Consider the following 72,089-nt stretch of genomic DNA (forward strand, 5'->3'; position numbering starts at 1 on the left):
AGAACTCTTGTCTTTTGTCCTCTATGCACATTTCTCCCAAATACTTCTTTTGAAACTCTTTTTGAAATAAGTCCCAACTTATCTGTTCCTCAAGTACATTCTGAATCACTGATTCCCACCATACGAAAGCTTCATCTTGCAGTAATGAGACAACACACACTAAGCTTTCTTGTGGTGTACATTCAAGTTGCTTCAGAACTCTCTTTGTAGTATTTAACCAATTTTCAGCAATAGTCGAATCAATTCCCTTCGCACCCAAAAATTCTGTAGCTCCATATTTTCTCAATTCTTTAATTGGAGCTCTTCGGGTAATAGGGATAGAGGACGTAGCAGGCATAGTTCTTACCGCTTTTTGAAGGGCATCGGCGATTATTCTAAAGACTTCAGTATTATCACTTCCAACATTCAGTTGATTTCCTACTGGATTCACACTTGGAGTTGCAGACTCCGATTCATTCACATTATACGGTTCATCATCCTCACTATACATCTCTTAATCAGTATCCTCAATGCTTTTATCAGACATTCTTAATGCTATAAAACAAAAATATTCAATAAACATATCAGCATCCAATCCCAACTCAAATTTGACTCAGTAAGGCATATACCTCTAGATTCACATTGACATTCGATTTAGTCCTAGAATAGACTAAACCTAATTAGCTCTGATACCAATCAAGCTTGTAACGTCCCCTACCCGAGACCGTCGCCAGAGTCGAGCAGGAGACATTACAAAACTTATCTTAACACTTAAACAATTTTTGTAGTAAACTATCCATCTGCGTCACGGTCGCTAAAAAAATCATATTTCGAGTTACAAAACTCGAAATCTAATTCCATAAATTTTCCCTGAAACTAGACTCATATATATACTTACTAATTTTTTTCTAGAATTTTTGGTCAGGCCAATTAGTACAGTTTATTAGAAAAAGTCTCCCCTGTTTTAGGGTTCGGCTACTCTGACCCTTGTGCACTACGAATCAAATTTCTTCCTGTACAGAAATCCAATGACTATGCCATTTGTTTCAATTAAAAATAGACTCAATAAGGAATCCATACAAATAAAGTTTGAGTCCTAATTCTTAATACACAATTTATGGTGAATTTATAAATTCAAATTAGGGAATCCAGAAATTGCTCTAACCCTGTTTCACCAAAACATAAATATCTCATAAAATACAACTCTTTTACCTATTTTGTTTCTTCCATATAAAAATAGATTCATTAAGCTTCAATTACATATTTTATTCATCATCTAATTCACTTTTTAATATTTTTGGTATATTTTCAAAGTTGGACTACTGTTACTGTCCAAATCTGTTTTAGTATAAAATGTTGATAACTAAGTTTATAACATCTTCATTTCTTCTCTCTACAATATTTACCAACACTTCCTCTTATTACTCTTCACTAACATATCAAAACATACCATACTTAAGGATTTGGTAACATTTACAAAACATACCAAAATATCACTTAACAACTTAGATACTTTCAAAATGACCAAAAAGACATCCTAGGTACAATGCCATTTTCCAAAAAGATAGAAACTGCAACAATTTGAGTTCGGGATCGGCTTGTATCTTGAGTCATTATACTTTCGTACCTAGCACGTGTAACGAAAACAAACCGTCGCTGAGAATACTCTCAGTGGTATTTCTATAAACAATAGCTTAATCAACTTTAAAACATGGTAATTCAAACACATTATTGCTATTATTCAATATCAATCAAGATTTTAATAATCTTTACTTTATTTACCCTTATTAACATAACTTGGACAATCGACGGATACACGGATCCAACCCACACTCTGGGATAAGCACATAGTGCTTCATCGAATAAATCCGAACTTTAACATTATAGTACACAAAGTACTTCTTCGAACAAATCCGAAACTTTAACGAAGAGTCGACACATAGTGTCTCATCGACTCAATGTCGGAATATCCCAATACTTCCAATTCCTATGACATGTCAACTATATCCGACTAGCCCGACATTGTTAATAGGGTATTCAAAATCACATTCATTTCAATATGGTAAAAATACTTACCTCATTCACATTTTCATACAATATAAATATCAAATATAGCAATAACGATTAAGCTCGGTTTATAGAAATAAAACCACTATTTATCGAATTTAATCGATATCTTCGTTCACTTTCTCTTTTCCTTCTTTGATGACGCTCGTTTGCTACTAACAATCATACAATTAAAATCATCAATATATTAATTCATAAAACACATTTTCACTTTCTACCAAACTTTTACAAAAATTCCAATTTCATCATTTTTCCATTACTAATCTTTTTTCTTTAACTTAAGCTTCATATTCTCTTTTAATCAACTCATTAACAATTTCTAACTCATAAAATTCATTATAAAACATAAATTTTGAGCTCTATTCAACTTAGTCCCTATTTAAACCTAACTTAGAAATTCCTTTAACTAATCACTTCTAACTTCAATTTCTATCAATTTAACCCATAAAACCTCAATTTATTCAACTAAATCAATATCTAAAATTCTCTATTTTTCTTCATTTTAACCTCATACATGTAGAACTTTGAATTAGGCATCCATAAACATAAAAATCATAAGAAAATGAGCTAAAACAACTTACCAATCAAACTTTAGGGCCTTAATCCTCAAATTTCCCTTTTTATTTCTTTCTTTCTTTATTCTTTCTTTCACGTTTGCTCTCTGTTAGTCTTTCTATCTTCTTTTCTATTTTATCAATTTTACTTATTATACTATTATTAACCTATAATAAATATAAAACTAACATGTGTAATAGCTATAACATAAAATATCTTATAGCTATTACACATATATACCAACTATTACACACATTATTCAATATTAACACACACATGGCACTTAGGGTCTAATTACTAGATTAGTCCTTTTTACTTCTTTAATCTATAATTAAACTTTTATTTCTTATGCAATTTAGCCCTTTAAACTAAATTCAAGCTACTTCACTTAATTAAACACTAAATAACCATTCAACTATAATTCATAAATATTTCTAATAAATATTCATGAATAAATTTCACGGAAACAGTACTCAAGACTCAATTTTCGATACCGTAACTTTCGGTTCATTACATATCAAGAACATAAGACCATATATAAGAAAGCTCTACATTAACATCAATTCCATGCTTTTTCAATAATATTAATCTTAAAAATATATTGAAATCTAAATGTTCTTACCTTGTCTCATTGATTTCAATCTTTAACTTGTTTCTCTCTCTCCTCCAGCTTCTATTTCTTGAATCTAACTTCGTATTCTAGCTTCCCATAGTCTCATTGTGATATTTCTCTCTTGATGGCTATGGAAATTCTTTCGATTTTTAGGTGAAAATGGTGAATTTTTAGCAAAAGGACCAAATTGTAAAGAAAGCAAAACTTTATTTCTTTATTTCTCTCTTATTCTCACATTGGTTTGCATGGGAAATATGATGAAAATTATTCATCTCTCCTTCCTTTTACACTTAATAAATAATAAAATAATAAAATATCTTATTAAAATATCTTATTAAAATATTAATAAAATAATATTTATCTAATTAATAATTATAAAATATCATCAACATCATCATTACTTTCTAGATTTCTCTCTCTTCCAATTGACCATTTTGCCCTTTGTGATATTTTAAAATTCCATAATTGAATTATCACATAATTTGGTAAAATTACGATTTAGTCCCTCATAATTCTTTTCCTATTCAATTTAGTCCTAATTCATCCATTTTCCTTAGTTTCTAGATCATTCCACCCTTAAAATATTTACACTATTAGTCTTTTAATTTTTTTATATTTACATTTTAGCCCCTCAAATTTTGAGTATTTACTTTTGTGCAACAAAACTTTTCTCACTTTTACAATTTAATCATTTCTTGAATTAATATATCATAATATACTTTCCAATGTTGACATAACTCAGAATTTTCCTTTTTGTTACTTTATTTCCTTATTTTACTATATCAAGAATAATATTTTCTTGTAAAATTTTCGAGATATTACAATATATTAGAACTCATAATACATTTAGAGAATTGTGTTTATGTTTTAAGGGTTCTTTGTTTTCGGGTTTTCGGGATTTAGTTTTTATCTCAATATTTTGTACTCTTCGTTATTTTGCCATTATAGTAAAATTATATTTACCTGTGTTTTTTATCCTATTTAGAGGGGTTTTTCACGTTAAATTTATGTGTTCAATTTTTCTATTTATTCCTCTAATTTTTTTTTACTTTGCTTAATCGGGTCGATCCTAACAATAATATTACAAAATTTCAAACTTACAACCAACGTGAATTGTATATTTTATTACTGCATGGACTATCTAATTTATTAATATGTGAAATTAGTTTTTTTTATGTAAAATTGATTTAAAAATAATAAAGAAGATAGAATCTTATACGGGTTTATAAATTATAATTTTAACCATTTTAAATTTAAATAAATAAAACTAAAACAATCAAAACTTTAATTTTAAAATTCAATTTTTTTATTTTACATATGATAAATACTTGAAATTTATTTTTTTGTCTGGCCTAAATCTAAAGACAAGTTTGCTATCCGACAAGCACAATTATTGAACAAAGCCCTACTTTGCAAACAACTGTGGAAGATCCTTACACAACCTCACACACTAGCACACTCACTGTTACTAACAAAATATTGGTCGACCACAAATTTATTACAGGTTCAGGCATGCTCAAATGATTCATGAGTATGGAAGAGCATTCTCAATTTGACGGGACATCTACCTACAGAGGGCCTTGACGTTCAGATTTGGATGGGCACAATGTTTCAATAGTTAATAACAAATTACCACTTCGACACCACCCAGACCAACAACTACTGGGGATTAAAGCCTAAGATGTTGCTGACTAGAAATGTGGATAGTGGAAAGGGGAAGTCATCCAGAACCAATTGGGCAATGTCTGGACAAGGGAGCTGAGTACTCGAGACTTTTCCATAAATACAGGATTCGACAAATATGTATGGAAACATGACTTTTTAGGGAGATTATCGGTTAAAGGGGTATACCAAATGCTACTGCTCCGTCAACAGCAACACCAAGCCTCTTTCTCTCAAAAAATAACAATCTAGTGGAAAATACCTCTTCCCTCTAAGATTCTCATTTTCTTATGGAAGTTATATTCCAACGCACTGTCATTCTCAGTCAAACTCCAAATTAGATATATTCAGTGGCAGAGCCACTAAGAGACCCAGGGGCCATGCCCCTCTTAAAATGATAGATTTTTAATTTAAATTTTTTATAATTTATAAAATTTTAAATTAGTAATAATAAAATTATACTTTACCTTCTAAAAATGATAAAATTTTTATTTAAATTTTTAAATTTTATAAAAATATATACTATTAAAATGATAAAATTATCTATTTATTATCGTAAAAGTATAAATTTAATTTTAGCCCCCCAAAATGAATTGCCACTAGTCATATTCTTATACAACTAATGTGTCCCATAAGTGAGGAAGCGCAAGAAACCTCAAATCACCTATTCCGCTCGCGCTCCATCACCAGGGCAGTGTGGTTTGCCATCCCACGGGCATTACGTTTGGAAATAAGGGCGAATGCGAACATACATGCATGAATTACAGCCTGGATACAAAACTTCCCTAATGCTCCCCCAGATTACAAAACTACCATGTTTGGGTGGTTCATCACACTCTGGTAGATATGGAAGCATAGAAACGAAATCCTATTCACCGAAGCTTCCCCAAACCCCATTGCAGTAGCCCAAAAAATACTATATTCCCATCGCAAATAGTCTCACAATTGATAAAATGCACACGTCCATTACGCCAAAATCCCACAGATTGGCCCAGTCAAGTCTCAACTACTCAACCCATAACCACATCTTCACTACTTCTCTCCCCACTCCTTTCATAATCCTCATGGCCCTAGCATACAACAACGAAATTGAAATTTGAGGGGCTGCAGTGGCACCGGAGGGTTACATCAACTAACTCGTCTTTAAGATCACACACTACAAAAGCCTTTCCACAACCCATAGCAAAAAACTCTTAACTCGCTCGATCTTACGTAAACTGCACTCCTTACGAATGCAACATGCTTGCTTCATATAACATAAGCAACAATGGAACTCAATCCTAGCAAGCAAGGCCAGGGTCCACTGGAAACTAGCACCTATCCTTGCAAACATTCAGAAGTTGGGTGCTGCACTATAAATTTCTGTTGTGCAACATCCACACCATCTCACTCATACAACACATAGATTGGCAAGACAGGTGACCACGAGACAACTTGCACAGGATTAGGTACCCTAATTAACTACTGTACTACCGCTGAATTTGTTTCTAAAAAAAAAAATTTGACCTGATGTGTTTTAATAGTATCACTTGACAACGTTGATTTTATCTTTTTAACATAGTGGGTCAATTTAAATAATGGAAGATAATTTAATATATTCTGAGCAGAGGCGGATGTAAGGGTGGGCTGGCAGTGGCCCAAGCCCCCCCCAAAATGGAAAATTTATATTTAAACCCTTAAATTTTTTTTAAATTTTAAATTAAAAAAGATAAAATTATATTTTGCCCCCCTAAAATTATAAAAATTCGATTTAATCTTTTAAAAATTATAAAAATATAGACTATAAAAAATTAAATTTTCATTCGGCCCTCCTAAAAATTTATTCTGGCTTCGCCCCTGATTCTGAGATTAAAAAAAGTTCAGGTATCAAAATGACAAAACATGTATAGTTGAGAGGCCAAATTTAGCATTAAGCCATTGAGTAAATATTCTTTTCATTAGAAATCACATAGATCATGGATAAAGACAAACCTAATAAATCGGACGGTGTGAATTCTAACTGTCATCCGTTCCCCCAAAACTGACTGTCAAATTATCTCTGACATCAAACCTTCTTTTGATATTTTCTTCTACGACCAAAGTGCTTCAGCGATACCTACTGATTATAGCATCTTCAAAACCTAACATAAAACCCTAATTCTCAATCTTTAACGTTCTCTTTCAATTGGGTTCTCTTTCCTTTTGCTACTTACCCCTCTTTTGATTTTCCGCTCCTTTCCTGTCTAAGCTCTGTCATACGCAACGAAAATGGAAATTCCACTTCCAAACGGTGTCGTGTTGGACAGTTCCGTGGGCTTTGCACTGCAAGCTATGGTTGTCGAGACCGCCATTGTTGTTACAAATTCAGTCGCTTGGTTGCTGATGATGGTACAATTTTCTTTCCTTTTTTGCCTTTTAGTTCTCCTTGGGCCACTGGTTTCTTCTGCTCTTTGTTTTATGAGGGTTCTCCCTCTCTCTCTCTCTCTTTAATTTAATGTGAAATTGACAATTTTTCTGTGAAGATTGGATTCCATTGTTCTAAAATCTCGAAGTTCGAAATTTTGCTAAATTTTTGTTCCTATTTTTTTATGCTGGGGATTTTGTTGCTTTGCCTAATAGGTTGTCTAGAATATTTAATTTTGATAGAATTTAGTAGGACTAAGTTACTCAGACTTGGGTAAGATTGTGGGATAGAGTATGCATCCTCGAATCCATGTGTCGTACATGAGTATTTAAAGAAAAATGAGGGGTCCGAGTACTAGTAGTAGTAGGATGTCAAGGAAGAACTTAATTAAGATGTTTGGTTGCATTGTTTGATTCAACCCCTTACTTTTAGGATTTAAGAACAGTTTTATTTTGTTGATTGTCTTATTTTTCTATGTGATTAGCTGTAAATGCTTGTTTGTTTCTTTGTTCTTTGCTCTAAAATACTATTTTTCACTCACGTGACAACCAAATAATTTTGAGTTCTCCTTGTCCTAAAGTTGCGTCGTCTGATTTGGCGAAATGCTTGCTTATTTATTTGTTACACATTGCTCACAAACTGCACTTGGAAGAACACTTGTTTTATCCTCAGCATGAGTTTGGTGTTTTTCCAGATGGGAACTATGCCTAATGGAATTGATGTCCTCATCAAAGAGCCCGAAGCATATGCAGGGTTAGTTGCATAAATCATTTTGCCTAACTTGTTCTTGTTCTTCTTCCATGGAATGGGGAAAACCGTTCGATTTGCTTTTGCAGGTTTCTGCTTGCTCTTCTTGCAGTGAGAAAGCCTGGTCTGGAGAACAAGGATGCTGGTGACACCGAGGATGATGACAATGATGATGAGGAAGATGAAGCAGCAGGTGATCAAGATGAAGATGCAGGTGAGGAGGAAGATGGATCAGGTGAAGACGGTGAAGATGAAGGGGATCCAGAAGATGAACCTGATGCCAATGGAGATGGGGCCAGTGGAGAAGAGGATGAAGATGATGACGACGACGACGATGACGATGATGATGATGGTGATGGCGAGGAAGGTGAAGAAGAAGAGGAAGAAGAGGAAGAAGATGAGGAAGAGGAAGAGCTTCAGCCACCAGCTAAAAAGCGAAAATGAGCTAAGATGTTTCTTGTTTAGTCTTTGCTGAGTTTGGGGGTTATGGATGTTAGAGATTGTGACAATTTGGAAATCAGACATGTTTGGTATTTCCTAACATACACTCATTGTATCATTATATAACTTCTGCTTCACTCTTCACTCATCTACTCCTTTGTATGACTTTCTCCTTTGAGGGTTAATGTATCACAACCTTTAAAACAGATTGCTCTGCTCTTTCTCCTTTGAGGTTTTGGATTAGTTTGAAAACCGTAATCTGGGTTTTTGTTCATGTAGAGGGACTGAAATGCAATCTTTTAAGCTTTATTGATTAAACTCAGGTAGGATATAAGAGCCTCATATTTAAGCATTTATTGTTCCAACTACAAACTAAATGGAATTGTTTTCAACAGGGGTCAACTATGGATCCAGAAGGAAACATAATAAAGGGAGGATCCCAGGCATAGGCGAAACTGACTGAAGCAAAACCGTTCAAAGCATTGCCGTCGATAACTTGGCAATTGTTGTCTTGTTTCTGAAAAATATTAGGATCCACAGTTTCTCGAGATTGGAATCCCTCGCAAGAAAGCGTTAGTTTATGTTGAGCGCATTTGCAGTTGTTGGTAATTGTCACTTTCCATTCAGCCATACCTGGTACCTCTGATCAGGGGCGAAGCAAGAATAAATTTTTAGGGGACGAATGAAAATTTAATTTTTTATAGTCTATATCTTTATAATTTTTAAAAGATTAAATTAAATTTTTATAATTTTAGGGGGCTTAAAGTATAATTTTACCTTTATTAATTTAAAATTTAAAAAAAAATTTAAGGGTTTAAATATAAATTTTCCATTTTGGGGGAGCCTGAGCCACTGCCAGCCCCCCTTTATCCGCCGCCTCTGCCTCTACTCCTGTTCTCACTGTACCAACAATGATGTCGTTCAAGGAGCAAACACAAAACCCTGCATTTATATTACCAAAGAAAAAAATGAACACCCTTGAGACCAACTAGTCTGAAACAATCTTGACCGCTACATGAACAAAATCTTGGTAACTATAGAAGACAAGGTAGCTTACCTTGGCCGACAAGACCCAGAACAAGAATTGCTACAAAACCCTACTGGAAGAAGCCATTGTTTTGATTAAGGTTTGTGATGTTGGTAGGGGTACATCTGTGTCGACTAATATAATTTTGGAGCAAGCCATGGCTTTAAATTTCATTCCTTGGCGCTGCATCTTCTATTTAATGGTTTTTTTTTTCTTTTTAAACAATTGGACCAATTGTTCAGACTTTGTTAAGATGGGAAGATTTTGCAATCTTCAATCTGTAAAGATAAGTCGACCAGTATTAAGAGCAGAAATTGCACATTGAAAGCCATTTAATTTGAGATTTTGTGGCATCTTTTATATATATACATATTGTCGAAACCATTTTTGAAAACGGGAATCGACTTTTGAAAACGAAAATTGGGAGTCGCCACCAATTCTTATTTAAGGTGTAATTGGGCCACCTTATAAAACATTTTGGTCCACGAATTTTAAGAAAACGGGTTCGGGAGTCGGTTACGTACGAGGAAGGATTAGTACCCTCGACACGCCCAAAATTGGTACTTAATCAATTAATTAGTGTCTTAAATGTCGAAAATTAAAAATTTGGACAGAGTTCAAAATGCGATCCTCCTTTTATTGGCTTTTAAAACATTTAGGTAAGTCAAGTGTGTATTAAAGACCATCTCACCTTGAGGTAAAACATTACATCCAGTGCGTTAGGACACAATATTTTTGACCCTCAAATGTGATATTGCCTTTAAAACGTGCGTTTTAGCTTTAAGAGGATATTCGAATATTCAAAACAAACAAAGAAAGCGAAACCCAGTACGTTAGGGCACGATCTTTTGAATTCTTTAAATACTGAACATTGCCTTGTTTAAAATTTCAAATGAAATGTAATAAATAAATTAAATGTATTTTTATTAAAAAGATAACTTGATAACATAAGGAATAAAACACGTGACAATAACATCTCATGAATAATCTAAAATAATAGGAAATGCAAAGAAACAACTTAGAATACATGCAATAACAACACATCATATATTATAAAAATACCACCATTTATATCCAAGGGTCAATGAATAAGAAACCAATTTTAAAAGAAGTTTCAAATAATTCACACAAATAAAATATAACAAGTTTTTAAAATAAAATAAAAAATAACAGGAAAAAGAAAATTTGGAAATATAACTATATAAACTATAAGAAAATTTTAAATAGGTAATAAATATAAGAATTTAAAAAATAAATAGGGAAAAATAAAAGAAATAATATATCAAATAGTAATGTACAAATGAATTTAAAAAAATAAATATTCTAAAGTAAATAATTTGAACGAAAGCTTGAATTGTATCAAAATAAAAAGAAGAAAAATAATATATATGTAGCGTAAATAAAATTCCAAAATAAATAATATGCATAAAAGATTAAAAGTAAGTAATATATAAAGTAATATATACACAGGAAAAGCTTAATATAAATAATACATATAGTAGTAATAATAATATATAAAGGTATTTCACATAAACAGTACATACATGAAAAAATTAATCACAAAAGTATGAAATCAAAATAATATGTTGAAACATGATTATTCTAAAAAAGAATAACTGAAACTTAATTGAGAGGAAAAAACAAAATCGAAGGGATAATTTATAAGTAAAATAAATTATTAAAACAGAATTTTAGGCTAAAATTCAATGCGCATAAATATTCGAGGTCTAAAATTGAAAATGCCCCAAATCTTAAAACACTGCACTAAAGCGGAGGGCCAAATTGAAATAGAGCGCAGGTTACAGGGATAAATTAAAATAGTTTAAGAAACTTAAACATGGCCCGATTGAAGACTAGCGCAAAGGAGGGGCCTGATTGCGCAAATTACCCATTGAAAGGTAAAATGCGCGTGGGTCCAGGCCAAAAGGCGCACTGATTCGACGAGAAAGAAGGCCACTGTTATAGCCGTGGACCAAATCCCCTGCCCGAACCTTCACATTTCCCAGGCATTCGGGTTCTAAATGACTAAGACCCAGGTAAAACCTTCTCTTTGATTATTGTTTCAAATATATTTGCATAAAACCCAATAAATAAATAAGAAAGAAAAAAAAAGAAACGTAAATATAAAGAAAAAAACCCAGAGAAGAAGAAGTAAAGTGACCTTTAGAACTTTGAATTTGATTTTTTATTGATTCCTCTTTTGTGTGTATTCTGCTATTTTCTCCAAAAGAAAAAAGATCCCTTTTACACTTTATTCGATTTGGCTTTATAGCCGATTTTTACAACCTCTTTAGCTTGTTTGCAGGTACGTGCGTGAGTGCATCACTGATGTGGCATGGTGGAGCAGCGCACGACGTGGAGGAAGCGCAAGACGTACGGTGCTGAGAGACTGCCCTGGGTTGTGGCGGCTGATGGTGTTTTTGTTTTTATTTTTTTTGGGCTGTTAGGGTTTGCTTGGGGTTTATATAATTGGGCTTGGTCTGTAATTTTGTTTTAGGTGTTTGATTTGGGCTGTGATTTGGACTTAAATGTAGGTATTTGGACTTTAATTGGCTTGGATTTGGTTTTGAGTTCCTGGTGGTTTAAGCCGGGCTGAAAATTGGGTCTACACATATATTTGTCATTATGTTCTAAATTAATATAAAAATTAGAAGGTACTTTGTATAGTGAGAGACACTACAAATTAGTAAATTTGGGCGTTATTGAGAAACCGTGAAAAAGGAAAATCAAAGTAGTCTTGAAGAAGACGACTGTGGTGAATGTGCTGCATGTAAATTGATATGGTGGGAGTAAGGGTGAGTGATTCAATTGAGTGAAAAATTTTCAAGTTAGTTGAGTCAATGAGTTGTATTTTATCATTCTATCTCATATTTCATTTTTTTCAATCAAGTTAAGTGAAATAAAAATTTTAGTCGAATATTGTTTATATTCTCAAAATCATTATTTAGGATTTTTTTAAAAATTATCCTTTTCCTTTTATTTATTCTTTGCAAGTTTGCTTAGAGTTTTTTATAATTTTAATTTTTTATGAAATTTTATAATTTTTTTTGTAATGTACTCATTTTCAATTTTGAAATTGATGACAAAAAAATATTTACACTAATTACATAAATTGTAAATTCAATTTAACTCAAATTCCAAAAATCAAATTACTTATTCAAATAGACTCAAAAATTGGATAATTTAATTTAATTAACTCAAAATTGAAGAAACAAATTGATTTTTTCGAATAGGGAGAAGAGTTACACTTGCAGGTAATGAGAGAAATTGGCAAAGATAGTGAAAGGAAAGGTTACGTGATCATAACATTTGCAAAGAGTGCACTATTTGTTTAATGGGATGATGGAACTCGTGTTATAACTAAAGCCTTATAAGCGGACTTGTTAATAGATGGATAATGTCTTAACAATAAATTTTCAACTCTTCTTTGTTTATGACATCAAAGCATCACAACAATGAATAGATGTTATGAGAAGTTAAATCCCATGATAAGTTCTGAAAATCTGCAACTATCAAGTAAAACACTACATAACCTTTGAGATGCCCCCAGGAATTCAAAAGGTATCATCCCTTCTTTCTGCAATCAAAAGATGAATATCAGGGTAGAAGACCAATCCAGCTCGACGTTTGAACTGCCCCTTGATTTTGCCAAACCATTATCTCGAAGTTCCTGCTCCTCAATCGAACACTTAATTCCTCCCACCTCCTGGTAACAAACTAGCTAAGGAGGGAACTCCCTGGTTTCTCATTTCTTCTTGTGCTCGTCTCATTTCTTCAGGATCTGTTGCAACAGACAGCAGATTGATGAAATTAGCAAAAACGAAACTCCTAGCCATCCTTTATATATATCATCTCATATGTGGAGAGGGGCAAGAGCATGTAGAAGCACATGAAAGAGAAAGTTGTATCTGTAAAACTAAGGATAAAAGGTTGCCAAAATTGTAGAATTAGAAAAGAATAAATTGTTAAAAATGTAATGTTTTGGGAAAAAAGAATAGCAGCTCAAATATTATGCATGCGATTAAAAGAATAGGTAACATAGAAGATTTTATCCTGATCGAGAAAGAACAATTGCAAGCAAGTAATTAAATAGCGTAATGTCCACAAAAATCAACTCTTTAAAATCTACTGCAAGTCGGAACTTCGAGAAAACTACCAAGTTATGAACTAATAGTAGAGTACTTTACCCATGTTTTCCACTAATTTGGGCATTAAAAACACCACCACCAGCATAAATCCCACCATGAGACCCATTGGGCTTTTCACAACCGACATTATGGAGAAAGGTTCCCTAATCTGCAATAAAGTAGGATAAACATGAAGCAAAAGAAAGATAATAACTGAAAACAAAAGGAAACATAAACACAAATAGAATAATGTTCCTTAACCTCGTAATATTGTTCATCTCTCAACGGCTCTAAAACCAATTCACTGAGACCCCTCCTGTTCTCTGTCAATGCAGCCTGTACCTTGCCTGGGTTTCTAGCACTAACATCAACTCTAACCTAAGCAAGTTCGAAAGTCATTATCCTTAATTACAAAAAGTCAAATTCATTTAATGACTACAAGTCGAGAGACTCAGGCAAGAAATAAAAATCTTACAGGAGAAAAGAAATAGCCAATAGCAGCCACTTCAATCAAATGAGTCCCTGCTGGTATGTTCTGACTGTAGGCAATTTATATTAAGGAATTCTAATACTCCAGTGTGAGGTTTACTACCACCCATTTTATAAAGTATCACATTATTTATTAACAGAAAAACAGTCTACAAAGAACAAAAGAAAAGGATAAATAACTTAAATATTTGGATTTTCAACCAGAGCTATGCATAAGAATTGCCAACAACTTCTTGGCCTAAATGGCCGGAGGTTTGTGAAGAATGGAAGCTTCGGATTCAAACCTTAGCAACCCTACCCTCAATTTTTTTTAACAATTGATAAATAGTAGGATACAATGAAAAATATCCATCAGGTCTCAGATAAGTAACAATTTGGCCACCATTGAGTATAACTTTGACATTTGACGTTTTTCCAGGCAAAGCAAACCCTTTTGTACCCAGACCTGCCAAATAAAGTGATCAATCATCTACATCAAATTAAATAAAAGATAAAATAACACAAAAGAACATGAACCTATGTTAATTTCTCAAATGTATATTCTGCACTGATGTTTAAAGATTCTATTAGATGAATTCATGTTTTCCCAAAACCTATAATGGGATTGTGTAATGATTTAAAGATCTTGCTTGTCAAAAGTCTTACACAAGTAGCCCTAATCAAAATTCAAAAAACAAATTCACAAATATCTAATAATTTATACGAAGACAGCTTTGCTTAATAAACCACCGTATATTTACACAATGGAAATCAGCATAAAGACCAATAGTATATACTTCAATTTTAAAACTGAGATAAAAACTGTCACATAAAAACACTAAATTAGAATGTAGCAAAGATCCAAAACAACCGAAATCACTAGATAACAGTATAATTTGCAAAATACCAGTACAAATCTAATCAAATACAAAAACTAAAAAAAGAGGGGAGGGGGGAATTACCTTGGGGGATCTTCACTCGACCATTGATGGTGTACCCATCCCCAGACCTGACAAAACAGGTAAATAAACAAGTTGAAAACCTAATAAAAGACCCAAATACGATAGAGCAATTAATTAAGAAACGAAACAAATTTACTTGACGTTCGGTTGAGATGAACCAGGTCACTACAGTGATAAAGTCAATAACTGAATTTCTAAATTAAATCAAAAAATCTAAACTTCAAAAGAACTCAATGGTGGTGGGTTTTTTTTTTCAAAGCGATCTAAAAAGAAAATTAGAGAGTATGAAAGAGAAGGGAGTTGACCCTGATGAAATCGTGAGTGCAGTTGAGAGAAGCGCGAGCAAAAGTAACCGTGCGATGGGTGCCATAGCAGCTGAGATTTGAGAGCTTCCACAATTGATGAAAACTAGAAAGAGTACAGAGTTCTTGGTTTTTCCAGCTTTTTAGAATTTGTTGAAGTTTTTTTTGTATGCTTCTCACTTGAATCTGGGCCTTTCATCAACGATCAGTGGGCCTTGAATTGGGCTTTTTTGGTTACGGGCTGTCTTATTTTCTGTTAATAAAACGCGGCGTTTTAAATTTTAACTAAAACGGTGAGTTTTGGGTAGAGGACAATACGGTGCGTTTTGATGAGTGGGGATGGGTAATAGTCGTTAAGTGAAATGAAGCGTTTCACGAGTACAACTATTGACATAATTCCTTGGATAGGGTAAATTGCTCTCAACTCCTGCAAACCCACACTTCTTGGTCAAATAGGTAAATTTCTTTTTTATTTCTTCGATTTTTAAGTTACTTTTGGATGACCAGATTTTATTTCTCTGAACTTTTTTCATAAGATGGTTTGTCATTATTAAGGATAGGGTATTTTTTTATAACATTGATATGAAATGAAATTGTATGATAACTTATTTTAGTTTGTCTTAGTTTGGAATATGCTAAAATTGAAATCAAATCGTCTGTCAAGGGAAATTTTCATAAACCTAGTGTCAATAGCTTGAAAGTTGAAAAGAGGTAAGTTTGCAGCAATCAGAGGGTTTTTAGGACATTCTTTTTATGTCAAGTAATCTTCTTTCATGTTACTCTGTGTGAGTGTTTTGATATAAGAATATTTCCGACATGATTATAGTGTGTAATATACATGAGCAAATCTTATTACTCTTCTCCCTTTTGATTTCTAGTGTGTAATATACATGTTTTGTTTGTAATTCTATCGATTCAGGGCAATGAAAATGTAATCTGGTGCCAGTTTTGTTTGTAAAATGTGCTTGATTCTTGTGCTTGTTGTTTTTGGAAATGTTTGCCCATTTATACTATCAAGTCAGGGTTTTGGTATTGATGATATTTCAATGTTAGGAAATGGTTGCCTCTGCTTCATATCAATTTTGGTACTTGAACACTATAAAGATAATATGCAAGTATGTCAATTATAGCTTCTGTAATTGTAATATCATTTCAAATTTTTATGTTAGGTTTATGTTTGAGCCAAATTTCATAAAATACATGATAAGTTATTATCTTTTGTGGAGTTCAATACATTGTCATTGTGGTTTATGTTCAGATTTTTATGTTAGCTCTCCATCGTTGTAACTAATGTCCTCAACTTCTTCATGGATACCTCTTAGCAATTCTACATCTTTACTGAGCAAACTTGTTAATTTCTCCATATCCAAACTCACAGCCACTTCAGCCATCACAATTTCATTCAAATCCTCAAGACTGCAAGTTTAAACAAATAACGCCAATTTGAATTTTGGGGCCAAAACAAAGACTAATCCAATATCCCTTTACCCCTCCAAACTTCGGTTCTATTACATACTAATAATTATTTTATTTTATATACGAATCCCCCAATAGTTTCTCCCAATTTCCATCTCATTTGTCTTTTCAAAATCATCAACAGGGGAAGCAAGCTAAAGCAGCCACCTCCTTCCCCTTTTTCTCCAATTTTTATCTTTATTCATCCATTATTCTCTCTCTATGTCTATGCTTTTCTTCTTCTCATAGTCTTCTCAGTGTTGCCTAAATGGCGTCTTTGAGCTTCTTTTTCCCTTCTGGTAAGTCTTTTTGGACCGGGTTTTTTGAATGGATCCTTGTAGATGACTTGATTTTCAGTACTGTCTTTCAGTTTTTCTTCATTTTCTGATATGGGTTTTCTTTTTTAATTCATTGAATTAATGTTTTGATATTCTATTTGTTGGTTCTTCTTATTATTTTCTGATGTGGGTTTGTTTTTCTTTTTTATTCCCTGCTAATTTTCTGATTTGAGTTTCTTTTAATTGGCTGTTTTTGATTGCTTTGTTTATTGTATCATGTTATTGATTGAAAAAGAAGTTTTGATTATCAATTTTAATTTTGTCTGTAACATCTCTCTAGGCTTTTTAGTAGTGAGGGCAGGGAGGAAAAATAGTTATGGATTTGTTTATTGAATGAAAATACTGTTTCCTTCCTTTCCTTACTCTCTGTTCTCTTCTCTCAACTCTTTCTCAATGGCCGGAGATGGGATTACAACTCGACTGCAAAAGGAGTTTGGCCACCTTCAATAGGAGGTTGCTAAGCTTCAAATGGAACTCCCTTCTCAATGGGACACCAAGTTGGATGGCGCTTGAAGGAGCTGAAAGATGATTTTCGGGGGAGCTCAAGCTGGAGCTGCAAGGGTTGTTTGAGCGGTATTTGGGCACTCTAACTTGTACTTCCCCTGTTGGGGCAGTTTCCAGATAAAGGAAAAGGGATCTTAGGGGGCCCTCCACCGGGGTTTCCCCCCAAGGAGACTACCAATCTCTCCTATGGTGGATTTGGGCAGTATGAACACTTCTCACTGTTCGGGTAGGATGGAATCAGTTCAAAAATCCTATACGTTAGAATGTCCCCGATTTGATAGAACAGACTTCAGAGGATGGTGGACCAAGCTGGAGCAATACTTTGAGGCTGAGGCATTACTGCTAATGTCAGAGTCAGAACGGTAATGCTGCATTTGGAGGGAAAGGGCTTGGATTGGCATCATTTCTACACTCAAAGGCAGGGAGGGTTTCACATGATGACCTGGGACTCCTATGCTCACAGTCTGCGAAAGCGCTTTGGCTTGAGTTCCTTCCAGGATCCTATGGCTGATCTCGTGTCTTTGAAGCAGCAAGGATTAGTGGACTAGTACCATGACAGTTTTGTCAGTTTACTGAATCAGCTCCACTTTCAGAGACTTATGCCTTGAGTATTTTTATCAATAACCTGAAGGCTGAGATTGACCAATACTTGCAGTTGTTTAAACCGAAGTCCTTGGTGGAAGGGTTCTGGATAGCACGGCAGGTGGAGAGCGTTCCTCCAAACGTGATCTCTTAGCAGGATGGGGAACTTTTTCTAGTGTACCCTCATTGATGCCCTCGAACTCTTTTGTGACCAAGGCTAATGTGGCAACATTTCATACGACACAAAATAATGGAACCATGGGGTCCAGTGGTCCAGTCAAGGGACCAATTTGATCCTTATCTTCAGCTAAGATTGAGGATAGAAAGAGGAAAGGATTATAGTTCTGGTGTGGAGCTAAGTACAGTTTAGGCCACAAATGTGTGAAGTCCCAACTCTACCAACAGCTGTTGGATCCCTGTTCAGATGGGAAAGGAGAAGAATTCCAAGAATGCCCTGATCAGCTCGAGGACATCACACCTGTTGAAGATGCTGCTAAAGGACCAATCCTGTCATTGCATGCTATCCAGGGGTCCTAGGGACGCAATACAATGAGGATTGCAGCATGTATTGGGGCTACTAAGGTCATCATATTGTTGGATTTCGGTAGCACCCACAATTTTATTAGTGCCAAGTTGGTTAGTCAACTCTCTTTACCAGTCAATCAGATGAACAAATTGAAAGTTACAATTGTTGATGGGGGTAGACTATCATCTTGTGGTATATGTCGAGGGTGACTTGGAGGACTCAGAGCACCAGTTTTGTCACTGCCTTTTTTGTGTTACCCTTGAAAGGCTGTGACATGGTGTTAGACATTCAATGGCTGCTTTCTTTAAGGACTATTGTGTGGGACTTTAGCTCTCTGACAATGCAACACACCTATGAAGGGGTACCTTGTATGCTGCAAGGAATTATACTAGGGACCATCCAGTTGTAGGAGGATACTCACTCCACCAAGTGTTTTCCCTAGTTGGTCATCTTAGGGGACCTTGTGCAATAGTGATGCTGCACCTATACAAGAATTTTTGTGAGTGGTCACTGTTTCCATTCTTGCTGAATTGCAAGCATTACTGGAAGATTATGCTGATGTCTTCAAGACACCTAAAGTGCTTCCTCCACCCCGCCTACAGGATAACAGGATACCACTGAAAGATGAGACTGCAGGGGTCGAAATTAAGCCCTATAGGTACCCTATTGTACAAAATAATGAAATGGAGAAGCTGATCCAGGAGATGTTGTAGGCTGGCATCATCAGGGACAACAATAGTTCCTTTGCTTCTCCCATTGTGATGGTTAAGAAAAAAATGGCAGCTAGAGGTTATGTGTGGATTATAGACAGCTGAAAAATGAAAGCGCTTTTGTAGGGAGGAGGATGATCCATGATAATATTATGGTGGCTCAGAAAATATTTCATCATTTGAGGCTAAGGAAAAAATGGAAGAAATCTTTGGTGGCGTTTAAACTGGATATGAACAAAGCATGTGACTGGGTTAAATGATTCTTTGGGCTGTCTTGGAAGAAATGAGGTTTGATTCAACTTGGATTGGATGGATCATGGAGTGTGAGCAGTGTTTCTTACACTTCGCTAATCAAATGGTAAACCAAGTAGAAGAATCAGTCCCTCTAGAGGTTTGAGATAAAGGCACCTCTTGTCTCCCTATCTTTTTCTTTTTGTTGTCGATGTTTTATCTAGGTTAATATCTAAAGAAGTGGAGTCTAGGTCGGCCCATGGGATCAGTCTTAGCAAGTCGTGTCCAATTGTTTCACACCTTTTATTTGCAGATGATTCACTACTATTCTTGGAAGCTAACCCCGTGAATTGCAAGTGAATAAAAGTAATTTTGTAGGAATATTTCTCCACTTCGGGTCAGAGGATAAACTTTGAGAAGTCTTCGATGATTTTTAGTGCCAATTCCCTTGCTTGCTTACAACAACAAATTTCTAGTATAATGCATATTTCAGTTGCTACTGATCCAGGAGTTTACTTGGGTGTGCCTGCCTTATAGGGAAACTCTAAAACTAATGCCACGGGATGTATGAGAGATAGAGTAATAAGTAAGCTCAAAGAGTGGATAAAGATGACACTTTCACCAAGGGGAAAAGAGATCTTGATTAGGGTTGTTGCTATGGCGATACCTACATATACAATGTCCTAATTTAAGTTTCCAAAGAAGAAGTGTGTTCAAATGAACTTTGCTATGGCTCATTTTTGGCGTGGACAAAAAGAGAATGGGAAATAGAATTCATAAGAGGTCATGGCATAAGCTTACTGAAGGGAAAAATCAAGGTGGCCTCGGTTTTCAGGACTTGAAATTGTTCAATTTGGTGCTCCCATCGAAACAGTGTTGAAGATTATTGCAGGGGCCTAATTCTCTTTGGGTTAGGACTCTCAAGAGTTTATATTTCCCAAGTGATAATTTCCTTTAATCTAAGATGGGATATCGAGCCTCTTGGGTGTGGAGCAGTTTGTTGGAAGGCAAAGAATTTTTGAATAAAACTTTGTTGTGGCAAGTTTGGAACGAAGAGAGTGTGCGTATTTGGGAAGATAGATGGTTAGTGGATTGCAAGGAAGGAAGGTCGTTAATCCCTGAACCTATTGCTTCTTCCATGCCTATGAGAGTGGTGGAACTAATGAACAAAGAGGAAGGAAGCTGGGACCTTTCTAGTATTGAAAGCTGGTTGACTGAGGAGGTTAAAAAGGCCATTCTTGGAGTTCCACTTTATAATTTTGATGAAAGAGATAAACTGGTCTGGCCGTATACACAGTTAACTTGGGTTACAAGGAGCTAAAAAAGGGGAAGATGAATATCGTAGGTCTGACACTCTCTTCTTCTCATGTTGCTGATGGGAGAGTCTGGAGGGTGATTTGGAGTCTAAAGGTTCCAAGTAAAATTAAAATCTTTCTACGGAAAATAAGTGAAAATGCTCTGCCAACCTTTGTGAATCTCTTCGGAAGAAAGTGTTGTCAAAGCCCAATTTGTAGAATTTGTCATAATGAAGATGAGACTGTTGAGCATTTAATTCTGGGTTGTGAATGGGTTTGGGGAGTTTGGTTTGTTGCCGGAAATGAATTGAGAATAGTCGAGGAAATAATTTCTTTTGATAGATAGCTTGTGGCTATTGTGTAGCATATTGGCGAGAATGATTCATTGCTGATTAAAATTGTGTTTTCATGTTGAACTATTTGGAAAGCTAGATGTGAGGTACTTTTGGAGGGAAAGGCTTTAGATATTGCTGCTACTGTTGGAGAAATTGAATCTGTTTCTAAAGAATATTTGGATTCACAGGAACCTCTCCCTAGGGACACTAGGAAAGATCTTAACTCATCCGATATGATTTGGAAAAAGCCCCCAGAGAGCTGGATCAAGATCAATTGCGATGGTGCATTTGATCATAAGACCAAAAAGTGTTGGGATTGGTGTCATTTTTTAGAAATGGGGACGGCAAAGTACTTGCTGGTATTGGAGAAAAAGTATTTGTTGACTCACCAGAATTGCTAGAAGCTATTGCAGTTTGCAAAGGGGCAGAGTTGGCTGTGTGAAACAAATGAGAGAGTGATTTTAGAGACTGACTCAAAAGCTGTTGTCACTGATGCTAAAAAAACAAGAGTATAATCGTAGATGAAAGTTGAGGCCCATCTTGAGTAGGTTGGAAAACTCAATCGGTATTCTGTCAATCAAACGAGGAGCTAATCAAGCAGCAGACTGGATTGCTACCCATGCCAAACAGGAGATGCTTTGTGAAGGTTGGATTCAACAACTACTAACTTCTCTGCTTTGTGAAGGGTTGGTTTCTTCTCTTACGAGCTGCCATTTACAAACTGTGTAAATGTTACACATTATAGCAATACAGATACAGGTGTTCCGTCTTTTGGAAAAAAAAATGTTCAAACTTACGTTTTTGTTGCAATAACATCAATATTAACTGAATTAATAGTAAAATGTTCTATTTTTAATCTTTAATAATAGGATCACGTGATTAAAAGTGGAATAAAAAATGCAGATAAGATACCAACCTCACAGTTTCAACTTAATTTTGGGGATGCAAACAAAAGGTTTAACTATTACTCTCTTTCATTATTAGCAAATTATTTTAACATTAAATAATTAATAAAATATATTAAACTAAATAAGTTGTTAAATTTTATCACTTTATGTAGATTAGGTTTCGCCATCACCTGCACGTGAATATAGGTTTATTATTATTTCAAACTATTTTTTTTAACTTTTATATTCTAGTTATATATTTTAATTTAAACTTAAATGAAATACTTTATTAATTAAAAGATAAATTCCAATCTATTATCTAATTAGAATGAGATGTTATAATTTTTTCAATTTTATAAGGGTGAATTTTTACCCTTTTTTAATTCCACACGTGTTTTATTTTTTAAAGATTTATTTTTACAATTTTACTATACTCTTATAAAATACTTGTCAATTACTAACAATGCATAAAAAGCTTTAAATAAATAAATCATTCAAATTAGGGTAAATTACAAAAATAGTCACTTTCGTTTGTTTCAAGTTACATTTTAGTCACTTATGTTTGAAATGTTACGTTTTAGTCACTTATGTTATTATTTTGTCACGAAGTAATCACTCTTCCGTTAAGTTCCGTTATCTCCCTAACGGTAATCCTGCATGGCAGTCTAACTAGATTTTAAGTGCCAACTTAGATTTCCTAATGAAATGAGAATAGATTTTTCATTAAATAAATTTGATTAATTAAAAATTTTAAACCCTAAATCTTAGTTTAAAAACCCTCCATCTCCCCTTTTTTTTAGTTTTTTTTTTCAATTGACTAAAAAAACTATTATCATCAAAATATTTTATTCACGTACAAAAACAAAAGAGGATTCAATGGAGGGTCTATGTATGTCTTCTTCACCGACAAATTTATGTTCTAAAACTTAAAATGAAGTGGTTATCGACAAATAAGAAGATGATAATCGTTTTTGTTCCTAATCATTTTATTTTCCAATTCTTCACATTCTTGAATAATTAGTTTCTCAATCCGATTTTTTCTGATCTAAATCGGCTTGTTTGTTCACAATCCCTTTGTGGGTATCCCTTTTTTCTGATTTGAAATTCTTTTAGTTGTTAATATTCATATCAAGAATTTTAATTTAGGGTTTTCATTAAACAATAAAAAATCTAATCTTTTGTTTTTCAGTATTGAATAAAAGAGATAGAAGAATGCAAAGAAGACATACCCGAACCCTCCATTGAATCCATTTTTATGAAGCAGTCAATTTGATTTCAACTATTTTGATCTTAATAATAGTTTTTCCAATCAAATGAAAAAAAAAACCATTGAAAAAAAGAAGAAACTGAAGAAAAATTAAAAAGAAGAGATGAATAGATTTTTTTAATTAAAAATCTATTTTCGTCCCATTTAAAAATCCAAGTTGACATCTAAAATCTAGTTGGACTGCCACGTAGGATTACAGTTAGAGAGATAACGAAACTTAACAGTAGAGTGATCACTTCGTAACAAAATAGTATCATAAGTGACTAAAATGTAACATTTCAAACATAAGTGACTAAAATGTAACCTGAGGCAAATAAAAGTGACTATTTTTGTAGATTACCCTTCAAATTAACCATCACAATAATATAATTTACTTTATAAAAACAATAATCTTTAAATTATTTCCTTTATTTTATAAAAATAACTATCTTTAAATTATTTCTCAACTAAATTAATGTTTAATTAATTTATGACATCTAACTTAATATAAAATTTTAATTAACTTTTATCATTTCTCAACATGACATCAATCCGGAGTAAGTTGAAATAATAGTATAGAGCAGATAAATCAATTCGTCTAAAGAAAACTGTAGAATGCCGTTTCAAATCCACCACATGAAGGGAGAAAACACATCTTTTCATTAAAGAGAAAATATCTTACAATTAAGGCTCAATGAAAAAACAAATCCAAAATTAAAAGAAAAAAATTTGAGACTTTTTATTTTTTTTTCAAAAGCAAGAAAAAAGAAAGATATCATTTACAAGATTGAGCACAGGATAAGATTACTTTCATCAATTTCGCAAACAAACCATAGTTCAGTAAAGTTTATACAACAAATGGAGGAGATAATGAGGAGCTCCTTACAAAGAATGAAGATGTGTTCTAATTAAGCTATATGGTTTTGATGATTTGATTTCCCCAAATGCTACAATCCCAACTTTCTTGACATCCAATCTGAAAGATTTGCTATTACAAATCCAGCAAACACCTGCATTTCACCATCATAAAAATACAGTAAAAAGATAGCAACAGAGTTTTCTTACAAAAATCTAATATACCGACATTGTCTTCATCAGTGGAATTTACCTGAGCTGAGCCAAGAATGTAAATTGCCGAGTAATGACGGCCGTGAATGAGCATATCAGCCACCATTGCAAGAGGGATGGTAAGTGACATGCCTAATGTGGCTACTAGAGGAGTCGTCCACACAACACATAAGGCCCTAGAGAAGAGACGAATTCGAACAAAGATTAAGAATGTGTCAAACAAGAAAACCGTGACAGTTTGGAGCTGGAAGCAATTGGGAAAAGGGTGCATACCAAAAATAGTCAGAGAGGACACTTCCAACAAAGCCGTTTGCGAGGACTACTTCATCCAATTTAGCAGAGTGTGGAATTGTAAATTTGGGTTCTATTCCCAAGGCTGTCAAAGGCCAAACTGAAACAGTATTTATAGGAATGATTAGTATGGTGATTAAACCTCGGGAAAGCGGGATACACTCTTGAGCAGAAAGTCCACTGATTTTTACAATAATTTAGAAACCGACAATGGCATAGATTACCAAATCAAACAACTCTTACCAAGCCACCATAGTGCTACAAGTGTAAAGAGTCCAATATATCCAAACAATTTTTGAACATCAACCCTTTCTCCTTCCTCGCCTGCAAACTTCTTAAGCAGAACTGCAACATATTGGAGAAATGGAAGAGAATATCACAATTTGCCTTTAGAATGGATAATAGTGAATGAATTAAAATAAGATACTCAGCCAGACCTGTAAATAACCCATATGACATGGCTGATAGGAGGCCAAAAAGATCGCCAACAAGAGAGCGTTTCCCATTGCTAAACACAAACATTAACTGTCAATGTTAAAAACATACATCACAAAGAGCAAGCTAATAAATAAAAAACCCCTAAGCACTAATAATAGCATATCCAATGAAACATATAACAACCGAACTGAACACTCAAACAACATGCATGATGCTGCTACAGTTACAGCCAAATGGAAGTACCATTAATTACAATATCGAAATGCTTTTAGTCAAAGTAATTTACTTTCAGCTGACTTTTTGGCCAAGTGAAAGAGATCTTCTACAGGATGAAACTTAATTATCACTTTTCATTTGATAATAACAAAAGCCCTGCAGTTCATCAAAGCAAGCAAGAAATATTTCAATTATAGAAGAAAGCCATCCCAATCACTAAAAAGCGTTTCTTTACCACAATCGAGAATACTGTTGCAGAAAGATGTAATGATTAACTAAACTGCTTTAAAAGAAACCAAAGCTACACTTGCAAAAAGAACTTCCGAGGCTGTATATAATCCACTAACTCTCTTGTTCAAAATATAGTGGCTTTGCATAAGCATATAGCATGTATATCAGGTATACATGAATGGATATTTATGATAAATGGCATAGAGTTTTAGCAAGACAGCATAATCCTGAATAACAAGCACCAAGGTTATACATGCTAAGAAATTAAAGATGCAAGGAACTTACGCAGAACCTATAGAATCATCAGCAGCCCAAGTTTTTCCCAGAGTGGTCATGACAACACCAGCCATGCTGACAAATACAGCAACCACCTTTGCAACATTTAATGAATCTTGACCCAGAAAAGCACCAATAAAAAGTGTAAAAAGTCCTGAAGTAGAGGACAGCACTGTTGTACTTGCAACACTTGTACGTGCAAGAGCAGCATTTGATAAATACTGCAACAACCAAACACCATTATCAATAACTCTTTTAGTTCCTTTCTTCATATGATTCATATCCAAAATTACTGCAGAATCTTTCCCGGTACAACTCTGGAGAATCCTTTGCTTAATTTCCAAAGATACAGCGCCAAACTTAACTTGAGGCTAAACTTTAACAAAAAAAAAAACGTGAAAAAGAAAAGACAGATACAAAAAAATTGCCTTGCAATTATTACCTCTGTTACAAACCAGATAGGAGCAATATAAAATCCAATGGTAGCAATCTCACTTGTAGTAAGCTGTTTGTCCTGTTTCAGAAACTGCACTTCATCTTTTTGTTTAGAAACCAACGGCTTACCCTCTATGTGAGGTGAAAAATCTGCATCACTGTCCTTCCTAACCAAAGTCCCTTGAAGTTCCATTTCATATATTTTGTGCCTTAGAGGAGAATTGAGTTCGTTGGAAGTCTCATCTGTGCTTTCTATATCTTTAACAGTTTTAGAAGAACGACGTCTTAGCAAGTTACATACCCAATCCTTTATAAACGCTATTGGAAGGTAAATTACCATAAGAGAAGCTCCAAGATATGTAACCGCAAATGGCTGCTTATAGTCAGCAAAGATATCCTGTATGCAAGATATCAGTTAGTCTGAATTGACTTAGCTTTGAAACTGTGTAATGCATTCCAGAAACATGATAACATGCAAGAATTTGGAGTTCGAAAAAGAACACAAAGCCCCAAAAATGTTCTAATCAACAACCATATAAAGCCCTCAAAATTGCACTTAGATATTATAAATGCATGGATTCTTCATTTTGAGAGCTAAATAGAACTGAATTTTAACAGGTTTCAATCATTCATTGGCATTAAGTAATAATTGCATCTATGAGCTTGGAATAGCTGACATCGTGAAATACCATTAAATGCTATTCTTTCCTGAAAAGCAATTAAGAAACGTATTCCACCATTTAAAAATTAAATAAATAAAAAGACAGCCAATCAAGAATGAATTATGCAAACATATGACTAAGGCGAATTAGAAATGAAATAAAACCTAATTAATTAATTAACAATCAATATGAAAACATACGATGGGTTAATGAAATTAAATCGAAATACTATAACCAAAATTAATCAATACAAACACAACCGGTACGAAAATCGAAATATATTCGAAACTAGACCAAATAAATTCTTACAGGAGGCAAAAATAATGAGACTTAAACTAGAACAGAACACGAATAGAAGCCATAGATGATTCCCACATGATGGGACTTGAAACTGGAGGCTCAAGCGCCCAGGCCGGCAAAACAGCCAAGCCTCATTGGCATAAGGAAAGAACTTTTAAACGTTGAATTGTACATGAAATGTTAATAATTGCAGCAACCTAAAACAAACCAAATCATAAATAGAAGATGAACTAATTGATCAAGGACGCCCACAAATGCATAGTTATGGATAATTCAATTAAAATTAACAACTGAAATTCGGAGAATTTTTTTATAAAAAACAGAAGAAAAGAAAACTAACCTGGGTTACTTCTGCAGAAGTTACCCAAATAACAACAACGGTACCTATCAAGAACAAGCCAGCCTTATATCTCAAACCCATTACAGATCAGAGAAAGACCAAGATTCGGAAAAAAAGAAAAAGAAAAAGAAAAAAAAGAGAGAACACAGGGATTTCAAAGATCTAACAGCTACAGCTAGATCTTTAAGCAAATTTTGGGGTTTTTGATCCGCCACCGACAAAGTAAATGTAAGATCCAAAATGGCGCAGGCTTCAATATTGAATCTTCAAGGAAAAGGAGATAGAATTGTAGGAGGCGGCAGGTATGGTATAGCCAAAAGAGGAGGGAAGACTCGCGAATACTACCCAAAAACAAAAAGTCTTATTAACTAAAACAAGAGAGAGAGAGAAGGATTAAATTGTAAATCAATTTCTCCTTTGCGGCAATTTAACTTTTCTTTTCTTGTTTTGCTCGTGGGTCAAAATGACACGACTCATATGATAATTATTTAAAAATAAAAGGTCTTATTCTAAATTTAGTCCCTTTATATTTAATTTATGATCGATGTAATTTACAAAAATTAAGGATAATCAGTTATTGGTAAACACATTTTAAAGATACAAATTGTTACTTAATTAGGTGAATTTTAGATTCGAAAAAATTAAAGTATAAAGATTAGTTTGTTATGGGTAAAAGTACTATGGACATCTTTGTTTAAGAGTTAGATTGCAATTCGCTCATTTTACTAAAAAATAAGTAAATCAGTCTCTGTAAGATTAAATAGTAAATTGGTCTTTCAATTACAAATTTCATTCATATTTACTATTAAGAACTGAGTTCTTGTATATTAGCATGAGATACATATGACACATCATGTATCACTGTTTAGTCATTCTATCAGCCATGGCAGCTTTTAATAATAGAAATTGATAAAAAATTTAACAAAAATAATCAATTTGCTTATTAATCTAATGTACATGAATTAATTTACTCATTTTTTTAATAGAGGAGCAAAATGCAATCTCACGCTTAGTACAACAACCTCCATAATAGCCATACCAATGTTATGAAATTTAGAAATATACTAAAATAAGAATATTAATTTGAAAATTTTGTTTTATTTGCACTTTAGAAAGAATCCAGCCAGTTAATTAGAATTTCTTAATAAAATAATTTCCCAAATATAACTTTCCTGATCTACAGTCCATAAAAAGATAGAATACACTAATCTATATGATTCAAAATTTTAAACATTATCCTTATTATAAGTTATTATTATATTTGCTATATTTTTATATAATGTTAAAAATTATTTATAGTTCCTCTCTATTCATTTAATAAGAGGATAATGCGTTTTATCACATTAAAACTCATATCTTCCTACTTCAATAATAATACACATATCGATTGAACTAAGACTCAATCCATTCGATTTGAAAAAGTTAAAAGCTGGTGAATTAATTCTTTTTTATTGGATAAGTTATTTTATTGCCTTTAATTTCTTTTCAGTTAGGAGGTTTATTTTATGTTAGATATGGCCAAAAAAACGTTTCATTTTCAGTTAGATGTTTATTTTTATTTTAATGTCTTGTCTTCAATTAATTTCAGTTTGATGCTTTTCTGTTTCTTTGTCACCGCTTCAATTCTGAAATCAATGGAATCATAATAATATTTATTTAGTGATTAATAACGTCATCTCCGAAATTAAATTCGGAATGAATTTTTTGGTGTTTATTCAACATCATCTACTGTTTCAAAAATACACGAAGTTTTCCCTTTTGAGGTCAAGAGTCAAACACTGCTCTCTTCAGGTCAGCCATAAATTCATCTGAACTTTGCAATTAAATCTAAAATGTTATAGAAAGGTTAAATTTTACAATTAAATTTAAAATTTTTATCCTGCCCTCACAATACAGTACTGATTGTACAAGTAAAATCTGTATAAAATTTACTTCTTCTATTTAATATTTAATTAGAATATGATTTTACAAATCTATAAATAGACATAGTTTATATTCATTTTGTATCATTCAATTTAAAATAGTAAATTTTTCTCTTCTCTGCCCTAGTTTTTCTTAAAATAATTTACACTTAAAATTTTATGTGTTTTATTTTCTTTGCAATACATTGTACTATCGATATTCTATTTTTCACATTATGCATATTTAATTTATCTATATTTACTTCATCAAAATTCATCTTTTACAACCTATAAACATTAATGTAGTGGTAAGACATATTCAAAAAATACAAGTTAAAAATTTAAAACCATATTACTGAGAGAAATAATCTCAAATATTAATCTGAAGCTTTTGAATGCATGAATTTAATGATGAAAACTAAAATTTTTTTATTAATGTTGAAAAGAAAAAGGAAAACCCATAAATTCTAAAATATACTATGAATCCAATGATGAAAACTAACCCTTAATTCTTATAGATCAAATTCTAGATTGCTGAAATGTAATTTACATTTTATATTTCCCCCTATTTTGAAAGTAATCCATTAATACAATGACACCCTTTTACATCGCATTAAAGTGAATGTTACTGACATTTAAAAGATAGATATATTTCATCTGCATTGCATTTTTCAGGGAAACATAAATAAACATAAAGGAGAGAGAGAAAGAGAAAGCTTCATCTTCTTTAAGTGGCCCCTTCAAGAAACGCTATTAAATCTTCTCCTTCACTTGATTTCTATTCATCATTGATAGAAGCTTTTATGGTAAAATGAGAAAGAAAATTATTCAACCTCAATATTTTTTAGAGAAGTTTTTAAAGTATTATTTGTTGGATGGTTGATTCACCCCACAACATTTAAAAGTATAGTCTTTTGGTGAGATTTTTTCTCATACTCTATTGAGAGCCAATTTGTCGTGAGCGATTATTTGAGGAGATTGATTCATAGAGTTAAGAGCACCTCTATCGGTGGCATCTGTAAGACATAGGGGATAGGTGTTAGTCTAGGACAGAGACGAAGTCATAAGGTTATTTTTTGGGGCCAAAATTAAATTATAAAATTTTAAAGAGGTCAAAGTACAATGTTATCTTTGTATATAGTTGTTAATTTAGAATTTTAAAGGGATTAAACTAAAAAATTTCACCTTTGAGGAGACAAAATGAATTTTTACTATTAAACTAATTTATAATTTAAAAAACTTTAATGGATTAAAATAATAATTTATCATTTGGATGAGCAAGGCCCCTGCCTACCCTTTAACGTCGTCCTTGGGATAAGGCGTATAGGCTCAAGTTTATGGTTTGAGTCCCCTAGCGCATAGGTGAAGTAATTTACATAATTAAACTCACACCTTATATTAACTCATATAATTTGAGTATTGCAGATAGCAACAACCAACGCATTCCCAACACTATGAACCTGCCTCCATGAGCTAGCTCAAATCTCATTAGCTCTCGACAAAGCATGAGAGACAAAACCCCACCAAAAGACAATATCTTCGATTGTTAGGGGATCAATCAACTATTCAACGAATGATATTTTAAAAACTTCTTTTAAAAAAAATAAACCTTCAACAAAAATATATTTATGAACTCGTATTAATTCATTTGTATTAAAAAAAAAAACAAGTCAAACCCATTTTCTTAATAAGAACTAAGAATTTTTCTTTTTGGTAAAAATAAACTTTATCTTCAGAGATAAAAGCTTACGTTGATAGGGTTCCTAATAATGATTCCACCAATAAAAAAATATTACATACTATATAATCCAAAATTTAATACTACATAAACAAAAATCTAACGTCCTCAAAATAATATAATTTTTCACAAACAATAAAATTATATAATATGAAATCAAACTCGATCATTAGATTTAACAAAAAAAAAACATCACAATAACTTCACTTTTACTACAAGCTTATTAAGAGGTAAATGTTGGCCACGAGTTTTAAAGTTGTTCTATACCCAAAGTAAAAATCAAACTTTTGACCACTAATTAAAATAGGTAAGATCCTTATATTTCATTTAACTCTCGTGATTATTTTTAATTGTTTTTTTTAGGAGCCAAACGGCTTTGATGATTTGTACCAACCAGCTAAGCTAAAAATAATAATAATTAATGGAGATGACGGAAAGTATTAGGTTGAGTAATAAATAAAACACAATTGAATAATACAAGGATGATTTACAAAATTTTACCTTCTAGAAAAAAAAATTGTTTCACATTTACATCATTTTCCTAGCCACAATTCATTTTAATTAGACAAGTTTTTCAAACTTGGATTCAATTAGTCACATCAATTTTTCTCGATCGATTTATTTAGTTTAATTGATTAAATTATAAAAAACGGTATAAAAATAAAAGATAGAAAAAAAATTATTTAACCGAATATTTGAACTTGATTCGATTGGCCTATATTACTCGACTAATTCTTGATACAACCAATTCAATTAACCGATCAAATCTGATTTTGAAAACAATGAAACTAGTGCTGGAACTTAGTACATTGGCTTGGTTTTTGTTTAAAATTAGTATATAAACTGGAACTACTTTTTTTAAAAAAAATATTTTCATCTTTTAGAAAAAGATATTATTTTAAAAAATAGATGTTTTTTTGTTTTCATTATATTAAATAAGAAAACCGATCACCTATTTTTATGAGTCTTAACTTAATTAGTATGGTATTGTTGCTAGGAGGACGTAAATTTAAGCGTGTTGAAGCGCATTATCTTTTTATTTATAGATTAAGGAGGGACTATGAATAACTTTAAGTATTGTATAAAAAAAAAAGTAGATATGATAAAAGAACCTATAATATTAAAAAAATATTTAAAATGGAATGTATTTATTGATATTCCTCGGTACATGGCATATTCTAGAGAGTTGTTTATTTCATTTGATTTATTAGAGTATTTTATGGAACTACATTTCAGTCATGCTCTTTTGGAGTAAGAAACTAAAATAAAACTAAACTATGGCAACGATGAGATTGTTGTTTAAGCATCATGGAAAGTGTGACCCTCCTTTCTCCAAATTTATGTCTCCTTGTTCTCTTTTTGTGATAATTCATTAGGATTTATTATGATAGATGTTTTGTAATATGCATAAAAAATTAATTTATATAAAAAATATGTTTCAAGTCCTTATACTTTTTATGTATTTGGAACCACTCTCTTTACTTATATTTTTAAGAATTTAATTTTTCCACTTTTAAATTTAAAAATATAAGTTCAACCGTTAATTTTGTTAAATTCAATACTGTGCTATTTTAAAATAAGAAAAATACTCAGTTGATAGTGGGGTGAAGTCAAAAAATCTTTTTGGGGAGGGACAAAATTAAATTATAATTTTTTATGAGAACTAAGATACAATTTTATCAGTATTTTTATAAGGACTAAATCCTAATTTTATCATTATTGGGGCCAAAATATAATTTTACTATATATTAACTTATAACTTTATAAATTCCAGAGGGTTTGAAGGGTAATTTTTTCATTTTAGGGGGATGGGTCCCTACTAGCCCATCGATGTCGCCGTGCCTAGTAGCCATATAACAACAAAGAAAATAACATTGTAATTAGGGATAAAGCCAAAAAATAATAATTTGGGGATGAAATTAAGTTATATATTTTTATGATAGTAAACACCACCATTTTTAGTAAATTATATATTTATAAATTTTAAAGGATTAAATTAAATTTTTATCATTTAGAGATCAATATATAATTTTACTATTATTAATTTAAAATTTTATAAATTATAAAAGAACTTAAAAAGAAATATCCCACTTTAAAGAGGATGGGTCTCCTGCCAACTCCTTTCTTTATCTTGATTGAACTTATATTTAATAAAATAAATTTATTTTAAAAAATAAAGGGATTAAATTTTAATTATGTAATACTTTTTTTTTATATGGCGTAATGGGATGGTATTTAAAAATTGTTAATTGCTTATCTTCATGGTTGGTATATTACATCAAAGGCCACTCAGCTGGAATGTGGTTACCAAATGGCAATGCATAATATGGTAGGTGGCTATTAACTTTTCCACTTACAAGTTGCAATTATTTTATTATTCTTTTATACGAAATTGCAAAAGAATTCTCTTTAGCATTCCTATATTATGGGATCAATATAGGTTAATTGCATAAAACATCTTCAAATTATGAATAAAATTTTAAATTAGTCTTTAAAATTTTAAATGTTTCAATTGAACCCTTAATTTAAAGTGGCATTCGAATCAAATCCTCCTATCAGGTTAGTCGTAAACTTTGGTTCTAATTGCTAATAACGCAATTAAAAAATATTTTGTTTATGTGTTTGAAAAGGAGATCACGTTAAATCCGTATTGGTAGTTAACGCTAAATATTACAACTGGCCTGACTAAAGGATATAATTGGAACGATAATTTAGTTTGGGGATTCAATTGGAAAGTTTTGAAGTTCAGGAGTCATTTTGAAGTTTGACTCATAGTTTAGGAATGCTTGATACAATTAATCATATATAATATGATAACCTGTCCCATCTCTATTAGTATTAAATTGGTCAAAGTATCCGTTAAGCTCCTCTATCATAACGATTAAATCAAATTAGTCCATATAATATTAAATGAATTAGTTTAGTTCCCATACTATTAAAAATAATAAAATAAAATCATATTTTAATAGAATTAATAATTATTGTTTAGAAAATGACATGAAAATTATTATTTTTCATTTATAATTTAATTCTAGATAAAAGATTTCATTTGTAAAAACTATTAAAGCTTTCAAAATATTATCTCTATTAGATAATAAATGATATTTTTAAACAGAAAATATTATCTGTCTTAAAATTTAGTCTTATTTGATTTTTTAATGATATAGAGATTAAATTAATTAATTTAATAGTAAAAGGACTACTTTAGTACAGTCCCTATAATAGATGACTTGTCACGTATTTTCACCATATTAAATTTGATGGTTTTTGGCCAAAGTTGAAAAAAAAATCATGTCAATCACGCTACTAATTTAATGGCAAAACTTATGTAGCTTTCAAATTAATTAGGGTTGGATTCTATGTTTGTAAATCTATTTTCCCTTCCAATTATTTACTTGTTTATATTATTTGTTAAGCTTTGTTTGAGTTACGATATTCAAACGGTCGGTTCGACTATTAACTGGATTATATAATTATTTAATTGTTAACCGAATTAAATTTTAAAAAAATAATTGTACTGAATTTTATATATTTTTATTTTTAGTTAAAATAATTATGAAATATATAAAAAAACATAATATATGTTTTTGTCTTGAAAGTTAACTGAATAAACTAAAATTTTATATCTTAAAACACTATATAATTAATCGAAATATATATTTTTATCTTGAAAGTTAACCAAATTAACCAAAATTTTATGTTTTGAAACAATACATAATCGAAACAATACATAAATCTTGAAATTAATACATAATTAACACATAATATTAATTATCAAGTTCAGTTAATTCAATTAATTACCCAATTTCGAACCAAATTAACCGATAATTAAAATTTCAAAAGACCATTAATCAACCTTCGATCACACTAAATTTGATCACTGATCGATTAACCGAATTAAATCGTTTCGACCAATTAATTCAATTTTAACTGAAATTTAAACACTCTTAATTTAACCACCAACTTAATTAGAAAATTAACAAATGATTAACTTTTAAAACAAAAATAAGTCAATTTATTTAAAAATTAAAAAAAAATTCAGTGGCACAAAAATTTAAACTATTAACATTACCAACACACGAAAATTTAATTAACAATTTAATTTTGTTATTTTTATTACTTTATCAATAATTATTATTTAAAAAAATTAGTGCTTAAATATTTAAAATTTTAATATATATTTAAAAACTCACATAGAAAAATTGTTCCTCTTGGCACGTATAATGGATCGATAAAGCTCATAATAAAGACAACGTACCTTGAAATAATTCTGTGATATAAGCTTTTGTTTTTGCTTTTGTTGATGGTACAACTATCGTGATTTAACAATTAGGTGAAATATATTATAGACCTATCTAATTCCATTCAGAACCAAAGACAAATGCGTTACATAAATAGTGAAGATCATGTATGTTTTATAGTGTCTTCAATTTTAATAAGCTAATTATTTATATAATATTTATATATTCGTCTTATATTAATATTGTTTTTACCATATTTTAAATTTTACAAATAGTTAATATATTGTTTGGTATCTAAATTTAATTTTAATGTTTAATTTGACACTCGGATCAAATAATATCACGTGGTTTTATGAATATTTGACATGTATTGAATGTTAAATTTAAACTCAAATATTTAAATTAGACAAAAAACTTAAATAGTATTAAATTAAAAAACTTTAATACCAAATTTAATAATAAAACTAAATTAATTATTAAAATCAAATTTAGATATATTAAACCTTTTAAAATATAATATTTTTGGAAGAAGTCAAACTAGCAACGTATATTGGTTTGCTTGCCAGACATTTTAGTTCAAAGTTGTCTGCTGAATGTGTAACATTCGATCCTAAAAATGGGTCATGAATAAATATTTTTTTCATTCTTCATTGCTTTTCTTGTTTAATAAATTTTCTTTTGAAAGTGTTTGTTTTGTATAAATTTTTTAATTTTGTTTATGCATGTAGTATTATTTTTACAAGTGATTTTAGAAATTATTTTGTCGTCATATTCTCGAGTTTGATAGATACTTAGTTTTTTTGTCAATTCTATCATCACTTTGGACCATTCAAGTTGATTTTTTTATCATGATAGGTACTTACAGTCAATTCAAATATATTGTACTTGAGTTGGGATAAAATTGATTGTTAATTTATCCTAATATTATATTAATGTTGAGGTTGAAGGTTTTATATGTATTGTTATGAAATTTATTTTTCATCATCGACAACAAATCATTCAATGAATTAATGATTGATATTTCTCATTCAATGAATTAATGATCTTTCTTTTTTTTTAAAAAAAAAATCAATTTTTTGATATAGTGAAAACTGAGTTTTGTGGGCTAGTCCGAGGTTTTGTGTTATGTTGCTCTTCTCGGGCTTTTGAAAGAAGCTTGTCGGCTTGCGTCTTGTTTCCTTTTGGTACATTCAATCTAGCTCATTTTTCATCTGCAGGTGGTCACTTCGAGATTCTGGACAATGGGTTACTAGATTTAACAGAAACTTGAGAGTCTGTACGATTAGTCAAGTTGATGGCATGCTATGATAAACTCAGGCTCCTTTAAATGGATGTTTGTCGTGTTTAATTTTATAACTGATTATTATTTTTATACTAATTACAAATAAATATACCACTTATTCAAAAGCACCTTCAATCTAAATTAGAACAAAGGATATACAAATGTTGTCCTCGAATATGACAATAGCGCTACTGTCCACATGCTTAATGGTAGGGAAGAGGAGGCTTCCAATTTTTCCATAGCAAGAAGTATACATGAGCTTAAAAAGAGGCAATGGACTACCATTTTGGATTACCCACCTATGGGTTTAGGGAATAAGCTCTTAAAAGATTGTATGGGATTACTTATATGTTTTAGAGTGTTGTGATTTTTTTTAAAAATAAAAATACCTTTAGTACTTCTTGATATCAATATCAAATAAATTAATTTTTCTAAAAAATTAAAATAATTTAATCTTTATCAAATTTGAGAGTGAACAAATTAAGGATAATTATTTATTGAATTAATGTTTTCCATAAATTATATCTAATTTTGATTGGTATAATAACAAATATATCTTTCAAAGTTTACACATTTTGTCAATTTGGTATTGCTTTAACAAATTTAACCCATAAAGTTTGTGTAAATGTTGATACAAAATTTGTAAAATCTTTTAGAATCAAGACCAAATTGACAATATAATAAACATCGAGGGCTAATTTTATTATTATATCAATCAAAATTATGTGTAATTGATTGAAGACATTAACACAGTGATTAATTGTCTTTAGTTACTCACTTTAAAAACTAACATGAATTAAATTGCTTCGATTTTTTTAGAGGGACTCGATATCAAAATTGATATCAAAATTGAAAGGGATTAAAAAGATTTTTTACTGAATTTTTTTAACCCAAAAAAATAAAAGTTTATTTTTATACACAGCATTTCATATGTTATATGTACAAATTTGAATCCTTAGCTTTATATATTTACATATTCCTAGGAGCGATTTCTATGGTTATTCACAAACGAACCCTGTTTTTTTATTTTTTTTATTTACAATCCCTCTCCCTCCATCCAAGTGATTTTATTTAAACGAACTTCACTAATTGGTAGGGATAAAATTATGAGAAAAGCGTTGGATTTGAGACTTAAGAACGTCTCCAAGAGAGAAGAGTCCCGGCGACCTTTGCGGCGGCGAGCTTGACAGGCACCGACCTTGCTGACTGCTGCTGCCACCCCCACCATCGTTCTTCACTTCAAAGTCTATAACGTCGTCCATCTCTTTCTTCACCAACTCCACCACATTTGTGTCGACTTCATTCCCCAAAATGTCTTTCAAGTAGAAAGCATTCACTGCCTTTTCTCCTTGGGTTTTCACATCTGCTCTTACTACACTCAGGCCGTTTTCCCTTAGAACCCGAGTTATGTCCGACAATAACCCGACCCGATTCTCTGCACTCAGTTCTAGTCGAACCCCCTGATTATGATTCATTTGTCATCAGAGAAAATAATAAAATAAATGCATAATTACTTTTTTGGTCCCAAACTTTATAAAAAAATCATTTTAAAGTTGGAGGCAGATTATACCAAAAATAAAAGATTGTAGCATTATACCTCGCAAACCCGTCGCTCAATAGCTGCTTCCAAGCATTTTATAACCTTCTCTTTCTCACTTTCAGAACTCAAAGCGTATCCGTCTACATGTCTTATGAAGTATTCCTTTATTTCATAACAAATGGTAATGCAAATAAGAGAGTTTAAGAGAAATGAAGCAAAAGTTGAAGAGAAAACTATTAATATACCTGCAAGGATCTGCCATCGCGGGAACTGATTGATGCATGGAAAATCACGTATTGCATATCAGTAAGCGTACACACTGTATCAAACATGAGCCTGGGTCTATCTTTACATTCAATGCTGACGATGGAGTACCATTTTTCGTGACAGTTCTCAATTGATACAACCGTTTTTCTTCCTTCTTCATCACCGTCTGATCTTGGTGATGGTGGCGGCGTCATTGCCACAAATTCTGGCCTATGGAAATCACCTGCTGATAGCATAAGTTGGTGTAACCTGCGTTCCACATCGGTCATATTGGTCCCTTCACCAAACTCAGCTGTCTTCACTTCTTGTGGGCTGGCTATTTCCGACTCACTTTGGGTAGGTGTAGTTGTGGCTCGTAGTACAGTGGTGAGGTGGCCCTCGATGGTGGCAAGGCGGTGGGGATCGTCGATCGGGGTGTCGGTGGATTGATCGGAAATGTAGGCCACGCAAGCCAAACGAGCATTGTGGCTCCATGCATGTGCCTCGACAATGTTACAGTGGAGATCAGCTAAGGCTGCTGATATCTCCGAAAATAGACCCGGTCGATCGGTTCCTTTCATTTCTATAGCGGTGTGCTCGCTCAGTTGATCGGAGTTGAATACGTCATTGCGATAGGCCATGGCCTTCACCGTGTTTTCGATCTCTCTAACTGTACCTATGGCCTGTGTCATTAAAATTTTAAGTGAAAACTCTCTTTAGGTAGCATGCATACATGCCCTTTCAAATTAGTCCTAAACTTCGTTATAATTAAAATTTTAAAATAATCAGTATTGTACTAATAAATTTCTTCCATCAACCTAGATGTTGGTTTGGGTGTACCTACTATATTATAAGAACAACTTAGATGTAACATTAAAAGAAAATTTAATTAGCAAACTGTTGACTAGGCTGACGGAAGTACCTCATTGATACAATAATGATATTTCGAGGTCAATTAGAACATTTTGATGTTTGGGACCAAATTAAAATCTCAGTTATAGTTTAGGGACGTTTATTGGAATTAATCCTATGAAATAATTAATAAACATGCAGGCATCGAACTCCTTCCATATTCACCTGCTGGATATAGTTAATTACATTTTGATCTCTGATTTTGTCGCCGTGCTCATCTTTAACATGAAAGACTGCAAATAAAAGACACCAAAATAAGCCCCCAATATATTGTATAAATGAATTAAATCAGTAAGAGGATTAATATATGTATACCATCCATGAACCATCCAGCGTCAGAGGAAATGTAGCTTTTTAAGATGGTAAGATTAATATTTGTCAACACCTGCACCACTTCCAGGAGGATCCCTTGCTTGTTCACGCTATCTACCTGCACATACCATCCATAATCACAATACATACATACATACATGCATGCATGCATGCATGCTTACCTTTATCACCGTGCATTCCTCCATGCTGTCATTGTCAATGCAAACTCTACATCTGAAAGGCAGCCAAGGTATATATATATATATATATATAGGTTCATAAGATGGCCATAAGTCAAATAATACTGTAAAAGTGGTTATATTAAAGGTATAGATTGCTTACGGGGGACCATATATTCTCTCTGGGAGATTATCAAATTCAGGATCAAAGTAAGGCCAACAAACCATCATGCTGCAAATTTATCAAAAAAATATACAACTAAAAACAACAGTCGACACAAACAAACAAACAAACATGTAAGAAAAGCAAGAACAACTTACAGTACAAATGTAGTTTATAAATGACAGTGGAAAAGGGAAAAAAAAAACCAAGCTGATAAACCAACCCAGTAATGGCGCAGATGGTCAGAGAAGAGGAATCGAAGGTGATTTCTTTCAGTCTTTTTTTTCTTTTTTCTTTTTGTCTTGTCTCTTTCTCTTTGAAGAAGAAACAAGGAAGAAGAACACCACGAGAAGAGAGAAAAGACAGCTTCGGTATTCCAAATAGAAGGGAGGAGAAATAGGGGTTGGGTTTTTATTATTATGAGGGTGGTGATTGGCTTATGGTATTAGTAGCTTAGGTTAAATAGAAACAATGTGGAAACCTTAAAACCGAGTGGAGGAGATTGGTTTGAATGAATGCTTTGTGGAAAAGGGTGTGTCTGAGAAGGGACACGTACGAAAGTCAAATGCATTGGTGGTTTTAGCACCATCTTATTGGAATCTCAATTAGGGAATGTTAGAATTTAATATCTTAATTCACGATTTAGCATTTAAGTATAAATATATATATATAGTTATTTTATAGTTAATATATATATTTTAAAAAAATTGTAGGTAAATTTAACTAATGAAAAAGCGTTTTTGGTTAATAAAGAAAAAGTAACGTAATAATTAAATTTATTTAAAATAAAAATAGAAAAGTGTAACATTAAATATTTAAATATTAAAAGCACTTTTAAATTTGATCCATTATCGATTATCCACGTGTTGCTATTAGAACATATCACATGTTATTTTTAAAATTTTTAGTATTATATATATTATATTGATTAAAAATTAAAAAATTAAATATAATATATAAAAAGTTTAAAATAGATTTTTTATAAAATTCTAAAATATATAATTTTAAATTTTAAAAATCAAAATAATATATAAAATGAATATTGTTATAAAAATTTTAAAACAATGTATTTATATTTCAAGTAATTGCAAAAAAAAAAACTTGAAATTTAACTACCTTTTAGAGCTTTATAATTATATAAAAAATATTTTTAGACCTTTTATTGTTTTTTACAATTTTTTACATGTTTTGTAATAATATTATTAGTTTCAACTAATTTCTTTTCAATTATTATATTTTTGTAAATTTTATTTTCATAAATTATATTTCTTTCTAGATTTTATAAATATTTTTATCAAGTTTTATATATTTATTTTAATTTTTATATTTTTAAATGTGTATATATATTTAATAAAAGAAAATATATATATTTTTTTACATAAAGACGCAAATTGACTCTTCCAAAAAATGGACTACAAAATATAATGGAAGCATACTTTAGGTACCAAATTGAGAAATTGAGTGTACTTTAGATATCAAATTGGGACAAAAAAAGTTTAAATATCAAAGTGGAAAAACAAGTATACTTTAGGGGCCAAATTGTGAATTAAGTCAATTTATTATTCATTGAATCATAAATGATATATCGGTTGATGTCAATTTTACATTCGAATTTGAAAAATTTTTGGTGAGCCCGATGCCTGGAGTAACTAAGAGTCTTGACCCCTTAAAATAGGAGATTTATGTTTTAATCCCTTCAAAAGTTATAAATTTATATTTTAATATATCGTAAAATTACATTTTAGCTTTTAAAATGATACAATTTTGATTTAATTATATGAATCTTGACCCCCTTAACTTCATTTTTAATGATATGACATAATATAATTTTACGAGTGATCGTGTGTGGAATTATAGAAGATTATCGATAAATCCAGAGGCGATTTTAAGGGGGGCTGGCATGGGGCCCGACCCCCTTAAAATAAAAAATTATCATTTAGGCTCTCTAATTTTTTTAAAACTTTAAATTAGTAAAGGTAAAATTACATTTTGACCTCTTAAAATTATAAAAATTGGATTTAATCCTTTAAAAATGATAAAGATATAGACTATAAAAAATTAAAATTTCATTCGTACTGGCTTCGCCCATGGCTAAATCAAATATAAATCTTTTAAATATTTTATCTAATTTGAATTGGAACCATCCTGCGGTTTTTGTCAAACCATTAGCACTCTTAAGTCATTTTGCCTACGCCGAGATGGTATCAAACCCTCCATCTTAGCACCAACAAATGGTGTAGAGCATATTCGTAGATCGGAAGAAAATAGAATCAATAACACTTTATTACTACTCTCCAGAATGACATAACAGCCTCGTACACAGGCACCTTAAGGATTAGGAGGAAGGGGGTAGTATTTTGCCACTCGCCAAGCCAAGATTGATTTTCCTAAAGGGGAAGGGTTATCTTGACGTAGGTATGCTTCTGGCCTAGATCAACCTAAGTTAAATGGAGTCTTTACCATCCTGATTAAAAAATCAAACATGAAACTTCATACACCTTAAGATTCATAGGACGAAAAGAGCATTTTTGAGGTCCTTATACTCATTATGCCTAGCATTGAATAGACCGGGTATTCACCCTATCAATATCTCAAATCAATGATGGGTTCGATTCGGATCTTGCCTAAACGGCACCGAATCGGACCGAACCATTTGTCGCTATTGTTCTCTTGTTTTGTTCCTTCAAAGTAATGGAGTAAGACATCGATTTCTCAAAAAGATCAATTCTTTTGATTGCATGATAGACTTCCCTGAAGGATCAGTCACCCAGGCAAACCAACCCTCCTCCAAAAGGAATTGTGCTATGCCCCCCCGATCCCTATAGAGCGAAAGAGCTGCCTGGTGATCCCTAGGTTGCAGCACGTCCGGTCGTTAACTCCTCCCGCCGCTGCCGCCGTTTCTAGGACCGGCCGACGCCTCACCTGCACAGGTACCTACGTAGTGTAGTGTCGGTCGCACATTCAACATAGCGTTCGGACTCATGTGCCTTCCAGAACCAGGGGTCTTCGAGCCTGCTGCGTACGATTAGCCAGCCTTGCGGCGGCAAAAGGATTAGACGTCCCCCCCATGCTACGGTTCCCTGCGGTCCGAACCCGGTGCCGCATTAGGTTAGGGGGCTGGGCGAAAATAGCTCCTCCGCATCCCAAAGCGCGCTGCCCTCCTAGGCGCGCAACACTAAGTAATCCAAGCCAACCCACATTACTGACTAACGGACCATAGAAATAGAAATAGAATAAGTGAAAATTTGCGGACCACAGGTCAAATTCCACCATGATCAAAGGTCAAGTTGGTGGTATTTAATTTGGATCGAGAAGTCCAAGTGTAGTCGAAACTCACAGTGATATTTAGTCGGAAGACAATCCCACGATTGTTATCCCACTGAGTCGCCATCTTCTTATATATCAATCCCCAAGCTATAATCAGACCCTAAACTTCATGATTCATTGGCATGATGTTTCTAAATATAGCCATGAAATGTTGAATTTGAATTTCCTGGGTAGTTCTCAATTCATCAATTATTTCTAAAGAAAAAGGTTGTAATTAGAAGAATCAAGGAGTCAGTGGGTTATAAAGTTCTCAAATCTATATAAAATTTTTATTCAACTAAATTTTTAAAATTCGGTGACAGTTGCAATTGAAAGACCCAAACATCTTATATACAGAGGAAACATATATTTAAAATTCGTAAATATATCAATTTGCACACCTTTACAGCTGTAAATGTATCGTAAGATCATTCAAAGTTAGATTCGAAAATAAGCAGGGAATGCATCCTTGAGTTGGTCGAAGCAAATTTAAGTATATTCATTTCATTTTTAATGGATAAGCTCTAAATCATATCAATTTTTCATCTCATATAAAAGAAATATGAGAGGAAAAGTAAAATGCAATCCAACTATTATTTAAAGAGATTAAAAGAGATTCAAAGTGAGGGATAAATCTGCTTAGTCAAGAATATGCTTCCGATATGGTTGTTGAAATGGAAATGCTTATTACATATTTCAGCCCTCATTCACTGTACAAGTCCAATATGTGACTAAAGATTAACATTTATTACAAAAATACTTTCCTTCTGTCTTTGACATTGTTCATTTGAATGGCTTCCGTGTCCATTAATAACTTGTAGAGCATTGCTTAAATTCAAGCTACGAAGCCCACCACAAGTTAATGTTACAGATCAGTGCAAAACATTGCAAATTGCTGTATCAGAGGTTTTTCTTACGGCTCGTCATTGTTTCTGTTTGTAGTAAATCATGCAATGAAGGATCCGAAGAAATTAAAAGAAGTAGAACAAAGTTGTCGAGCAACCTACATTTTAGATTACTGAATTTAGTATCAATTTGAACCTTTAGTTTAATCAAATTACATTATTGAACATTTAGTATTAATAAATTCAGTCACTTTAATTAATTCTCATGAAAAAATTGACTTAAAATTGGCAAGTGACCCAGAACTAATTTTGTTTAGAAAATAAATCAGATCTGCATAATAAATCCACTTTCACAAAATTAGATTGAATGTGCTAGTAATAAAAAAATTTAATGAAATTAAAAGAATATAAATTACATTAAGGTTGGTTTTCAAAAGGTTCTGGTTTACTTAATAGGATGCATTTTGCAGTGGAATGATCACTCCTATTCAAGATAACGATAGCTTGAATCCATTTCAAGGAATTTTTAAATAAGTATGGTTTAGCTCTTCGCATGAAACACCTGAGGGAAGCTGCAGTGCATTTTGAACAGAAAACACGATGTAAATTCGAGGTGATTGTTCTTGATTAACATCAAAGAAATCCCCTCACGATATATACTACCTCCAATAGTGTAAAGATTTCAAGCGCAGGCATGTCGATTGACGGACCAATGGCATTCATGTGTATAACCTAGCTTATTGTTTGGAACACTTAAAGCTTGTGAGTCTCAATGTACTCGCTTAAAATTTATTGAATAAAAGTCAGATTGCATTATTCTTCTAGAAATATAAGAAAAATTCAAAAAGTAAACTAATCATTTTGTTAAAATTTTCATCCATTTCTGTTATTACAAATTGGTTCACGAACGTTGGCATAAAATACATATTATACGTAAAATGTCTTTGTCCGGTTATTCTGTCAATCATGCCAATTTTTAACAGTACAAATAGATGAAAATTTTAATAGAAAGAACCAATTTGCACTTTGACCTAATATATAAAGACTAATTTATCTATTTTTGAAGTAGAAAGAACAAAATATAATCTGATTCATAGTATAAGAACCTCCATAACACTTTTGCCAAGGTCCTTATATACAAGGAAGAATGTTTGGTTTAGGGAAGCTCTTTTCAAACAAGTTATTTTTGTAAGGAGGGAGACAACCTTAATATATAAAGGGTGAGGGTAAAGAATTATCTAGGAATCAAAACCAAAGCTGATGTCAACAAAAAACTTGAATTCAAATATTTTTGCCACTCCATTTAGTCAACAAGACAGCCTTTTTAATTCAACTGATCATTGATTGCAGGTAAGCTTGAAGCTTTGAGACAGTCAAACTTTGAGAAACACCACATTTACCCCTTGGACAAGTAATTTCATAATTCATTTTCATAATTTGAAAAACCGCGGCTGCCCTTTCATGAGAAAGGATGTTTAAAGATCATGAAGAAAAATAAAGGGACAAGCCAAAATTTAAATATCAAACTTGTTGCATTTTTACAATCTACAGCTTTTTTGAGTGAGCTCCCATGATGTTTGTAATGCATGTAACCAAAGGGCATACCTTGATAACAAGCAGTTGAGTTCGCATAAACATTTGTAAACAACTTGAACATCAGTCTAATGTTGTTTGTATAACTAAAAAAACTTCAAAAACATACAAAACAGGAGTAGCAATGAAGAAAAATATAGACTTTTAACCCAAAAGTAAACACACACACACCATAAAGTTCGAGTAATCAAGCCATGTCTTCAAAACAAAACCAAACAATTTCGAATTCCTAAAGAAACATGGTAACACAGGAACAAGCATAACATTTCTAGCTCTTCACATTGAATAAATAAATAATAAAATCAACTCAACTCAACTCAACATAAACATTATATATAACTAAAAACAAACAAATAAAACTATAAGCAAGAGGAAAGGGGGCAAGTACCGAAGGAGTTTGAATCTCAAGCTCTTGACCTCATTTTAGGCACGAAGGTAGTGTGATCCCATGGCAAACAAAAGCCAGCACAACATAAATAATTATTAGGAGGAGGATTATTAGAGCAACCCTGCAATGTGCAAAGCAAGTTAGTGAGAGATAAATTCATCTAATCCTAGTACCTCTTCTATTTCCAGGAGCAAATTTACAAAGAATGCTAACTGTTCATGTAGACATAAAAAAGTGAGGTTAAATGGTTCAGAAAGCATACGTAAGTTTGACGTTTCTCCACCATACTGTGTTTCTAAAACGGCGAGTTTGCTTTCGGAAGCGAAAGGTATTTCCTTGCATGTTGGCAGTTTTGTCAACCAGCAATTCTAACCGATCACCTCTCTCCAAAACTTTATCAATATTCTCTATCATTACGTTTCTCACCTATTAGAATACAATAAACATCATGAGAGCATGGTCTCAAAAGAAAAAGAAAACAAAACATGTAAGTTGAATGCCCTTGATTGAAAAGGCAATAACTGCAGGTGACAATTAAATCTAAGGATCACCTTAAATGTGACATGTTAAATGGTCTGTAATAGAGATCAAAAAGGAAAATTGATATTCCATGTGATGCAAACAACAATATAGTTAATCCTTGAAGTAGGTAAAAGTTCATCCTTGTGCATTCAAATGAACACCACTGTTCTCGGATTGAACACGAAAAAGAACCTTTTAATGAGAATCTAGAAATAAAAGAATTGATAACCAGCTTCAAAGAATTTAAAACCTACCTGACTCATTTCACCTTTTAGTCGATTTATCCTATCAGCATTAGGGTCACTCGAGTAGTATTCCATTTGTTGACTCAAAACCCTTGAAAATTCATCATTCATGCCATAAGGAAGGGCTGAAAAGACAGCTCGGCCATAAGTCCTCACAAATCTCTGATGAATGTCTTCAAGAAATGCAAAAGGAATGCGCCCTGCAAAAGATAAAATAAACACATCCGCCATATTCAAACAATTTATTATCAGAAAAGTTTGGACCATAGATTTCTTAGCAAGAAGAGAAAAAATGGAAAAGCACTCGCAAACCATGTTTCTCTGACTTTTCATTTTCTTGACTTACTAGAACACTAGTTCCAAGTGATATCCAGACATGAGGGGATATGAGACTCCAAATACATAAAAAGAAAAGTACAGAAAAATTGAATATATCTGTATTCAACACTCACAGCAGTTTAAGTAACTTAGCTTACAAACCAAAACAAATTCTAGCTAAAATTCTCCATATGATTAGTAGAAAATCATAAGACTGTTCTGAAGAACATAAATATTCTGTTTGCAACTCAGCAATAAACACCAGAAGGGATCCTTCAAAATCAGAAGATGAGCAACAATTGCTTGGAACATAGCATTATCCATTGCTATTATTGCTGAAAAGACATGATCAGGAGGAAAAATCCGTTTTTTCTTTTTTTTTTACCAATTTTCAACTTCTAGAAAATTTAGATTGCACTTTTGAACTTCAAATCAAACCCTAGATCGTCAACCAAGCATTAAACTTCACTTTCTTCTAAATTACATAGTATTTATCTCCAATTTCCCTTTATTTCAGAACTTGAAACAAACAAATAGTACTTAGAAAAGTAATTGAAACTGAAACACAAACGCATCGCATCAATCTAATATAGCTTCACTTTCAGTAGAAAAGAATGGAAACTAACTTTCACAATAATTTCCATTTGAAAAAAAAAAAAAAGAAGTGAGATAGGTTATTGACATACTTCCGGCACTTTCGTCAGCCATACAAAGAACGGTGAGTCCATCGGTGCGTTTGACGTGGAAGATGTACCGATCTTGTGAATACGAAACGTGAGAGTCGTTTTCTCCAGGTATTTTCTCTAGAATCTGCCTGGCAATCGCGCTAGCGTTCGTAGACGCCGCCGTAAACTCCGCCAGCACCACTGATCCACGCGCAACCAGCGCGTATAGTATCGCCATCTAAAAATTCAAAACCTTGGCTGATATATCAAAAAGACAGCGGCTCTTTTCAAGCTAGCTGCTCTTCTCCTCCTACCTAAGAATGAACTTCCTTCCTTCCTTCCTTCCTTGCTTATTCTTATTCTTATTTTTTTTATTTTTAATTGATTGATTTTGATAATGATTGAGCTGTTAGGAATTAGATAATCCTAAAAAAACTTAAAAGAAATAAAAAAAAAAGCTTTATTTTCGTTGTCTTTCAAACTTCGAATTAATTAGCTGGCTGATAAAATTTAGGTTTAAAATATGCCTCAATACTGATTTTTAAAATTAACTTTTATATATTTAATTTAAAATTAAAATTTAATTGATAACATTTTATATATTTTTGTTAAATTTTGAATATATGATATTTAAAGTCTTAATTTTAAATTAAAATTTAATTAATAATATATATTTAAAATTAACAAAAATTAATTGGATTTTGGTTTTAAAATAAAAATTAAAATTTTAAAAGTATATGTTTAAAGTGGGGGGCTGGGGTAAAGGTTTTACATTGAATAATTGAAGCTGTAATTTTTGGCGGAAAAAAGAAAAGGTGAAAACGGAGACTGACTTGACTGATTCGGTTTTTCAACGAGAAGGAAATAACCCACGTTTGGCGCTTTATTATTTGTTTTCTTCGCCTGTCTTTCTTTTATTGTCCTTTCTAAATTATACAATAACATATAAAATTAAGGGTAAATTCCCGGGGTGGTCACCTAACTTTTGGGTACATTCTATTTTCGTCACTAAACTTAAAAACTCAAAAACTTTCAATTTCAACGCCAACGTTTTCAAAATTTAAAATTTAAGTCATCCTGAAATAATTTACAAATTTCATCACTTTGATCTTAAATCTAAAAATTTAACTAATTTAATGAATTTTTCTCTGAATTATATAATTCCATTTATTGAATGAATTAATAAATTTATTTTTAAAAAAACTTTAACTCTCAATGTTTTACAAATTTGGTCATTTAGTTCTAATTCTAAAAAATCAATAAATTCAACCTCAAATAATTTACAAAATTGTGAATTTAATTCTAATTCTAAAAGTAAAAAAAGGAAAATATTTTTAGATAAAAATTATTTAAAAAAATCTAAAAAGCCATGTTGAAGAGGAATTTGGTCTATAGAGGAAGGCTCTCCTAATTCATTATATAGCTCTCCATGGCGAAGGCCAGTAAAATTTACCTGCAAAACGAGCAGATAACTTAAACTCGAAATCACCAATCATTCATCAGATGAAAATAGAATCTATTAAGTTGAACTATATACATGTTAATAAGATGTTTCTTAGTATTTCTGCTATTATGGCTTAGGGTTGAGGAGAAGTGGAAAGAGTTGCAGACTGAAATGGCTAAATTATCAAAAAACAGATGTTAAGCGTGGAAACCTTACTCATTCCTATTGTCATCATTTAAACAAGATAAAAGGGTGGGTGGTTGGGTTGTCAAATTCACACTCTATTTAAACTGAAGGTTGGGCCTAGGCTGATTGAAGTGCTCCAATCTAAATATATGTGACCATACTATGGTGTCTAATCTTCAGAGTAAGGGCCCTCCTTGTTGCTTTTGACTTTTTAAAAGCATGTTTTACGGTTAAAATAATGTTAAATAATATATGTAAAGTTAGAGTGTTTAAATTTCGATTAAAATTAAATTAATTAATCAAATTGATTTGGTGTAATTACATACATAAAACTTTAATTGTGATTTAAATAGATACATAAAATTTTAATTGTGATTCAAATATATATATTTAAAGAAATAAAATATCACTTTTTTTCATATTAGATAAATATAATTATTTATGTATACAATATATAAACATAAAGTGATGTTATATCGATAATTATTTCAATAATTTGTGAAAATAGAATCAAATCAAATTTTCATGTGTAAAATTGCACAAAATCTTAATTTATGTATAGCATTGCATATTTGATCAAAATTCATATATAATTTTAAGATTTATCTCTATAATTAAAAATTAAAATTAAAAATTAGGGTTTTATTTATTTATTTATTTTAGCATTGTAGATTTCAGTATTATTTATTAAAATAGGTTTAGAGAGATTTTCCAAAGTACATTTTATATTTTGGAGGAGTAACTCGACACTTGTATGTGTTAGTATAAGTTTTTCATTATTGAATTTATTTGAGATTAAGGAGAATTTATTTGAAATCAAGGAGGGGATAATGAAAGAGAATGTTAGTTGACAAGTTTGACTTAAGAACTCGACATTCATGGGTGTAAAGTTATACTTTATATATTGATTCCCATTAATGTTCAATTTAGATTGACATTTTTTACTTCTTTGTTCCTTATTATTATTATTATTATTATATAAAACATTTATATAGTGTTATCTTAATTAGAGGCGAAATTAGAGGGCTGGTAAGGCCTGATCTGTCTAAAATAAAAAAATTTTATTTAGGTCTTTTAAAATTTTAAAATTTTAAATTAATAAAGATAAAATTACACTTTGACCTTCCCTAAAAATATAAAAATTTGATTTAATCATTTAAAAGTTATAAATATATAAGTTATTAAAATGATGAAATTATATTTTGCTATAGTAAAATTACCATTTAATTTTAGCTCTCCTTAAAATTTTTTATTGATTTCGCCTCTAGTCTTGACACTTGTTTAACTCAAATTTAAATCGTGTGATCCTCAGTTCACATTTAATATTGTATCAAAAAAAGCTCTCAAAGGGAAGAAACTCCTAAAAACTTGAGAAATTTTTTGACAACTTAACTTTGTTATAGATGAAAGCATAAACATAAATAAATAAAATAAATAAAAAGAAACGATGGTATGTGAAATTGTTGAAAAATTTTCAAAATTTGATAATTCAAAACAAAATAAAGGAAAGATGAAAAATTAATTTTCCTTGGAATGAAAATATTTCATATCTTGAATTTACTTGAAATATATAAGTCTGAAACTTAAATTTTAAGTAAATTAATTTAACCAATAAAAATAATAAAATATAATTTAACAATGGATGCAAAAATAGCAAAACCCCCCTTAGTAATTGAAATCGTATATGTAAGGAATCGCAAACCCTTTTAATATACCCGCCTAAACTTAATTACCCTAATTTTCTCAATCCCCAAAATCCTTGATTTTGCATGGATGAAGCCAAAGCAATTCTTAATATTAAGCTTTTTGATGGTAATGGAGAGAATAAACTAATTTGGCATCCAAGTAGTAATGGTAGATACTCCGTTAAAGGTGCTTATAGAGCCATGGCTGAAAGAATTTCGAGATTTGGCCCATATAAGAAAATCTGGAAGTCCTCCTTACTGCCGAGAGTGTGTCACTTTGCTGAGTCTTTGTTGTGACATTCTACCTACGACTTCTAATATTGCGAGACGTTTAAATAGTCCAGACACTAGCTGTAAACGTGAGATGCTTGCTTTGAAGGACTGTAGTAATGCTAAGTTAGCATTGCTAGCTTGTAGGTTCCCTACCGAGGTTATGGAATCTGAAACCAGTAATGGCGTGGATTGGCTGGAATCAACGACCAACTGCATTGACAAGGAGCTTCTTTTATGATGGATTGGGGGTTTATGGAATGTAAGGAACAAGGAGATTAATGGTTTAAAGAAGCAAACGGTCGGTAATCTAATGAACTCCATCAAAAGCTACTGGGATAAATTTAGAAAAGTGAATAGCTATTGGTCAGCGCTTAAATAGGCTTCTACTATGCAAAAATGGAAGCCTCCTCCTCCGGACTTCGTTCAAGCGAACTTCGATGGGAGTTTTGATGGTGAACTAAAAGCTGGTGGAGGAGGCATTTTGATAAGAGACTGTAATGGATTTGTGTTGGCTTGCGCAGTTGTTAAGCATGGGACGGTCACTAACCTCGAGTCAGCAGAGGCTTTGACAGCAAAGAAAAAAAAAAAAGGCTCTTGAATCTACTCTACAAACTAGGTATCGAAGAATTTGTTGGAAGGAGATGCACTCCGGATTATCAACAAGCTGCAGGAACTAGGGGAAGACTTTTGAAGTGTAGGACTAGTTAATTACATCAAAATTTCATAAAGTTGTATTAAATCAATATAATGACCTGTGAATAATAAAGTTACCCTTTATATAGACTAGTATTTTGGGCCTAATGTGCAACTATACCCCTTCTTACTAGCTAAATGAAGTATAATGACTTATAAACAAATCTCAATATCTTTCTTTAAGAATTTGGATTTGGTTCTTTTGAAATCTCTCAAAATTTTTAATAGATAATACAACATTAATAACTCAATTAAAGGCCATCGCCAACTACAACATTTAAAAGGCTGGTATACAATGTTGAAACTCGTCGACTCAAAGATGTAATGTGATGTTGCCATTAGGGAGATTTTAAAACAATGTTATACTCATTTCTTTTAGTCAATGTTTTGTTCCATTGAGTTTTCCTAGTAAAGGTTTTTAATGTAGTGAGAAATTATGTGCTCTCTTTCATTTATAAGGTTTTTATCCCACATAGTTTTAACTAATAAAATTTTAATAAGACACATTTCAATGATAGACATTCTAGAGAAATATTGTAAATATTTCACATGTGAATGTTCTTTCAATTTTCATAACCCCAAATAATTATGTGGATTACCTTTCAATTTTTAAAATTTCAAACAATTATGTCGATGAACTTTCAATTCCTAAAACTCTCATGAAAATTATGGAATACCTTAATTTTCTTATTTATGTATTTGTAATTTATGATAGTTAAAATCCTATAAATAAACAACATACATAAGTTTTCATCCCATCTTTTCTTATATTCTCTTATATTTATTGTTACTATTCTCTCATCTTTATTATCACTACAATCTCTTTTTAGTTTTATCAATGCATTTAGTTTTTCTAGTGATGAATATAGTTGAAATTGAAATTTAAAGTTTTCAAACCAAGACATCCTTTAATAAATTTTGTAACTTTAATTCAATTGAAATAGAGGCTTAATTAAGTAGTTCAGGATTTAGTATTATGATAATAATATAATCTCGATTTTATTGAAATTGACTTCAAATAATTATATGAATGAGTTTTAATTTCTAAAACCCCAAACAATTATATCGATGACCTTTTAATTTCTAAAACTTTCATGGAAGTTTTAGAATATTTTAATTTTTTTATTTATGCATTTGTAATTTAGGGAAATGATTGTATGAATCAGTGACACTACATCATCTGTATCATTTTTCATCTGTTTTATGTGAATGACGTGTTTGTTGCATATTTAAGATTTTTTTAGATGGATGATGCGTTTATTTACGATTAATGTAAAATAATAATGACGGTAAAATTAAATGTTATAAACACGAGACAAAAAAATTAAACGCCACCCACTCTTTTGATGTTTTTTCTTTAATAGGAAGGCGAAAAAACTTTTTCCGATATTATGGTGGGTACATCATAAGACAGATTTTAATACCGTACTTTGATTTTCCATCCCTAACACCGGAGACGGTTCTTGTAACAGCCTAATTTTCAGTGGTGTCGGAACAGTGATTTGAGATCACTAAATCCGACAAATGAGTAGGAAATATTATTAATTTAGTGAGTATAAGTTAAATGTGAAGTTAGGAAAAATTTTGAAATAGTGAAATGTACAAAATATATATATTAAAATAATTAGAATTGAAAACGAGGTATCGAGACCTCGGAAATTTTAAATCAAGCCATAAATATTTTATAAATATTTATGGAGTGTTTATAAGTTAGTATTAAAGTTTCGTCAAGAAATTTTAAAATCTTGATAGCTAATTGAACAAAAGGACTAAATTGTATCAAATGCAAAATTATGGGAAATGATTAAATAGCTTAAATGATAAAAGAAAGAGGGTTTAAAAGGGAAATAGACCCAAGGTCTATTTGGGCTGGACGGCAAGAGCATGAAATCACCAAGAAAATAAGGGCAAAATTGGAAAATTGCAAAATTTACTTAATAAAGCTAGGACTAAAGTAGAATTATCTAGATTTCTCTTTATTTTTCTGCATTCTCATCAGCAAAAACACCATGGAAGAGTTCCCTTAAGCTGTTTTTTCATATTTTTACTGCAAGTAAGTTCAATTCTTGATTATTTCTTGAAATTTTTGTGTTTTTGTGACTTTTACAACTAGGTCCATTTGTTGAATTCATTAGTTCTTGATTCTATGAAAGAAATTGAAAGTTTCTATGAATATGTGCTGGAAGTATATGATGATTTTATATAGAATTAGAACTTTAAATTGTTTATATGCTGATTTTATTGAAAGAATTGAATAGAAAGTGAATGTTTGAGACCTAAATTGTAAAAGAGTTTGAAGTTAGAGTTTTATGTGGAAATTCTGAATTTCAATAGTTATGAAATAACTTATAATGTCCAGGAAAAGTATTAATTGATAAAATTAGTTTAATTGAGGGGTTAATTAAGTAAGGACTGAATTGTATGAACTGTGAAATTTGGGGCAAAATGAAAATCAATATTTTACACTAAAACAGTCTTGGACAGCAGTAATAGTCTAACTTTGAAAAATCTCAAAAAATTGTATAAATATAATTATAGGATGAATAAGATATGAAATTAAAGCTTATTGAGTCTAGTTTCTTATAGAAGAAACGGTGTAAGCAATAGAATTGTAAATGATGAGATATAATAAGTTTTGTGAGACAATGTCAGAATGATTTCGGGTTTCCCTGTTCTGACTTTGGAAAATCATCAAAAATTGAAGAAAAATAATTAAGGGATTAAATTTATATGTTTAAAATACTTAAAGAGTCTATTTTCAATAGAAATAAGCGAGAACATCATCCGAATCTCGTACGATGAGATAATTAATTCTTAGTGAAGAAGGGTCGGAACTGTCAGACAGCAGAATAGGGGCAACTTTAAAGAATAAACTATACTTATTGGCTTAACAAAAAATTCTGAAAATTTTATGGTAATAAGATAAGTAAGGATAGTTTCAGGGAAAATTAGCGGATCTTAATTTCGAGTTCTGTAGCTTAAGATATAAATAATTTAGTGACTATGACACAAATGGATAGTTTTGAATATACATGAGTAAATAGTGAAATTATTGATAATGTTACTTGTTGCATGTTATATAAATTAAGGATGTGGAATGGAGAGGAGGAGGAGGAAAATATGTATGAATATTCAGCTAGCATGGCTAATTTGTATGTTTTAGGCTCATGGACTAAATTGAATAAAAGTAAAATTTTATGGGCAATTTTGCAAAAAAAATGTTAGAAATGACCAATTTGCATGAAATGGATTATTTTATTATTTAAATTACAAAATTGAATGAAATTATTAATTTAGCTCAAGATCAGGGAAAAACATGTTTTAAGGATTAAATTGAAAAGTGTTGAAATTATGGAAAATTCTGACATTTTATAGAATTCATAGGTTGTTACCAATTTGTGTGAGAATAACGGCTGGAAATAAGGATTAAATTGCAATAATTTTATTTTATTTTAACCTAAGGATGAAATCGTCATTAATTAAAAGTTTAGGGTTGAAATGATAATTTTGTTTAGAGCATTAGTTGAATGTATTATAATATGAAATAAATGAAAACGACGATCAAAGTTCTTTATAAAGATCCGGATGACTTGAATACGAGACTTGAACGTGGAAAAAAAAAGATATCGGATTAATGAAATATCTGATAAATGAATCGGTAACTCCGGTAATGTTCCGTAACTCTATTCCGGTAACGGATTAGGGTTAGGGCGTTACAGTTCTGGATTTTGTTTTAATGGTATAAAATAGCTAATGTGACTGCTTAGCCGAATATCAAAAGCTTTGAAGGATTTTTCTCCTTTTCTTTCTTATGAGCATTCGACCATGCGAGGAAGAAAAGCTGATAATTTTTCTCTTTCCTTCCACTCATCCACCTATATATATGATAATTTAAGGCTTAATTAACTTATTTTCTTAATTAATTAACATAATCACCATTTTAACTTCAATTGGAGATGGCCATCATCCCCCACTAACATTCATTAATTATTGGTTTAATTATTATTTTAGGACCTTTAGTTAATTGCTATTTGAATCCTTAAATTATTTTGTCAATTAAAAATCTTTAGCAATTGGACTTTACAATTTAGTCTCTGTGGCTTAATTAATTATAAATTCGACGAAATTACTCGACCAATCTTTAATATATTTTTATATTATCTCTGTAAATATTTATTTTTAATATTTACAGACTCGATTTATAAAAATGAGATTCTGAAACTGTATTTTTCAGTATCACTGAAAATTTAGCCATTGTAATGGTGACGATTATATAGGGTTCTATCCTGATGGTGTTGAATTGGGCGACTCTACTGGGGATCCTATAGTATTAATCGTCTACCTACCCCTTTGCTGTAGGGGGTTATACTGCTAGAACCGTTCATCACCTATTTGAGGACGAGTCCCATGCTGGGGTTGATATTGATGTGGAATAGCTTGGTATTGGTGCGGCGGGGATGATTGCTTGGAAAATTAAGACACATGGGTTGCAAGAATTGAAGGTTGAACTTAATCCATGTCCATCTAGTCACCCTCTGTGAAGCAATGGACTATCTCATACAACTGTGACAATTTCTCTTGAGGGTTGCTAATGATGTGAAACGGGAGAAATTGGTGGGTGGTTTCAAACATAAAAACTTGAATGGCTAGGGCATTAGGGACGCACTTTGTGATCATTGTTGCAACATTAAACTTTTCAAGGTGGATGGTTAAGAGAAACAGTTTCTCAAGCGAGGTCAATAGAAGATCAACGATGCTTGGTCTGTTGGCACGTGTCTCAAGGATGGAGGAATATAACAATACATGAAATTTATATTCTTTAAAATTTAAAAGAACAATAAATCATATTCATTAAAATTCCATGTAAGAAAGATTTTGATAAATTTTATGTAAAGAGTATAATATCATTTTTAAATTTTATTAAAAATCAATATATAGAAATTTTATAAAATGAAAAAAAAGAAGAAAGAAGAATAAAGTTTTGAAAAAAGATATTAAAATTATTAAAGTAATTAAAATTTGATAGAAATAAAAATTGAAAATTCAATTTTTTTGAAACGTTTGAAATTTTAACTATTTATAAATTTTTCTTTTTTGTAATATCCTTTATTTAAAAATTATTTCTTTTATTTAATTTTTATATTTAGACAAAAAATTTTTGATTGTTATTCAAATTTAAAAGTGATATTATACCAATTACAATAAAATGTAAAAAAATATTTTTTGATGAATTCTTATTGAACATAATTTTTAATAAAAATTTTGGAAAATCCAATTTTTTATTTTGAATTTTTAAAATATTTGAAATTTTTACTGAATTTTTCAAAATAACTTTTGAAAAATTTTGAATCCTATATTTTATTAACTTATTTTAGTTTTTAAAACCAACCAACCATAATTCCACACTATCATATATTACAATTTGACATGATCATCTATTAATAGAAACAATTAACATTGATATATTTATTTTCTCATTTTAGAAATTAACATGGATTAAATTACTTTTTAATTTAAAATCTATAAGGGCCTAAAGAATAATTATACCATAAAGATTGTGGAATCCATGTACGTATACGACATATTATACCATAACTATTGTGGAATCCATGTACGTATACGACATACATACATACATTGTTTATCTAACAGTCGTGGGTCTGAAAATGGCTTCACATTGATCAGCTTAGAAGAAGGCACCACCACTAACGTAAAATGGTTTGGGTCCTCACAAAAAAAAATTCATTTTCTTGCTTTATTTATTTGGACGATAGAATATAAGAGAAGGTTAGTGTATTATGGATCAGAAATTCACATTCAGGAAAAAAAAAAAAGGAATAATAAAAGGGAAAAAAAAGTTGTTGTTGAACTGGTGCTTAGATATGGTCCTTAGGTCCTTAAGCGAGCAAAAGAAGATATGTTCCTTAGATACCTTGGTTCAAATGGTTCACATGTCTCAATCCACAGCCACCCAATATGCCTATTATCCTTTTACCACCACCTTATTTTACTGAGAACTATCACCAAAAGTAGAGGACGAAACCTAATTCTATGTATATATATATATGATTAAGATATATTCACATTAATTTAATTTTTATAAATTTTCAAAACCTAAAAACAAAATTTTTCATTTTATAAATAAACTTGTAAATAAAATTAAGTAGAGTTGAATTCACAGAGACCGATGATAATTCTACTTCTTCAAGATGCATTTACTAAAATTATTTTAAAATATTTATTATTTCTTTAAAAAATGCAAGAGATTCAATCTCAACTTTTGTTAGTGATATTGTTTTAATAATTCATATTATTTGAGAAGAAGCAACACCTGAAAAATGAAAAATTTTCATGTAAATTCTCATTTTATCGCGTCGTTATTGACGGGATGATCTAATCGGCCATGCCAACTAATTAATATATTTGTACTAGTAAACTTTAAAGTTTAGTGTGGATGTGATTCAACAATACTAAAGTATACTTCTAGTTTACCATCGCATGTGATTTAACCATATAGATAGATATACAACACTGTATTGTATAAAATACCGAATTAATAAGTCTTTGAAGCATCCAAATATAAAACATTAAACTCAATCAATTAAAATAATGGCCTAAACCACATGCATTTGTTGCAAATAAAATATATCAATTTTTAAAATTTGCCCAAATGAATATTTCCTTTGCATAGATATATGTGCAAAATTAAGCAAAGTTCATAATCATTTCATAAATGCACAACAATTAAAGTCGTAATATAGAATGAAACTATTACTCTGAATTTCAACATCAATCTTATTATCAATCTTCCTATTATCTTCATTTTTCATTTCGGTGATGAGAATAATTATTATAACTATCACTTTTTATTATTATAGAGCAACTTACCACATTCACATCCAAGATTATATCTTTCGAATTTATTATGTATTGCAATATTCTCTTAAGAGAATAGAGTAGATTCAATGAGACGTGCTTTATTATTTTTTATTTAATAGCATGTTATTTATTCAACCACATGTAAACATGATAGTAGAAAATTTTTAAAACATTTTTCACAATATTGCTACTACGGGAGCATATTTGAAGCATGAAGAGTTGAAAATGTTTTCTCTAACAAGATCTCATTAGTAATATTATTCTCACATAATTTTATATGAGAAATCACCCTAAACACTAGAGTTATCCTCACTTATAGTTTTAAAATCTTGCAACTTCAGATGCATCCAATCATAACGAGATTTAAATAGAATTATCATTTTTCATTACTCATATATTTCTTTTAAATTATTCCATAATTCAAGTGGATTTTTCATAGTCAAATACTCTGCTTTTGACCCTTCATGAGATGATGACTAAGGAAGACCACAGAGATAATCACAACAAATTCAATTTAATAACAAGAGTGATAAATATAATTCAATAACCGAATCTTTCTTTATACTTTTCAGAATAAAAAAGCTAAATATTCATAACAAAAGTGATTCATACTGAATATAATCTTTTCCTCATCCACAATATCAATATGAAACCCACTACAGTGAATATCTTTTAAAACAAATGTATAAACCATCACAAATTTTGATATTTCAGATATTGATATATTAGTTCTTCAGGAGCTTTCAGCTAATTTTGTACTATCAAATATAGTATTATTATTAGTTTGTTTCAGTACTAAATAAGATAAATATTTTCATTTTGTAATGATAGTATTCATTATTACAAAATATTTGGGCATACAGCGGGGTATGCGACCAATGATATTTCATATAATATTGATAACATAAATTATCTCTATCCTTTGAAAGGTTATTTTAAAAATTCTCATTGTTCTCTTATTTATTACTATGTTTCTACTCCTAGTGGTTATTATCATGCCACTTATTACGTCCAAATTTTTTTTTATGCTTACATTCACTCCGTGGAATGCAACAAATTTAGTAGGCCAGATTTTAAACATTCCAATAGATTTTTATTTAAAAAGAATTAAAATAACAAAACTTACATTTAAGTCGAGAATCAATATATATATATATATATATTTTAAACAAAGAATATTTGATAAGAAAAGAATATGTACTCAAATATAAACAAACATGGTATTAATATATTCTACCAAAATTCATTCTTTTAAAATATTAAATAAGAAAATAATATTCAGATTTTTTTCAAATATTATATGACATTAAAAAGCTATTTAAAAATAATATACTATAAAGGCTCGTTAATAAACCTTATGAAATATATCAAGCTCATTATCAATTTAAACTTAGTCGATAAAATTTAAGATTAAAACCAAAATCAATGTTAAAATTAAATCTTTCACCGTTCTCGAAAAGATAAAAATAAAATAAAATAATCAAATAAATCATAATTAATCACGAAATAAAATTAAAATAAATCGAAATATAAAATATTAAAAGAACCTACTTACAAATCCCGCATCTTGCATCTAAGATGGCGAAAAATAAATATAATCTTCCATCCTCAAATATAAAAATATGATCTGATCTAAACTTTTTTGTAAATGTCTCGGGGCATATGGATTATAAGTTTAGAATGATTGAGTAGTTGAAGACAATGAAAAGGTTTAATAGGACACAGGTTCAATTTCTGCTTTTGGCAAGTTCAAAATTCTTTTCTATTCTGGCAGCAATCATTTATATAAATACTTGAGGATAAATCTCAAATGTTTGTAGGGTAGATGGTTTGTTGAGGGAAAAGGATGAAAGCTTTTGGATGGGTGGTAAATTTGCTTGTTGTTAGTGTAAAAATAATTGTGGCGATGGAATTAAATATTATAGTGATATTATAACGTGAGACAAAAAGAAAGCTAAACGTATCGTACTGAAAGTAAATGTTCATCCGAAAGGGACCTAAGTTGGCTAAGAAAATATTTTTTGTTTTCAAAATTTTGTCTGATGAGTTTAGACATTTTTTTTCTTCCCAAAATGTTGTTTGAGTTATGGGAACCAATTTAAGTAGAAAGTTCAGAAAAGAATCGGGTTGATAACATGTTACGGAATAAATAATAAAGAAAGTAAAAGAACAAGAAATATGAGAGCAAAAGGAAATATGTATTTTATTAATTAATAGCATATTTACAATACTTTTCCAAAACCTATATTTATAGATATAAAAATATAAAATTCTATTTTTAATAAACATTAGAGTCTTGATATTTACTAAATTTCTTATCCTAAAAAAATTCAGTTGTATAATAATAAAATATTTATAACACTATTAATATAGACACATCTCCAACGAAATTTTTTATAGTATATCTTTTACACATTAAATATTTTTACATCTCATTTTAAAAATTCATTTTCTATCGTATGTTCAATATTTAATTTATTACTCAAAATATTCTTTTAATATAATATAAAAGTTAATAAATTTATATTAATTTAAAATTTAAATAATAAAATTAAATATTAAGCATTTTAATTATTAAATTTAAATATATTTTGATAATTAAATCAAATTAAATTAATTAAAATTATTTTAAACTAATTCTAAATAATATATAAAGTAACAAAGGAAACCAATATCTAAACAAAAAAACTTTTATAGCATAGAGCGGAGGGGAATCTAGGGGTTGACAAAGGCTCCAGCCCCTAAAATAGAAAATTGTTATTTAGGCCTTTAAATTTTTTAAAAATTTTAAATTAGTAAAGGTAAAATTACATTTTGTCACTCTAAAATTATAAAAATTTAATTTAATATTTTAAAAATTATAAAGATATAGACTATAAAAAATTAAAATTATATTTACCCCTAAAAAATTATTCTGGCTTCGCTCTTAGCATAGAGGAAAAATAAAGATAAAACTTGCAATTAATTGATATTTTAAAAAGATTATATTAAAATATGGGAGCTTTGTAGTTACATAATTAATACCAATTTCCTTATTGTGAGCTTTGTAGTCTCTTCGACCGGTGAAGATATTATTTTTAGGTATTTATTTTGCGCTCTTTTATGATAACTTAAAGAGGTCCACGGAATTTAATAAAAAATTAAAGGTTATGTGTTCAGATTCCATTGAGATTAAATTGCTAAAAATATTTCCTTAATTGATTGGCTGCTCTCACTAAACTTCATAAATCCTTTAAGATTCCTATTAGAATAGGGAGACAAAAAATTGAAACTAAAATCGAGTATAGACACTCTAAAAATAATATTTTCGACAATTCAATTAATTATTCGAAGAATAACATTTTAAAGACTTTCCGACTTCAACAAGCCTAAATATAGACGTCTTAGGCACCGAAACAGGGGCTTAAACGTTCAATCAAGGTGGAGGCACCCACCATTTCACCCGCCATTTCAATCAACATCCTTTGGTCCGGCAATGATATTTGCTTGCATGTGATGCTATCCCTGCATACAACAAACGGTATCAATTATTGAAAAATATATATGAATCAATACCAGACAAAACACGACAAGTTGACAAGAAACGTTTCATGTTTATTGTCGCAATCCCCAAGAGCTGGAATCCATTTGATAGGGGGGAAAAAATCACAGCACCTTTTCTTCGTATTTATATTTTAGATCACGCGTTGTTTTTTTTTTTTTTTATAAAATGTGAATAGTTCATTCAATTGTAAGTTGATTTATTTTAGATACAATCGGCTATGTCATTTTATTTTATTGGGTTATAATACCAAATCTTATTATTTGGTGAATTATAAAAAAAAAACTTTAATTTAAATCTATGCTACACTTAGAACAATAAATACCTTGACAATTAAGTCATCGCATGAGGTTTAGAATTAAAAATTACTTAAAAACATATCACTTACATGAGTCAAACGTAATTATAATTGTAAGTGACAAACCAATAAAATTCATCATATTTGCTTGGTATTTTTTTTTATAAAAATTGTTGGGGAATTTTTAACAACACTTCAGTGATAACAAAATATGGAAAATCAAGTCAAACAAAGATGTTATAAAGACTTTCAATGTGATTGAACTTTCTAAATTTGAAGAGATTTGAACTCAAAAAGATGTTCGTATCAAGAATATCTCTATCACTTTATTCTATATTGAAAGTTTAGTTGTAGGTTATTTTCAAGGAATTAGATGTTCACATTGATTGTATTTGCGCAACCCATTAAAGATCTATTTAATAAAAAGGCTTATTCGTGTGAGACCTATTTCAGTGCAGAACTGTTATAAGTAAAATATTCTTGTTCAATTTACAACTAAGTTTTCAAGAAAAAAGTCTTAGTAAAGAGACTTAAACCTAGATATAAAAATTTTTCGATTTGTGTAACGAGTTAATTTCCAATTTTATAATTGTTGGTAAGTAAAGTTGAATTTCTAACTTTTAAAAATTCAGAAGGCAAAATCAGTCAACTTTTTAAAATTCAGTATTTTATTTTATTAATACATGTAATGACCAATTTTGGCCCGGGCTCGCTAAAACCCCAATCACATATATACATATAAAATATCTGCAAATAAATAAATAAATAAAATAAGGTCCATTTAGTTAGTGACCTATTACAAGCCCAAATAGCCCACTAAAATTAATACCCTAGCCCATTTACAAAACAGTCCAAAGCTTCAAGGCCCAATAGGCCTAATGTCTAAACGAGAAACCCTAGCACTTTCCCTTTGCCAGTAGCACCCCAATAACCTCCAAAGGCCAGTACAACGCCTCCAGCAACCACGTCAACAGCCCTCGTACACCAACACAGTCTTCGTACGATGCCAACGCATCCTATACCTGCAAGAAGGACAAACACAACGGCAAATACAAACAAAAATGGCAGAACAACAAATGGAAGGGAACGAGAATTGTATTTGGAATTTATTTTCCATTTTTTCTTTCTTTTTTCTCTTCGGCTATAAAAGCGAAGTAGCGAACCAGTTGTAAAAAGAAAAAAAAAAGGAAAAAATATACAGAGATTGAATACAAAGATCAGAGGTGATTTCATACTTTTCGCTTTTTTCTTCCAATTTTTTATTTTCTTCTTAATTTACTCATTGTTATTACATACAACTAAAAACTGATGAAAGCCACAAATATTTCTGCTATGCGGATATAATGGCGAGAGGTCAAGTAGCATGTTACTTTACAAATCTGCTTCCATTTAAAAAAAAATAATAATGAGAGATTCGAATATTTCATTCAAACAAAGAAGGAGAGGAGAAAGATACTTACTAAACCCTTTTAAAACTTGTTCAAGTGTCTTCAACAGGGAAAATGGGTACTTTTTGCATGCAGATGGTCACCAAAGTAATGGTGATTCGGCTGTCAAAAAAACCAAGAAACTTAGTTCCCAGGCTGTGTTTCTCGGCTACAATTGGGACTGTGTTTTAGGGAAGAAGCAGAAAGAAAAAGGGTCTTAAATGACCTAATTTTGAAACGGTGCCGTATGAGAGGAGGGGAGAACCCGCGCCTCAACCCGTTTGGGAACCCAGGACTGTGCTAAAGCGCCTAAAATGGCATATTTATGTAGCAAGCCCTTCCCAATCACGCTGCATTACTATTAACTCCTTTTTGCGCCTAATTGGTTTTGTTTTCTTAAAATCTTCCTAAAGTTTTACTTAATGTTGCATTTTAGCCCATGTTTCCATGCAGGTTTCAGGATCGGGATAATTGCAATATTAATCCTCGTGAATTCATGCATGTTAAATGTGGATCCATTTATTATTTGCAACATGTTTTCATTATGGAGTATTCGTTATTTCTACTTTAAATTTTTTTTTAAATAATTCATTAGATTTCAGTTATAGTTTTGGATTTGAGTTTATTTATTTTGTATATTTTGAGTTGTTTTATTAATATGTCAATATTTATTTATTTTGTATTATTGATTATTGTTTTTTTCTTTATATTATTTGCAATGTTCATATTAATTGTTTCATTTGTTATTGGTTATTTATTTGTTGTAAATTAAGGTAATTGAATTTTCATATTGCTGTACATCATTTTATATAATATTTTATGTGTTAATATACGTGTATATACTTCATAATAATTGGTTTTATTCCATGAACATTATTAACATTAAATTATTATGCACATATTTAACCTTTTTGTGTGTCCACATGATATATATATGTATTTGTTTTCTAAAATAAAATCATACGTTATATACATTAATTAAATTTTAACTATACATATACAAAAATTATTAGTATATATAGTTTAAGTACATTTTAAACATTGGTATTTTTATACATATAATTTCTCTTAGATTTATTCACATATTTTATACATTTTCTTATTCAAAAGGAAAATCCCACACATTTTGTGTATTATTTAAGTTATTATTAAACATATATTTAGAACTTATATTTAATTTTTATTCATTATTAAAGCTAAGATATTCTTATACATATATTTTTTAAGTAAACTCATATAATTGTGTTTTTTTATATAAGTTGTGTTTAATTCTATAATTCATATTTTAATTGAATGATATCTTGACATACAATTATTTCTAACATTTCTTCACATGTATATGGTACATATTAAATTGTTTTACTATGGTATACTTTATTATTTTCATATAACTTTATATAAATATTTTTCTATATGTATATCCTTATTTTTTTTTAAAGCTTGTCAACCCACGTTTTAAGTACCATTTTATTCGTCGTTACTTTAGAATGGTTTTATGCCATATTGCTTCTTTAATTTGCATTTTGTTTCGTATATCTAATGTTAATCATTTTATTTCCCATGTATGTTATCGTGGCATTATCCATTTATTCATTGTTTCATAGTAGCTATTCTCCATGTATTATTGCGATCGGATTACGTTTTTAAGTTAGCTATTTTTTGATTATTAGTACGTTAGTTGATCACATCTCGTACATGCATATTACCTCACTCATTGTCTTCCGTTTGGTTTTCGAAATGTGGTTTTATAAAATTCAAATCTTTATAATCAATTTCGTCTCATTTCAAAATGCATTAATATGTTTTAAGCTAGTTTTATAAGTATCCATTTAAAACAATTTTCTTTAAAACGAAGGTGAAATCTGATATTTGGCAATCCGCAGAATAGTGCCCTAACGTGTTGGGTGGCAATTTCGCGTTTGCTCAAAATAATCGAATGTCCCTTCAAGATTTCCCTCATGCCTTTTAAAAGAATTCTTTAAAATGAAGGCGAAATTCGATATTTTGCAATTCGCAGAATAGTGTCTTAACGTGTTGGGTTGCAATTTCGCGTTTGCTTAAAATAATCGAGTATCCCTTCAAAAATTCATTCATATACTTTAAAAAATTATTTAAAACGAAAGCGATATTCGGCGTTTGACAATTCGAGAATCATACCCTATCGTGCTGGGTTGTGATTTCTCGTTTGTTTAGAATGATCGAATATTCTTTTGTATTCTCACTCATGTTTTAAAAAAAATATATAAATACTTAAAAACGAAGACGATATTTTATATGTGGCGTTTTGAGAATCGAGCCCTATTGTGCTGGGTTGCGCTTTTTCATTTGCCTGAAATAATCGAATATCTCCTCGGAATTTCACGCGTATTTTATGAAGTAAGGCAATGGTCAATATTCGGAAATTCGAGGAATCGTACCCTACTGTGCTGGGTTTCAATTTTTCGTTGGACCAAACAGTTGGGTATCCCTTTGTTAATTTCAAAATTGTAGGCTTTCGGAAGTCGAAACAAGAAGATTTTGATAACCCACTCGGTTATTTAAACGTTATTGATAAGAACCACATTTCAAAAACATTTTTTATCTTAGACCTAAGGACAGTATTTAATCGATTTGGTACCAATTTTGGGCGTAGTGAGGGTGCTAATCCTTCCTCATACGTAACCGACTCCCGAGCCCATTTTCTCATATTTTCATAGACCAAAATCGTTATTCTAGTAAACCAAAACATTTTATTAAAATAACCAAATCCTTAGGTGACCCGATCACACCAAAACAAAAGATCGGTTATACTCCATATTTCTATTTCCCAAATAGTCGATTCCCCGTTTTTTATTAAAACAAAATTTGAAATTCAAAATTTTTAATTGAGGATGGTTTCGACAATACATAAATACGTTTCTCTAGTATATGTAATTAATAGACAATATGTAATTATAATGGACACACAACATTAAATTGTTGTGTTATATGAAAGAATATATTAAAAATTAGAGAATTTTGATTCACCAATTTTATTTTTTATAAAGAAAGAGAACAAAGCCTAAAACGAGTAAAAAAACAGCTTAAAATCTCTTCTCTCCACCACTAATTTTATTGTTATTTCATCTTGATTTATGAAAAAAAAGAGAGGTAAAATTGTAAAAGTTTCAAATTATTAAAATGAAGTAAAATCATTTGAAGAAGAGATGATATCGGCCCATACCGACTCAAAATAAATTTTTTTTCATACAAACATTATACTATTTTAGAATGTAAAATTAAATATTCATAAATGCAACCTGTTTATGGGGCGGATTATTTGTTTAAGTCTGAAGATTTATCTAAAATTTGAAAGGGTTCGGGTAAAAATATTAGGCTCGAGAAATAGGTTTAGACAAAAAAATTAGGCCCGTCTGAAATATGGATTGGGTTTGGACTTAAACATTCAAAGCCTGAGCCCGATCTAATCCGTTTTTAAGTTTATAATATTTTATATTTATGTTATTTTTATATATTATGTAATTTATAATACATTAAAAATAAATTTATACTAAATATATAATACTACTCTAATATAAATATTAAGATAATGTTAAGATGACTATATAAAAAATTCAATAAATAAAAATATATTTTTAAGAATTTTAAAAATAAGTTTAAATAAATTTTTATAAATATAAACTAATAATAAAATTTTAAATTTATATTTCGAACAAGTCGAAATTTAGACAAACATGCGTCATAGGTGAGATGTAAAATAAGCATCAAAATTTCACAACAATCCAGACTGTACAGTGCTGAATCCACAGAAGAGAGAATACTGTAATTTAATTTACTCTTTGGATGGGTGGTACCAATTTGGTATATAAAGACAATGAAAATAAAAGGAAGAAAGAGTAAAATCTACAGTACAGTATTTTTCCATTTGCGTCCACTTAGAGCACCGCTAATGAACGCATATTTTTCCATTTGACTGAAAACCTGTCCATATATTTCATTACCCAGAAGCTTACAAAAATAAAATAAAATCCAACTGCTAAATTATATCATCCATTTTCACTCTCTTCCACTCAATCAGATTCCCTTAAACAGCCACCTCAGAAATTTCCTTTAAAAAAGCTACTTCTGGTGCTACACTTACCCACTGACTCCTTCCATATCTACAGTTCACTTCTGCTTCTGCCTGCCTGCCTGCCTGCAATGGCTTCCTACAAACTCTGTGCCCTCTTTCTGCTCTTCACTCTTCTTTTCCACTCAACATTCACCACTGCTTGCAATTCATGCAAACCCAAACCTCCACCATGCCCTCCACCTTCTTGCCCTAAGGACACATTGAAGCTCGGTGTCTGTGCTGACGTGCTTGGACTTGTCAACGTGATTGTTGGAACCCCTCCTTCCAGCAAATGCTGTGCTTTGCTTCAAGGATTGGCTGATTTGGAAGCTGCCCTTTGCCTTTGCACTGCCATTAAAGCCAATCTACTTGGAATCAACCTCAACATCCCAGTTTCTCTTAGTCTAATCCTTAGTGCATGTCAGAAGGAGGTTCCTCCAGGCTTCAAATGTGAATAAAAAAGATATATTATCATGTTGTTGGCTAAAGTTTGGTCTAAGTTACTTTCATTTCTAGTGTTTCTTGTTGGTTTTTCATGTTGGATATTAGGGTTTTTCTTTTGCCATTCAACAATTGTCGTTGTAATATTTGTTCTAGTTCAATAACTAGGCATGTCGGTTCAATTACCTCAGCCTAATGTAATGTTTGATTAATGTTGTTTGTTCTCAATTAATGTCAAGTTTGATTTTGCTTAATTATTATCATTTCTTGAGGCAGAATTTCATGTTTGCGAAAACTCAGTTAATTAATTATCAAATTGGGGGGAGACATTGACTATACCACCAAACTAATTAGGATCTCAATATCAGTATAAATACAAATAATATCTTCTTTTGAAGCTACATAAACAACTTGTAACATGCTTTTTAAGTTGAGGTCCAGCAACAAATAATTTATTATAAATAAATTGGAATTGTTCTCTTCACCATAAATAATTTGCTAAAAGTATCATAGAGGTTATTATATTAAGAGTCGATTGCATTTTGTCCCTTTTATTAAAAAAATGATAAATTAATCCTTGTACATTATATCGAAGAGTCAATTGGTTCTTTTGTTAAAAATTCATTCATTTGTACTGTTATAAAAATTGGCATAATTAACGAAATAACCAAATAATGACATGTGACTTGCCACGAATACCTCATGCTGATATACATGAATCAGTTTTTAAGAATAGAAATGAATGATTTTTTTAACAAAAAGATCAATTTACTTTTTCTTTGAGTAAAGAGAGAAAAACGTAATCCAACTTTCAATACAAAAGTCTTCATGGTACTTTTACCAATAGTTTGCATTTTTCTATTCTTTTCTTATAGCATTATACAAAAAAGTATCTAATATATTTAGTTTTGTAATTGTAATTTTTTTAACAATTATATATGTTTTTTATACAATATTTCAGATTATTTATAATCCTTTCCAACTCATAAATAGAATGATAATGCGCTTCATACATTCAATCCATATTCTCTTATATTAATAATAATATTCATGTTAATCGAGGTAAGATTCAATCAACTTGTAATTGTAAAACTTTAAATAGGCAAGGATTAATGGTTATATGACCATTTAACTTGACAATGAAAGGAAGCTATTTGAGTGGTGGCTACATAGTTTGGAGAGATGCATGTCGATCATAGGTTTTCCGAATACATATGATATATATGGGGACCTTTGTTTCATTATATTAATGTTACATAATGAAATTTTATTTTAATTTTTATAAAATTAATAAAATAATTTACCTTTAGATACAAATGACACAACTTACCTAACATGTCTCACTAAAACTAGTTCCACATATAGGACATATATCATAACTAAAATGGAAATAATCAAGCATATTTACATTATTTATTCGGCACTCTCGTTTGAAGTATTTATTTCTAATTTGGATAAACTTTTTCAATGTTATTAGATAATTTATTTTAAACATTACTTAATTATTATATGTTTATTACAATTTATAAGATTTTTAAAATTAATTTTATTATTATTGTTTTTATAGTAAAATTGTTCTTGTTACCGTTAATTATAATTGTTTTTCATAAATTAATTTGTTTGTTAGTCAAACGTAGCTATTTATTATAATCATTTCAATATAATATGTCAAATCTAAATTTTTTCAATTTAATAATTGACATTTCTATTATTATAATTGTTGAGACACAATGAGTTGAAAGTTATTGAGTAGTACTCAACAATGCCAACCGTAAACTACCACTAAAGTGGTCAAAAACTTGTATTATCTAGTTTGACAATTTAATGAAGAAAATGCTGGACCTGGTTATGTGTTGTTTTATTGAAGATTTTTTTGGTCCATATATGAAAACCAATTTTTGGCATTTGAAGATTGGATTGAATTCGTTTGAATCAATTAAGTCCTTGGAATGTGGAGATATGATCGAGATAGTGCTGTTGATTTTGGAGACTATATCTTCGAGTGACTTTATTTTGATTGTCATTGATGTAATAGCTATTCTCAAATAGTTACTTTATATCCACTTAGATTCTATTTTAGCAAGCCAAAATTGATTTATATTTGGAGGCTTGTATAAGTTTTGTAGGAAAGCTTATTGGGTGCATTCTAATATGTTCATTGTAGAGCTATCTTGTGCGAGAGTGCACACTATTATTGTAAATTTTGTAGAGTATTTACTGCCCAAGTTCTCAAGGGGGATTTGGAGGTGAGCATTCTAGTCTTTAGGTATAATTGTGAGATCTCTGTAATTGAAAAATAATAGAATGTGAATAACTTGTTTTATTGTGGATAAAAGATAGTGGAATTACTCAGTGAGCTAGGCTCTATAGACGTAGGGAATCACTTGTTCTTTGAGTTTTTGTTTGTACAGTTTTCGCAGTACCAAGCCATAGTGGTCACTACAATCTAACACTTCCATTGTAATTTCCATTTTAAACAAACAGACAACTTAAGTTAACAACAATAATCATATCAATATAATATTTCCAAAATTTATAATAAAACATATATTTTTATAATATTAATATAAAAGAAAATAAGTTAAGTATTTTTATTATTCAACTTTCAATATAAATTTATCGGTTGAATATAATTAACTAAATGTAAAACATATAAATACATTCAATAGAGAAGGTAACTCTCTTTTTTGAATATGGGATGTCGATAAGTTACATATGTCTAATTTGGGGACCATAATCGTAATTTAATACTTTTGCACATTAATCTTGATTTCTAATCAGCCCACCATCAATGAGAAATTAATGACTAGAGTATCTACACATATTTGATCCATAATTTATTTAATAACTAAAGCCTAATAAGCCTCAACTATATTAGATCACTTTTAATTTAGGTTAACTTGTTATGATAGTAAATAATAACATGTAATTATTCTTATAATATACATGCGACGTCCATATTATCTAACAATCTCTCACTTGAATCCCATACACACATATATATATATATATATATATATATATATATATAATTATC

General features: G+C 30.8%; 6 protein-coding genes across 6 annotated transcripts; 2 read left to right on the forward strand and 4 right to left on the reverse strand.

Annotated features, from left to right (window-relative positions):
• The first annotated feature begins 6,935 nt into the window (after nucleotides 1–6,935).
• On the forward strand, nucleotides 6,936–8,653 carry LOC108466914 (uncharacterized). Its single transcript, XM_017767289.2, has 3 exons — nucleotides 6,936–7,243; nucleotides 7,954–8,012; nucleotides 8,096–8,653. Exons 1-3 carry the CDS (start codon nucleotides 7,124–7,126, stop codon nucleotides 8,448–8,450), a joined length of 534 nt encoding a protein of 177 aa, XP_017622778.1. The 5' UTR covers nucleotides 6,936–7,123; the 3' UTR covers nucleotides 8,451–8,653.
• Nucleotides 8,654–12,828: 4,175 nt separating this feature from the next.
• LOC108467935 (ER membrane protein complex subunit 7 homolog) lies at nucleotides 12,829–15,507 on the reverse strand. The gene is made up of 7 exons (XM_017768768.2): nucleotides 15,337–15,507; nucleotides 15,032–15,078; nucleotides 14,427–14,535; nucleotides 14,077–14,140; nucleotides 13,863–13,979; nucleotides 13,662–13,770; nucleotides 12,829–13,255 (listed from the first exon to the last, which is right to left on the reverse strand). Exons 1-7 carry the CDS (start codon nucleotides 15,399–15,401, stop codon nucleotides 13,164–13,166), a joined length of 603 nt encoding a protein of 200 aa, XP_017624257.1. The 5' UTR covers nucleotides 15,402–15,507; the 3' UTR covers nucleotides 12,829–13,163.
• An 8,649-nt stretch (nucleotides 15,508–24,156) lies between these two features.
• LOC108456134 (uncharacterized vacuolar membrane protein YML018C) lies at nucleotides 24,157–28,159 on the reverse strand. Its single transcript, XM_017754767.2, has 8 exons — nucleotides 27,700–28,159; nucleotides 26,405–26,794; nucleotides 25,972–26,183; nucleotides 25,239–25,309; nucleotides 25,045–25,146; nucleotides 24,784–24,901; nucleotides 24,551–24,686; nucleotides 24,157–24,452 (listed from the first exon to the last, which is right to left on the reverse strand). Exons 1-8 carry the CDS (start codon nucleotides 27,778–27,780, stop codon nucleotides 24,390–24,392), a joined length of 1,173 nt encoding a protein of 390 aa, XP_017610256.1. The 5' UTR covers nucleotides 27,781–28,159; the 3' UTR covers nucleotides 24,157–24,389.
• A 9,595-nt stretch (nucleotides 28,160–37,754) lies between these two features.
• Nucleotides 37,755–40,846, reverse strand: LOC108475116 (ACT domain-containing protein ACR2). The gene is made up of 8 exons (XM_053031224.1): nucleotides 40,372–40,846; nucleotides 40,214–40,282; nucleotides 40,054–40,105; nucleotides 39,875–39,989; nucleotides 39,725–39,792; nucleotides 38,647–39,330; nucleotides 38,459–38,563; nucleotides 37,755–38,321 (listed from the first exon to the last, which is right to left on the reverse strand). Exons 2-8 carry the CDS (start codon nucleotides 40,279–40,281, stop codon nucleotides 37,947–37,949), a joined length of 1,467 nt encoding a protein of 488 aa, XP_052887184.1. The 5' UTR covers nucleotide 40,282; nucleotides 40,372–40,846; the 3' UTR covers nucleotides 37,755–37,946.
• A 5,155-nt stretch (nucleotides 40,847–46,001) lies between these two features.
• On the reverse strand, nucleotides 46,002–48,584 carry LOC108486570 (vesicle-associated membrane protein 711). Its single transcript, XM_017790729.2, has 4 exons — nucleotides 48,117–48,584; nucleotides 47,122–47,312; nucleotides 46,608–46,771; nucleotides 46,002–46,466 (listed from the first exon to the last, which is right to left on the reverse strand). The coding sequence occupies exons 1-4, from the start codon at nucleotides 48,331–48,333 to the stop codon at nucleotides 46,376–46,378; spliced, it is 663 nt and encodes a 220-aa protein (XP_017646218.1). The 5' UTR covers nucleotides 48,334–48,584; the 3' UTR covers nucleotides 46,002–46,375.
• Nucleotides 48,585–68,403: 19,819 nt separating this feature from the next.
• Nucleotides 68,404–69,306, forward strand: LOC128295514 (14 kDa proline-rich protein DC2.15-like). The gene has a single exon (XM_053031167.1). The coding sequence runs from the start codon at nucleotides 68,701–68,703 to the stop codon at nucleotides 69,067–69,069; it is 369 nt and encodes a 122-aa protein (XP_052887127.1). The 5' UTR covers nucleotides 68,404–68,700; the 3' UTR covers nucleotides 69,070–69,306.
• Nucleotides 69,307–72,089: the final 2,783 nt, after the last annotated feature.

The sequence above is a fragment of the Gossypium arboreum genome, chromosome 7 (assembly GCF_025698485.1).
Source record: "Gossypium arboreum isolate Shixiya-1 chromosome 7, ASM2569848v2, whole genome shotgun sequence".
NCBI classification, from domain to species: Eukaryota; Viridiplantae; Streptophyta; class Magnoliopsida; order Malvales; family Malvaceae; genus Gossypium; species Gossypium arboreum.

Bases quoted from the DNA above. Each gene is read 5' to 3' on its own strand.
- LOC108486570 (XM_017790729.2), bottom strand. From the start codon at position 48,333: ATGGCGATACTATACGCGCTGGTTGCGCGTGGATCAGTGGTGCTGGCG. The intron at 47,313-48,116 runs GTATGTCAATAA...TATCTTTTGCAG, and splicing joins GGCTGACGAAAGTGCCGGAA to GGCGCATTCCTTTTGCATTT. The intron at 46,467-46,607 runs GTATGCTTTCTG...TGCACATTGCAG, and splicing joins TGGAGAAACGTCAAACTTAC to GGTTGCTCTAATAATCCTCC.
- LOC108456134 (XM_017754767.2), bottom strand. From the start codon at position 27,780: ATGGGTTTGAGATATAAGGCTGGCTTGTTCTTGATAGGTACCGTTGTT. The intron at 26,795-27,699 runs GTTAGTTTTCTT...TCTTGCATACAG, and splicing joins CTTCTGCAGAAGTAACCCAG to GATATCTTTGCTGACTATAA. The intron at 24,453-24,550 runs GTAAATTCCACT...GGTGAAATGCAG, and splicing joins ACATTCTTGGCTCAGCTCAG to GTGTTTGCTGGATTTGTAAT.
- LOC108467935 (XM_017768768.2), bottom strand. From the start codon at position 15,401: ATGGCACCCATCGCACGGTTACTTTTGCTCGCGCTTCTCTCAACTGCA. The intron at 13,980-14,076 runs GTAAGATTTTTA...GAACTTGCTTAG, and splicing joins TTGGCTATTTCTTTTCTCCT to GTTAGAGTTGATGTTAGTGC. The intron at 13,256-13,661 runs GTAAAGTACTCT...CTGTTGCAACAG, and splicing joins CAAATTAGTGGAAAACATGG to ATCCTGAAGAAATGAGACGA.
- LOC108466914 (XM_017767289.2), top strand. From the start codon at position 7,124: ATGGAAATTCCACTTCCAAACGGTGTCGTGTTGGACAGTTCCGTGGGC. The intron at 7,244-7,953 runs GTACAATTTTCT...GTGTTTTTCCAG, and splicing joins TCGCTTGGTTGCTGATGATG to ATGGGAACTATGCCTAATGG. The intron at 8,013-8,095 runs GTTAGTTGCATA...TTGCTTTTGCAG, and splicing joins GAGCCCGAAGCATATGCAGG to GTTTCTGCTTGCTCTTCTTG.
- LOC108475116 (XM_053031224.1), bottom strand. From the start codon at position 40,281: ATGATGGTTTGTTGGCCTTACTTTGATCCTGAATTTGATAATCTCCCA. The intron at 39,990-40,053 runs GTAAGCATGCAT...TGGTATGTGCAG, and splicing joins AGGAATGCACGGTGATAAAG to GTAGATAGCGTGAACAAGCA. The intron at 38,322-38,458 runs GTATAATGCTAC...AATCATAATCAG, and splicing joins TTGAGCGACGGGTTTGCGAG to GGGGTTCGACTAGAACTGAG.
- LOC128295514 (XM_053031167.1), top strand. From the start codon at position 68,701: ATGGCTTCCTACAAACTCTGTGCCCTCTTTCTGCTCTTCACTCTTCTT.